The sequence below is a fragment of the Eubalaena glacialis genome, chromosome 2 (assembly GCF_028564815.1).
Source record: "Eubalaena glacialis isolate mEubGla1 chromosome 2, mEubGla1.1.hap2.+ XY, whole genome shotgun sequence".
Taxonomy (NCBI): domain Eukaryota; kingdom Metazoa; phylum Chordata; class Mammalia; order Artiodactyla; family Balaenidae; genus Eubalaena; species Eubalaena glacialis.
This window is the reverse complement of record NC_083717.1, coordinates 23,607,065-23,679,153: the sequence shown is the minus strand read 5'-3', so window position 1 is coordinate 23,679,153 and position 72,089 is coordinate 23,607,065.

Genomic DNA, 72,089 nt, shown 5'->3' with positions numbered 1-72,089 from the left:
TTGTGTAGAATAGTTTAAACAAATGAATTGAATATGTATTTTAATCCAAATAGGACAATGTCGTATATTTTCTTCAAAAGTTTTCATGATTGCTTGAATATTTGTTTTCTGTTTGATTTGTTTTCTATTTGATTCTAGGTCCTTCCTCTTTCTTGGAAGACTGTGCTAGTTTGGTGAGTGCCATTCAAACTTCTTCTATGTAGGAAGCATTGGAATGACATTACCTAAGAAAATTCATGCTAAGGGCCACAGGCTGTATGAATGTAAAACAGAAATATCTGATGCTCCAGCTCTATCCTTTTTATCCTCTTTCTTTCAAAACTTGTTTCAAACATATTAAAGAGATTTTTGTCTATTCTGGTGCAATCCATTTTGACGCTCATGACTGACTGTCCGACTAGTCATCTGTTTTGTTGATAATTACTTTTGTAATATAGCCTTGTATGGAGCTAGTAGGAATCTTTCAAGTCCTTCTCCTAAGAGATGAAAAAACTAAAGTGTTGAAAATGACTCGCCCCACTTAAAAGAAGGAGCCCCAGATTAGGGAGCCAGAACATCTTTGGTCATAAAGTCCTGATTGGTTCTTGGTAGGGCATATTCCACTCTGCTTCCTGTCAGTAAACACTTCAGCTCCTTGCTAGATGGAAATATAATGACAGTCTGCCCCTGTTACGTGAGAGTGAAGGGAGAAAGATGCATAATGAACCATAATTCACAGGAGGTTAGGATGTGAACACTGGAGAGATGATGATACATCCTATGTAGACTTTTTGAGCATCATTTGGCTGCTAGTGAATGCACAAGGGTCAGGGGTAATTGAAGATTTAAGAAGAGCAGTGCTTACCCAAGGAGTTCAAAGCTGAAGTTGGGAGACAGTATATACACATGCCTCAACTTCACAATATTTATCTACAACATTCCAAAAAGTGAAACTATTGCACATCCATTTAACAACTACATTGAGAAGGGATGCAGAGTAAGGACTGCCCAGAGTAGATTCACTTAGGAAGATTTCCTGAAATAAACATGATTCATAATATCCAACATAGCAGAAGAGGCAAATACTTCAGGGTGAAGAAAAGTATGCACAGAGGAAGGGAAAGTTAGTTGTTTTTTTAAAAAAATTTATTGAGTGCATATTATATACCAGGCACCATAGATGGTACTTGGAAGCAGGGGTAACTGAGACACCATGATGAAAAATTGGTCCTTTCCTGAAGGAGATTTCAAGCTACAGGAGTGTATAGGCAAGCAGAAGGCAATTACAAGAGAGTGGGAGAAGGTTCAATCGGGCTAAGTGTAGGGTGCTAACCACTTTTCAGAAGAGAGTAAATAGGGAATTCTCTCAGGAGACCTTATTCTAAGTTGAGGCTTGAAGGCAGCAGAGGGGGTGACCTGGGTGAGGGAAGCCCTGGCTGCTGTGGGAAGGAGTTTGGATGTGTGGTTCATCTTACGTCTTCCTAGCAGATGGAAATGGAGAGTCGATGAAAGATTGTAAACCAGGGAGGGATAGCATTAAGTTTGCATCTTAAAGAAATTACTCTGGTTACAGAATGGACCATGAATTGGCGCGATGCAGAACTGAATTTGGGCAGCGTAGTTAAAAGACTGTGGCAGTTATCTAAGCAATGGGTGGGCTAACTCAAGGTCTTGGGTATGGAGATTCATGGAGGTGCATGATTCAATGAGATGGAAAGGAGACAGAATTAGCAGGAATTAGTTCATCTTGTGGAAGAGGGAGGCCAAGGATGACTTCCAGGTTTTGGGTTTTGGCCACCATGTGGATGGTCACACACATCCTGAGATAGACAACATGGGAAGAGTTGTAGGTTTCAGGATGGGAGGCGTGAGAGAGGAAGAGATGACAAGTTTAGTTTTGTTTTTCTGAAATCTGAGATTCTTAGGGGCCATCCGAATGGAACTGTCTCAAAAAAAAAAAGTTAGCAATGAAGACAGGGTAAAGATCTCAAGTTATGAAAAAAAGGCACATGGCTTTGAGGACTATGAGAAGGATATGGGAAAACTTGGAAGAGATATGGAACCAAATTATGGATTCAGAGATGTTATTTATGCTCATGTAGGAGCGATGGAGGAGAGAGCTTGATATTTTCAGCGTGTTGTTTTATGTGAATCCCTAAGAATCAGAATGTTAGTGGTGCTTAAGGAAAAATTTAAAAAGAAGTAGTAGCGAACATCAGGCCCAAACCTACTAACTAGAACAGTGAAGGCATTTCATTTTGGTGCTGTCATTAATTTCACTTCAATCGTTAGCTTCTAGATAACTTCCAGCTTTCATCTGTAAAGTGAGAATAACCATCTGATCTACAGCACCGTTTAACATGGATCAAAATCTACCTTAAAAGAACAGCAGTCTTGATCATTTTAGGACTTCTTCACTAGATTTGATATGGGATTTCCAAAGGTCGTGTTTCTTTTGCCTAACAATGGACATTCATATTCATAAGGTAATTACCTTTGTACAAACACCTTGAAAGACGTTACATCATTTGACTCTCACAGTCAATCTAGTGAAATAGGTAAGAGAGTTGTTATTATTCTTTCAGTTTTACACATGAGACAACTGAAGCTAAGATAGGTGAAGTGACTTGTCTTAGACAAGTATGTGGCAGATTTAGAGATCAATTTCAGGTGTCTGGGCCACAAATATGATTATAATCTTTTAAAATAATTAATTAACTAATTAATTTGTGGCTGCGTTGGGTCTTCATTGTTGCACGTGGGCTTTCTGTAGTTGCGGTGAGCTGGGGCTACTCTTCGTTGCGGTGCGTGGGCTTCTCATTGCGGTGGCTTCTCTTGTTGCGGAGCACGGGCTCTAGGCACGTGGGCTTCAGTAGTTGTGGCACACGGGCTTAGTTGCTCCGTGGCATGTGGGATTTTCCCAGACCAGGGCTCGAACCCGTGTCCCCTGCATTGGCAGGCGGATTCTTAACCACTGCACCACCAGGGAAGTCCCTGATTATAATCTTTACAACTACTCCCTAACAGTCCCTGCCTCTATCTGTATATTCAGATTAAATGATTTCAGTAGATCAGTGAAACTATCCAGATTACCTAGTGCAATCAACATCGATCACATGCAAGGCAACACGTAAGGCACTGGACAGACATAAAGACACAGAGGACATCTCTGGGAACTGGAAATCTACTTGAGACATATAAAATAGAAATGCCAGGTCAATTAAGTAGTAATAGAGATACACAATAATTGCAATAATCCAAGAGATTTTACAACGTGTGGAATGAATGATAAGGACTCTAGGGGGCTTCGGAGAAGAAGCCACTTGTAAAAACGCCATGGAGGAAGCATGAATTAAATTTAGCTTAGGAGGTGAGCAGAGAGAAAAGGGATAGCACCTCGGGCCAGGACACAGTGGAGACAAAGGCAAAGGGAGGGGAAGGGGAAGACATCCTTGGCAGTCAGTGGACCAGGTTGGCGGGGATAGATGGTTTATACAACAATGCCATGTTGAAAATCTTGTAGAGGTCAAGTGGGCCAGATGGTAGTGGCTTTTGAAATATCCATCTAAGAGAGTCAGTAAAGTTTATTTTTTCCTGAATTATTTTATCAGCCTAGTTTAAAAATTAGCCGTTGAATTCAGTGAAAGACTTCTGAAATGCCACTGCACTAATTGATTAATTTGGTCAAATTGGTCACTTTGGCTCACTTTCCTAATCACAGTTTGGGAAAACCTTCAGGTTCTGGGTGAGATCAACTTCCTTTAAGTACCAATGAGAGTTTAATATTGAATGGATGTGCTAGTTTCTATTATCACTAAGGTTTTCTAAAAGCAATTTACTGAAGATGTTTGGAAACTATTTTATCTGCTAATGGAGGCACAGACTTCAGACTTTTCTTGGGACTTCCCTGAGAATTTCCTTGAGGTTAGCTCTCATTACACTCACTGGGATCAAGGAGCAATACATTGAAATTGGCAACTTTTCCATCAAGAGAAAGCAAATGTCGAAAGCTGACCATAAAGTCACAAAGCTCGGGAAGCCTTTGGCACCTAGTTACAGAATCTTAGCCCACCCAGCAGTTTAAGTCACTTGTTTAAAACAAACTAAGAAACAAACCCATAAACAAACACCAGTATTTAAGGAATCTAAACCTGAAGTTATTTAAAATCTTATCGAAACCACTATCAGGAAAAGATGACAAAAAAATGCTGTATGTTTACTGATCACTCCCGTGTCTATTAACACCTGACAAATTATATAGCCAGTAGACACCTTTGCATTATCTCTTGGTGATATCAATGATATTACAACATTGAGGATGGCTTAGTGTGAATGGTGACGAGAAGCTAAAAGCTTCTGTACTGACACATGATTATGTAATGTTCAAGATGTGCCAAAAACATCTAATCCTGATGAATGCGTTCTGAGCAGTGAAAAGGAAAATGCATTATCTGTCCTGGGTCCTGAGATGTGCATCAGGAAACACAGTTCGTGGGTCCACGGGAGCTGTCCTGACTGGTGCACTTCTTTGAATGGAGAACACTTCCCAGCGAGACAAAGGTTTCCCTATCACTCGATGAAACTGAGTCAGCTGCTCTTTTGCAAGTAAACGGAGTCAAAGAGGCAGCCATGTGTATAAATATCCGATCCTTTTGATTCCATGGAAGAGGTAATATCCACTTCCAGAACACATGCGGACTCTAAAGAGGGAAGGATTTCTTTCAACTCCAGCATGAAGTGAAATTAAAATCTGAGAATAGCCAATTTGAGGAATTGTTCCTTTAAAACACTACTCTATTTTTTTTTTTCTTCTAACAGATCTGGGTCATATAATACAGGGTAATAAAAGATTTTTGACTTGAGTTATATAAACAATCTTTCGACTGTAGCTGGCAACTAGTAATTCTGAAGAAAGACATTTATTTCTTGATATGTTGATAATATGATGAATCTTTATTGGCTGTGGGGATAAGTTCTAAGCATATTTTCATGTGCAGTGGCCCCCCCTTCTCCACGGTAGGGGTAAGTTCCAAGACTCAGTGGATGCCTGAGACTGTGGGTGGTACCGAATCCTTTATATACTATGTTTCTTTCCTACATATATACCTATGATAAAGTTAAATTTATAAATTAGGCACAGTAAGACATGAACAACAGAAACATAATAAAATAGAGCAAGTATAACAATACACTGTAATAAAATTATGAAATGTGGTCTCTCTCTCTCTCAAAATATCTTAGTGTACAAATTTAATGCCTTCTTCCTATTTACTAAGCGCTTACCATGCCCTGTGGTCATAACTTTTGCAGTTTGGGATGGGATGGCAAAACTAACAGAAATTTCTCTTTCCCTTTTCACAATTTCACAGATAGAAGATTCGTTCTTATGGTTGACCTCAGTGTATATTTTTCTTTCCTTATTGAGAGCTTTCATCTTTTCACTTAAAGGAAACACTTTCCAGCTTCTCTTTGGCATATCCAAATTGCCAGCATTGCTACTCTTGGGCTTTGGGGCCATTATGAAGTAAGATAATATAATTAAATATGTTATCTAAATCTCATCAGAAAATCTTGTGGGTAAGTGGTGGTATCCCCAATATACAGGTCAGGGGAGCCGAGCCTTGGAAAGCCTTCATAATCCACCCACGGTCACACAGATGGCAGATGATGGAAGGGGATTCCAATCCAGGTCTCTCTGGCTCCAAACCTATACTTCACCTACTATGCTCCAATGTGATGTGATAAATTATGGTTGAGTAAGAGCCATTAAAGTCCTAGATGCAGTTGAAATGGGCATCAGGAATGGCTGATGCATCTCAAGCTGTACCAGGTCCTATGCTCTGCCTCTAGGACCTCACTTATTCTCTTCAAGATCCCTGGGGTTCTTATTATTATTCACATTTTATAGATTTGATGAAGATGTGCAGAGAAGTGAAAATGTTTTGCCCAAAGTTGCATAGCTGGCAGGTGGCAGAGGCAGGATCGAAACCTCATTGAGGTCTGCTTGAGTCCTAATTTCTGAACCCATTACTTTCTTGGTTGGAAAAAGAGCCAGAGGATGTGAGAGCCAAGGGAAGAAATCACTACTGTAGATGAAAATGTAGGAAAGCACGTGTGACAGGAGTTTGAAGTCAGGCTTCACAGGAAAGCTTGTGCTGATCACCTGGCCCCAAACGCTCTCACCCTTTGTCCAACTCTCCCTTGGGAGACAAAAACAGTTCTGGACAGCCATACCACCTTCACCGTGGTTCTGGAGCTGCCAAACCAGGAGAGATGCAAGAGGGCCAGCAAAGCTGGGGCAAGGCTTCAGCGATAACCAGTGACCTTCTGCCCAGGAAGACAATGATCAGAAAACTGCTCACCCCCAAGCCTGTAAAATGTTAATCATTTGGATAGAAATAGTTCTAAAATTGGTGGCTGCCTTGACCAGTTCACTAAATGTGATTCAAACATTTTAAATGACTTGAAATCTTGGTGGCGTTAGTGTACTTCATTCTGTGATCATAATGGTTTACTCTTGATGTCAGATTGTTTGCAATCACCCTTGCATACAAGGTGTTTTTCTGCCAATATTCTTTCTCCTTCCTAATTTGGGCTTCCAACTTGCTGTACTCTGAGAAATCAGATAAACATGGTTGTTAGAACTGCATGTAAAATAGGAATCAATAAGTCCCAAGTGACCGACCAGCAGCAGGGTGGATGAAAATAAGTTCTGACTGGGGCTCTTTGTGGCTACAGAGATTTGGGGAGGCTGGGTTATTAGCTGCACCCCAAATGATGGTTTTCCTGAAGATGTACTGAAAGAATTCATTAGGTCACCTCCTCTGACCCTCTCCTGTTCTACACAAGGAAACAGTGAATCAGAGCTAATAACATTGGTTAATATTTATGGAGGACTTCCTATGGTCCAAACAGTATTTTACATTCTTATCTTTCACCACAGTCCTATGAACCTGAAACTATGATTATCCTCCTTTTACAGGTAAAAATACAAAGGTAAGAAGGTTAAGTAACTTGCCCAAAGTTACACAGCTATTAAGTGATTGAGAAAGGATTCAAGTCAACGCAACTTGGCTAAGAAGAGCCCTTGAGATGATGGGGACACTTGAAGTGACTGGTCTGAGCTCAGTCAGGAAATCAGCGAAGGGAAAAGATTAGGATTAGGGTCTTCTGATATCAGGGCAGGGTGTGTAAACTGTGCCCGGATATCTAAGTCCAGTGTAACTACGTGTAACTACACACACACCCCCCCCACACACACACACATGGTCATGCTGGCTTACAGATCTTTCCAAGGTGCTGTTTCATATCATTGCTTTCTTTTCCCTCATCCCCTCTTCATATCATCCTATGATAATTCTCAGTACGGGTGTAGGGCTGGGATGGGGATTTGGGCTGTTTAGGACTCTGCTCTTTTGCAGAATTACCCTGAGGATAATGGTCAGGGAACACTTTGGAAGAAAAAAAAAAAACTGGAGAAACCATCCTGAGTATCAGTTTCACGAGGGACCAAAATCAGCCTGTAAAAGTTTTCATCAAGCTAGTAAATTCAAATATTTTTTAAGAGGTTCTTTCCAACCCAAAGTCAATCAGCAGCTAATTAAGCCCTTCCAGTCTTTCCCAAAGCTTGACCAGAGGTCTCTCAAGGTGTCACCTTATTTCTTTGATTAAATTCCCAAAACTAAAGGCAGTATTCAGGGTCATCTTCCTCCTCTGAGATGGTCAGCAGTGTCCTATGTGTCATCAGGCTAATTGTGCCAGGTTAAAGCTTATTTGTAAAAGTAACTGGCAGTTAACCACCGTTCACATTTCTTTAGGAGCTTTTATTCATAGCTTGGAAGATCCTTATTGCACAGGATGGTTGCTACTCTTGAAGAAAATTACACTTAAGTTAGCAACTCTGCAAGGTGTCATTCTGTCAAATCAATATTTTGCATTTGCATCGTGCATATTCATTTACTTTTCATTTAATAGTGTTAAAATTTTGCCAAGGTTTCCAGTAGAATATTTCTTTGGTCAGTTTTAGGATGTATGAAGGACTCGTGTTTGGTATTTCTGGTCTCAAATATCATTGTTTATATTAGAAAATGTTAGCCTGATTAAGGAAACAATACCAGCTTCGGGGATAAAAAGGTCAGTGAAACATCTACTGAAATCACCTAGTGAATTAATGCATATAGTTCTTTTCTTGGGCTTACGGGCTGTCATATATTATATGTTATAGGAGGGAGATGGAAAGATTTTCTTCTGTCCTGCTGGAGTATATTGCCTTTCTTAAATAGGAACTCCCGTGGCCCCAGTGATATGCTCTCTTTTGCCCATCACTTCAAAAGTTTACAAAAAAGTGGTCAATTCAGTGTGGTTGGTAGTAGCATAGATCACGCATAGTCACAGGAGCATTAGAGAACCAGTCCTTGGTTGTTTCATTTGTGGCTCATTTACTCTTCTTTCCCCTCTTTTTCTACCTTGTTCAGGTGACATTTGCACCCAACACACAGTTCAAATGTGCATCAGGGGCTGGTTCCTTAAAAAGAAACATTGCCTTCTAGAATGCATTTGTGTTCATTTCCTTATAACTCCTATGCATGCCCCACAGACACGCATGCATGTACAGACACACAGATCCATTCAAGCATGCCAGCACACAAACATACAGACATGGACAGAGTCACATTGTGCCACATACATGGACACATACAGACACAACTTATGAAGAGCTACACAGACCTATAGGTATAGACAGACACATCCTCAGATAGATACATCCTCTGACAGACATTGACATACCTACAGATGGACACACATATATTTGGACACATGCATATACAGACACATACAAATTTAGACAAACAAATACACAAATAAAGACAAATACACACACGTGTATGCCCTACCTATTAATTCTATGTTGGTCACAACTACTCAGTGAAACTCTTAACTCTCTCAGTGTTGGAAATGGTAGTAGTGGCCAGAAATCAGGATGTATGAATTAGGTCAGGAGTAACCCTTTACCATGTGCATTCTCCATACCATGGTATGAGAAACAGCCTCTCGGATTGCTCCTGGAAGCCAGTGGCCTCTGTGATCATGGAGAGCAGGACTCCAGCTTTGTTTCAGAAGCAGCACAGAGAAACTAGGGCCAGAGCAATGGGACAAACACCTGGAGGGTGAGCGGTTGCCCCACCCCCAGCTTCTGTCTATGCAAATCTTGGAACCACATTCCTTCTCTGACGGGGGGCGGGAGGGGAGAGAGGATGAGAGGAAGAATACACAGTAAAATGTGCTCTCATCGTTCTCAAAACACACGGACTTAGGTTACTGAATTGTAAATGTATTTGGATGGGCCTTATCTAATTATAGCTACATGGCTGTAACTTTCTTCTTTCAGTGAGCATGCCTATCCGAGTTTCCATCTTTGTATCTGCTCTAACAGATCTTTCTAAAACAACTTTCACCATCATCCATAAATGCTTCCTTTGAAAACTGATGACTACGTCCAGGGAGTATTAGTTTATGTATTTGCTATTTCCCATCTGGAGTTCTGTTCAAGGTATCACGTCATAGCATCGTGGTTTGTTTTGATGGGTGAGTGGGAACTTGGATTTGCTTTCTGAAGTGAGAGTAGACATCTAAGTGCAAGATAGATCTGATAGTAAGGAAGACAGGGAAAATACCCAATAACAGTTATAAATAGTAGCTTCCCCTTATCCATCATCTATCCTGTATCAGCCTCTGTGCCAGGAGTTTTACACCATTATCTTAATCCTCACAACAACCCTACAAGGCAGGGTAGCTATTTCCATGACGTGGATGAGGAAACTGGGGATCTCCTTACTTCTTGGATATATAGCATATTTATTCATAGGTGGCTTCAGATGTACAAAATTCGGTCCATGAATTTAGATTCGCAGACTTTAATTACGGATTTTGGGAAATCACTCCTCAACTCCATCTGCCACCTTTGCCATGACTCTTTGTATTTAGAGTTTTTACCTGGATCAGATTTTACAAGTGTGCTGACTGAATGGGACTTTATTAAGCAGTGCTCCTGTATTGTTTTCAGTGGAACAATAGGAATTAAGAATGTAGAGCTGGAACCAAGCTGCCTGGATCTCAATTCTGACTTTGCCACTTACCTGCTGTGTGACCTTGGGCAAAACAATAAACTTTTCTGTGCCTTAATGTACTTTTCTATAAAATGGGAGTAATTATAGCGCCCAGGTTATGGATTTATGACAAGTCCATCTGGGCACGATTCTCCGAACTGTGCTTGACATATAGTAAGCAAAATATTAATGTCAGTTATTATTATTATTTTTATTTTCAGTCACAGTTTTGGTTCCTCATTTCTTTACAAGTTACTGGAATGTCCTGCTTCCAAATGTAAATGTGAAGAAGGAAAAAAATAACATATATTTTAATACATGTCTTAAGAGATGGAATGCTAAATTAAGAACATATCTCAAGCAGCACTTTCATTATCAAAGGAAGGACTAAAGAAAAAGTGTTTATGGTCCTAGAGGGCCCCTCAGTCTCAGACAGCCAATCAGCTGGCTTGTCTGGCGGAGCCTGGGAGAGCAGTGAAAGCCACCGGAGTGGTCAGGGCCACTTAATTGCTTTTGTTCACTGGGATGGAGGTTGACCAACTAGTAGCCTACGGCAATAGGTTAGTCAAACTGAGACTTAACTCAGAGACCGATCATCATAATGTAACAAGAAAAATGAGCAAGGCATTTGAGTGGCAAGGTTGTGTGGGTGGGAAGCTTGTTGAAGTAACTGGTGTTTTAACTTTATTGCACTATTATTTCAGTGAAGGGAAAGAGCTCTGCGACAAGCCAAGACAGAGCTCTGAAACAATACGTGCTTATTGTTCTTTTCTCTCTCTCTCTTTCTCTCTTTTTCTTTCCTTCCTCCTTCCCGCCCTCTCCCTCACCCTCTCTTTCTCTCTCCATCCTTCACTGCTTTGTCCCTCCTTTCTCTTGTTATTTTTTTAATCATGGGAAGTCTGCTCTCCTGCGTTGGTGAAGGCCACAGAAACGACCTTGGTAACCCATGCATTGTAGGCAGCTCCAAAAGCGTAGGTTTCTATCTGCTGCAGGATTAAAGAGACATTCCTGTCAGCACTGAATTGTGAAAAACGTATGGTGGATAAATTGTCGGAACACATTAAATCAGTGTTAGTAACAAGCGTCGAATTGTGCAGAAAGTTTGGGCTAAAATGGCTAGACATAACAAAGGAAGTTTAAAAAAGAAATGACAGGTCGAATGTAGTCTTCACTTCTTCATTAACTTTGTTTTTGCGAATCTGCACTGACTTGTTAGAACTACCGTTACTGTAATATGGGAATGGTATACAAAGAAAAACAGAGCATAATTGTTCAGTGTGCTCAGAGATTTCTTAAACACCCCCGCCTCATGCTTCAGATAGAAGTCAGCGAATTCATCCCCAAACATTTTTACAGGGAAGGAATAAATCAAACTAAACAAATTAAAAACCCAACAAAAGGAAAAATAAACACCTCTTAATGTCTGTTTCTGTTGCCACTTCCTCTATGGTGATGACCTCATCTCGAAAGCTTTTCATTGGTTAGAGAGTCTTTCAAATGAATTAAGGAGAGTCAGGAACAATGAGATGTTGGGTAAATTCTTAACATCAGAAATAATTATTGACCCACCTCCAAAATCCTTCAGATCTTCCAATGCTCACAAGCTATGATTTATTTCTTTCCCAGCCATCTCAGGAGCCTGTGATCTCACTTTTCTCAGAATCCTGCAGGATGTACTTATCATTTTAGTTACACTTAAATTGTAGACCTTTCATGTGTCACTTTTTTGGCAAGTCTTTCTCAAAGTCTCATTTGAAATCTCATCTGCTCATGGAGATTTTAAACACCTTGAAGGATGGATGGTACCTTATACTGATTTTTATCCTCCTGGCAGTCTCCTATATACAATGATCAGTCCTCAATGGATGTTTGATGCTTGAGTGATGTCACATTTAGACCTTCTCTTTTGTGTGGGTTTGAACTCAGGATGGGGTTCTTTTTTCTGGGGGCTTAATGGTTGCCACTTACTGGACTTTTCTGTTCTCCACAAAAGGAGGACGAGATGCTGAGTCTGATTCAACCCTTCTCTATCCTAGTGGTGTGAGATGCTGGGTCCCCCGTTTGGGTCAAACTTCTCTCGTCCTAGTGATGTGATGTCTCCGTAGACAGCACTATTTACAGTCAGAGGAATTCCCAGTTTGTTTTACTTGGGAGTCCAGGAGAAATTATGCTCTTGCCTATAAATTCTCGCTGGCTTTTACAACGTTGCCTGGCTCACACCAGTGGCCTGGTCAGGGTGGGGATGGGGAAGTGGGAGCAGATGAAGACTAAGTTCCTTGGGCTCCTGTCTGACCTGCTTCCCACTCTCCTGAATCCGGGGAAATGAGACAGAGGCAGACATAGCTGGAGGGTTAAACCTTATTTTCACACTGAGGCTCTCTGGACGTCTTCAAGTATTCTTTCTGTCTAGAGGGAAAGAAAAAAGCTAGAGAGGCAACTACAGCTTCTTTTTATCTCCTTTTGGAAACAGAATTAAGATACTACCGTTGACTTCAACCTATGAACATCATCCGGACAATTTTCCAGACTCTAGCTTTTAATTTTAAAGCCAATCTTTGAGCGGGAATGTTCAATCAAACACAGAGCTAACGAATAAGCAAACAGACAAGGCTGAATTTATCACTGAGTGTTCAGGTCATCTGCTAACCGTTCCAGGTATCTGATTCCAAAGCAAACATATCATCTAGCTATGAGGATCCCCTAGAGGCATTTAAGCTAAGTGAAAGGGCAAGCAAAGATCTGTGGTACCGATTGCCACTGCAGTCAAAGTCACTAAAATTTCTGGAGGTGGAAATTTCATTTTGTTACTTTCGCATTAAATTATTCATTATGGTTTTTCACTTGTGCAGTTTTATGGAAATGACAATTATTTAATTGGATATACAGATAAAACTAATAATTATAGTCATTACTCTTCTCTCCCTGATGGCTACTGGGTCTTTCCAGGCTATCCACCAGCCTCACTGATCCTATACAACCTTTTCCAGCACCCGTGGGCATGTGCAAGTTGGCCAACTGTGCCTCAGTTTCTTTCTTCGTAATAAGGTGATATGAAGTCACTAATTTACTTAATATTATTATCTTTTTGGTGCAGAAAACAGAGTTTTATGATGATTAGTGGTAGTAGCAACTTATTCAGAAGAATACACTGGGAAAAATATTTAGAATAGTAATTGCATGATGCAATAAAAGCTTGTTTATCTCCACCCCACTACTTCAACTTTAGGTGTATTTGGTGGAGACAGGGGATGGGAATAAAGCTCCTCTATTACATTAGAGGAGCTTGTATTACACAGAGTTTGAATCAACTGGCCCAACTGAACTAATGCTTTTTTTTTCCCCACTTGTTTGTTTTTTAAACTAGTACATAGGCGGCCTGGATGACTTCATATTCTCTATAAGAAATCAGAGTTATTAATCATTGAGGTGTGTGGGAAGTTGGGTGCAGTTTTCTCAATCAAAAGGTAAAACTAAAATAACTTTCATGTTACTATATTTATTGACATTTCTTGACTTCAAAATGAATAGTATTTTCAGCACAGAAGAAGAGAAAGCACTATGTTTTTGTGACTGCATGAACCCATCTTACTCAAAGTAAGTTACCAGCTTTTATCTTTAGAAGTTGTATTCTTGCATGTCTCCACGGATATCTGCACAAAGACGTATTCTGCTTAGGTTCACATCTTTATGACATATTATGACATATTAAATTCACTGCATTGGGATGGATTCTAAGAAAATGCCAAGGAGCTCCTGGATAATTAGATACCGTTAGGTGTTGAATAATTTTTCTCTTTCATTTCACATTATTGAACAATTTTTTGACTGCTACGTTTGAAAATTTTGATCCTATCTACCTCCCTAAAGCTTTTGAGATAGTTTTGAAAAATATTTCTGTATGTATGTTTGAGTATGTATGTTCAAATTGGATGCCAACTGCTGGTTGTCTAAACCTATACACCAGACCTCAGAAAGTTTCCAAGGAAAGGGATCACCGTGTTTTGGTATTCTTCTTGGACATTTTGTTTTTCAATATGAAATCTATTCAAATTAAGCTGGGTTTCCCAAACTTGCCCGACATAAGCATCACCTGGGAAACCTTAAAAAATGCCTATACTTAGGAGTTTTCTTTAGAGATTTTGATTCCATAGGTCTAAGGGCAGTGCTCAGGAATATATATATATATATATATATATTTTTTTAGGAATATATATTTTTAACAAGCGTCCTAGGAGGTTCTTAGGCTTAAGCAGGTTTGAAAACAGTGCTACTGAGCAAAGACCAGAGTCCTTACCTCCTCAGAAATGAGATAGTCACACAGAATTTAGCTGATTAATTGAGTTAGTTTAAAATAATTTTTAAATAAAAAAATTAAACATTCTACAGGTGTCATAAAATTGGAAAAAAAATTCTTTCCTTTTGATCTTTGCAAAACCATAAGTTCTTGGAAGGATATCCACTGACAGCATTAGGAACTATACAACCACACAACTTTGATTCCCCCTACAGTTACTATAGACGAAACAGTCCCAGACTGGATGTTAAAATGACCAAATTCCCTCAGTCATTTGCCTCACGGTCCAGACATCTTGGCAGAAACAGACTCAATGATCATTTTAAATTTTATTTGATAGTATTATGCTTAGTTTATCATCAAAAGCATGGACACTGGGAGATTTGTTTGCATAATTTTTAATCCCTTGTGAAAATCTAGAATGACTACGGTGAAGAATAGAAATGGCTCTGCCTTCCCGGGTGACCTGAGCTGCTGTCTCTCCTTAGCCCTCTATTGTGAAATCGTGGCCAAGCTTGTTTTTCCTGCCTAAATTCACCACAGCCAAGCCCACATGGAGAGGAGATTAAACCAACTTCCTTAAAGCGCACAGAAAAAGTTTACTGGCTGTTTTCTCCTCAATTTTCACAATTTTATGAGTCTTTAATGAGCATTTTCTCAGAGCTTGGCAGTTTCTGCGTGTTTTAAAATCATTTTTACTAGCGACTTCCAAAACACACCCATGTGCAAAGTCTGTGCTCTCAGCCATGTTTTTGCAGGAGATGTGTAACCAAAGACGCAAAGAGGAGAGACAGCATTTCACTTTTTTCCTGGCTCTAAACCACAGGGAGAAAACAGGAGGCCTTGCCTGTTTCTTCCTGTTTGGGGTTATATAAGTTGTCGAAGTCATGTGCTTCCAACATGCAGGTGCTTTAATTTCATTTTGTTTCCATACAGAAAGCCTCCTCAGAAATACGGTTTATGGTAAATCCGGGAAAGTAAATTCTCCAAGTCATAAGAAGGATTGCATGACTTCAAAAAACAAAATGAAACCACAACAAACTTTTAAAAACTTTTTAGAAATGACTATGGAATTCTAGCTGCTGAGAATAAGTTGGGCACTGGGATTTTTCTGTGCAGGCACATGACAAATTAGTATAATGATATAATGATTTGTGTACATCTTTTCTTTGCGTGGAGGGTGTTTAATTTACTGACATGTAAGCTCGTGATTAAGATCTAAGACTTTTCATTAATAATTCTCTGATTCTTCAACCCACTTCTAGAAGCAACCCCTTACCTTTGGCCTGCTGGAGCTCTCGCAAGAACTAATTATCACAATTCCAAATGAGTTCCGAATATGTCATTATTTAACCCTTCTCTAACCCAATAACATCCGCTAATCGCTTAATTGCGTCATTTACTGGGCATTTGATAATTTGAGTTTAAAGACCTAATAACCCCCTTTGTACCTTTTTCTCTTTTACAACACTTCAGATACATAACCGTAAGGAAATAAAGCTATTAACGCCGAATTAATAAAGAATAGACTCATATAAAGTAGCTTCTCATATAAAGTAGCTTCTCTTTTATAAGCTTTATAAGCTTATAAAAAGCATAGACTTTCTCCCCCCTCCAATGAATATTTAAATTAATTGGTACCCATTCCTTGCTCATTAAACAATGTTTTCAATAAGAAGCCATTTTTTTTTTTTTTAAGAAATTCACGTTCTTATTGATTGATTGATTGATTGATTGATTGCTGTGTTGGGTCTTCGTTTCTGTGCGAGGGCTTTCTCTAGTTGTGGCAAGCGGGGGCCACTCTCCATCGCAGTGCGCGGGCCTCTCACTATCGCGGCCTCTCTCGTTGCGGAGCACAGGCTCCAGACGCGCAGGCTCAGTAATTGTGGCTCACGGGCCCAGCTGCTCCGTGGCATGTGGGATCTTCCCAGACCAGGGCTCGAACCCGTGTCCCCTGCATTGGCAGGCAGATTCTCAACCACTGCGCCACCAGGGAAGCCCAGAAGCCATATTTTGACAAAGGGAGGCGAAGACTCAAGTTACATAAAGATTTGCTAAATTATTTTTATCATGCATATATATTTTTACTTTATTTTTATGTGTATGAGTTTTTAAAACAAAACTGTAGTGCTACTTTGTGACATTTAGAGTTGAATTTCTTTCTGCCCTCGTGGAACTGAATTTAAAGTTGCTCCTTCTGCTTTACCTTTTCTGTATAAGGTTATAAAACACATAGTCCAGCAAATGGGAGACCAAGTCACTGAAAAATATCCGGTACATAGAATGAATGAAAATGGAAAATGTTTATTTATGCTTAATAACTTGTTAACTGAGGGAACTGATTTCCTTTATCAAGGCAAAAATAAAAATTCATATTTAGAAAAATGTACTTTCTCTGACTGCACAGATCAAAAGCAAGCAAAACATATATTTTTGAGAAATATAAAATTATGTGCCTGCATCTATATTCTTACATAAAGGTACAATATATGACAAAATAGGTTAAACAAATTTTTGAATTTTTCAGTGCTACTATCCGTGCTATCATGTAAATTAGTATATATTTATTTACTTCGTGCTGATAATATTTTTACTTTACACATTGTAAAAACTGTTTTATATTTGTCTCAAATTACGGATTTCAAAGGATGCAATAAAAAGTCAGTCTATATTTTAGTAACTACTCTCTTTTGAACAACTTTTGGGGGAATAGTGTGAGATAAGATCATTTCATCCAAAGAAACATGAATAAACTAAAATTTCTTACGTGAGGTTTGGTGAGACTTTTTAAAATTAAATAGGGACAGAATCCTTCTATGATGACTTTTAGATCCAGGATACTGCACTGAGATGAATTTTTCTTTTTTGTCTGTCCCTCTTTTAATTAATACTGATCATCACCATTATTATTGAAAAATTGACATTCCTAATACATGACCTTTTACAGAACTTTCCTTGTACATCAGGGGATGGGCCTGAGTGCTGGTGACCTGTTCTATTGCGAAGACCTCTTCATGTCAGTGTGGCCTTGACTCTGACAGTTTTTGCCTCATGACTCATGATTCAGGTCTGACTATTTTTCAATTTCTTCTGTGGCAGAACTTTGGAACTTACCTTTTAACAGTTAACATTCAAATAAGGACACTATTTCTTTCCATTCAATCGAATGGGGAAAAGAATGACAAAAAGGAAAATTGAACCAAACTACCTTGTAGAAATTGGGTGATTTCACTGCAGCTGGGATTGACTTTCATAGGATCCTTCTAAGCTCTTCATTGCACGGTGAGGGGAAGGATTTTAGCTGCAAAGTAGTGATTTCTCCCAACATCGTGGGATCTAATAGTTTAATGCATCCTGCGAGAAAGACAACGATAAAGATATAATTTGGCATCATTGTAGCCAACTTTACTACCCTTCCTAGTAGTAAACCTATTTATATTTTTCAGTATCTTTGAAACTCAGGTCCAGTCTGTGAGAGTCAATTCCTCAGGCAGAGCTTTAGAATAAGCGATCATTTCCCAAGGCAAAAGGGTCGGACTTGGAGAACTAATTAACCTGTAGTCATAAGCCTGACGGAATGAATCCGAAATGCGAACCACGTCGTAGACAAGGACACAAAATGGAAAGCGTCACCGAGACCAATCTGGTAGCAGTGATTCAACGCATACATATCCACTCATCGCCCCGGACCGAAACACACCGAACCCTCCCAAAAATTCACTCTCAAGGCACGCACATGAAAACAAAGAGAAACCCAAGACTCTCAGTTCATTTGAATTCACAAGGGAACATTTTCGGGATGAATGTTGCTTTGACGTTGCCTTATTGATGCAGAGGGAAGCCAAACCTGTTTTTAATTGCAAAGCCAAATGGTTTATGCATGGGCTCTGCCATGCTTGTGAGAACATGTCGCTTTTATAGCCCCCTCCCCCCTCCACGAGCACGAGACGAGGCTTGCCGGCCCTGTGTTTGAGCAGGGTCACATTGAAAAGGAGAAGCCTTCAGGTGTTTTTCAAGGGGTTGGGGGGGGGGGGATGTCAATCTGTCAGAGATGTCACTGTAAGTGGATGTATCTGCTTATCTGTTACCACTTGCTAATTACGGATTTGGGTGATAATTGTCATAAATCTTGCCACAAAATGTGCCATAAAATGCATCTTCCGGGAGTAGAGGGTGATATGGGGAGAGGGATGGAGGTAGACTCTAAGTTCTTGGGATCAAGAGATCACAAAGCCTGGGCTGTAGAACTGTTTCATATTCCAGTGAATACACATATTGTTGCATGTGTCAGGTCGCTCCAGGCAACATAGCTGGCATTCCATTATAGGAATGGTGAGTGTACACAGAACAGAGTCTGTCAAGAAGTTTCTCTTCATATGGCCAAAAAAGGCCTTCAGGAATACTCTGTCCTTCTTAGAGCTGTCCTGGAGAGGGCTAAGAAAGAAAACCAAATAAATAACTGATAAAATAAGGCACTTCCTTGTGTTTGTCAGGAGCAGACCAATCACAGCGAAGTGAGATCTTGGAAAACATTTTTGAGATGAGTCTTAAATATTTGTTGTTCCAGAGATGACTTACAGATTAGGAAGACAAAAGCCTGAAAAGAAGGCCCACGGTTCGTGAAGAAAAATTGATGCTCTTCTGCAAAGAGTTGGCAATAAAAGAAAGTGTAACCTAAAAATAGCATCTGCTTCTGTACCCAGTTCTTGAAGTAATTGCCACCACCACCAGCTGCTGACTCATTAACGATCACTGTCATCTTATCTCTTCCCAATCTCTGCTCCTCCTTCTCTCATCAGCTCTCATGAACACACACACACACACACACACACACACACACACACACAGCTTAAAATATTAATTTCACACAGTTTGCAACATGAATCCAAATGCTGAGTGTAAGAAGCCCATCCTCCCCTTAGAGGAGGAAAGAACTGTAAATTGGTACCTTGGGCTGATATTCTATGAAAGACTGAGTTATCTTAAGGGCAGGACATGGACTTATTATCCTTCTGCCTCAAAGTAGATGCTGACTAAATATTGAGGAATAAAGGATTCTTCCCCAACATGCCTTCCTCTGAGAAGTAGAATTTTAAGAGACGATGAATACCTGGCCATCAGGGGCTCAGGAGTGTTGCTGGACACTGCTGCTTACCACTCCTTGATGTAATCAGGCAAGCAGCTCTTGGCCTGTTAGAAGGGAAACATAGAATTTTTTAAAAATGCAATAAATAAATAAATAAGAAAATGCAGTCCCTACCGATAAATATCCTATGTTCAGATCTAGACCACAGATTCTAAGTAAATATATGCCAAATTCTCTATTGACTCATATGCACATTGAGCAGGAGCCATTGGCCAAGGCTTAGGAGTGACTGATTCGTACAGCTTCAAAGCAATAGGAGCCTGGAGCATTCTAGGCCAGCATCCAACACAAAATGCTCTTGGGTTACCCACCCTTTTGCCCACTGCCCACTCTACGTACACAGATTGGTTTAACCGTGAATAAGAACACTGTCATGTGCATACTTTGCCTACATTTTCCTCCCAGCCTTGAATGCCCACCCTTTACTTCTCATCATAGGCTAGAACTACTTATTTCAGGCTCCAGCTCATCCATGAAATCTTCTCAATAAGAGAAATGATGCATAGTCATAGCGCTTAGCCGCTTCAAGGAACAGCCTTCTCTGGTCTTTATGTGCTCTTAACTAGACAGTCAAAGGATGCAACACTGATTTGGAAACTAATAAACTCCTTGAAGACAGGAATAACAATACAAATCAGTTACTCATTATGAATCTATAAAATATTGGCTAATATTATAGAAACTACATGCACTCTCTGGGGGGTAGTATTATCATATGTATTTAACACAAGGAGGAAACCGAGGCTCAGAAAACTTGAGTGCTTTGGCTAGAGACATTTGCTAGAAGCCAATCTAGGAATCTGGTCTGTAAAAGTCTATACTGTCATTTATGTCTTCCATTTCCCTCTGACATAAGTGGCATGATAGACTGAAAAGTGCCATGAGAAGGAAGAAGGGATTTGTTGTTTGTTGCTAGGACATGTTTCTTAGGTAGAATCAGATTATTTGCCATTGTATTTAGTTCAACAGAATAAGGAAAAGACAAGAATATAGTTCTCTCCCCTACAATTAGGGACTAGGGGAGAATAGATTTTATTATGTATGTGGGGGGAAGTGCATGCAGGTAGGTGAGCAGGTGGGCATTGGGAGGACGAGATGTAAATTAGTTTACTGATGTCGGTGATCGACTGCCATCTGCAAGGCCCCATGTTCAGGGTCTGGACGTGACAAGATGAATGACACCGGTTACTTGACTTCATCATCCAAGAGCTACTAATGGTCCAGTGAGGAAGGGAAAATGCAGGAACCAAGCCAATGTCGAATAAGTAGTGATGTAGTGAAGCTCATTGAGGACTCCGGGAATACAGAGGAAGGTGATTTAGTCCAGCCAAGGTGAGGGAGATGTAGGGAATGAAGTAACAGGTATGATGGATCCAGTTGCTTCAAATCAGTGGGAGGATAATTGGTCTTGATTTCCCAAACACACCGGGAGTTCCCTGGGCTGAGTGTGACTCAGGACACATGGGAGTGAACTCAAACAAGAAAGGGGGATGCCTCAGAAACCCTCTTGCTCTCGGGCACATGCAAGTTGTCAACTAGGGCTGCTACTGGGCAGATCCAGTGCAAAATAAACATGAAGAGCCTCGTTCAAAAAGCAGGAAAAAAGTGTCGTTAAAGGCATAAAATATAAAGCTTTTTCCCTTTCTTCTACAGACTCTCTCTCTCCACTGGTCATGTTGTTATTTGCTATTTAATGTCATTCTAGGTAAAGAGAACATAAAACATTTAAACTATTAGCATGAATTTTACCATTCATCTTTATATTGTGCAATGCCAGTTTTCAGTGCAAATATAAGAGCATTTGACTAGTATGCACCAAATTACATAATGAATATTTCATCACTCACATACGCGTATGTAGTTTACTGTTTTTATTTTACTTTTTGACACGTACACATTCTAGCAACATAACTTGCTTACCTTGCACTCTCCTTCAGTCTCTCTGAATTCCATACATCATGGGCCACAAATTTGATACCTTTTGAGGTGACAAGGGATGGAGGAAACCTCTGCTCACATATATTCTCCATTGTCTCATTGGATGTCACTTACAGAACACCCCTTCCAAGATAAAATTATTGAGATTTCAAGATAGCGACAGCAGAGCCTGTAATCAAGCACAGGGTCCTTCTGAGCATGAGGCTGGGGTGATGGTACAGGTTTGCAAGCCCATGATCGTAGCTTTCCTGTCAACACAATTTCATCTTGGACAACAAAGCAAGGTCAAAAGATCAAATAGGAATTCTCTGCTCTTTGACTCTTAGGCTGAGAGATCAACCATCCTTTATCTTGCAAAAATCCAAACCAGGAATACACACTGATTATTCAAAAGGAAAGACAAATCATGGCCAACATTTATTAAGATGGACTTGAGCAGGAGACCAGCTGGGTGTGCACACACAGATTTGACACTCCTGTCCATCCTCTAGGTTTTTTGCCCTGGATGGCTTGAATTTTCCTCATTGGTAACAATAGGGTAAGGAAAGAGTGAGGGTCTCCTGTCTCTTTTTCCTGAGAACTCAGAGGACAAGATGAGGAGGACCCTGTGGCATGGTGAAGAAGGGAGATCTAGCAATATGCTACACTGCTTTCCTTTCCTCAAAACCCAACATCCTTGCATAAGTTGATCTTCCTGGGCTAGATTTCCAACCACAGGCTCTGTCCCAAGCAAATTTTGGTTCAGTTTCCTCCTGGCCAATCAGTCTCTTTAATTTCATGTTCCAGCATACTGTATACATTTTCCTGAGCATTCAAACCCTCTGGTGCTCAAATCTCAATTGCGTTATCCTTGAATACTCCACTTTTTTATAGATGTTGCCCATTCTCTTCTAATGAATTTTCTTCTAGAACATTGATTGTCCTGGTTTTATTCATCACCGGCTTTGTATTCTGCATTTTGAAGAGGCAGCAGAGTATGATCTTACTCATAATAATACAATTAGTTAATATTTATTCAATGCTTATTATGTGCTAGGCACATTTCTAAACATTTTACGTATGTCAAATCATTGAGATACTCACAGGTCTGTGAGGTTGGTATTATAGGTAAAACTATTTTAAGGGCCTTCCGTCAGGGTAAACCCTGGTTCAGCTGTACATCAGCTGGGAGACCATGGGCAACTCACCCTCTCTGTGCCTCAGTCTCTTCATTGATAAAATAGTGGCTGCCTCATAATGTTGTTGTACTAAATGAGATAAGACCAGTCAAATGCTTAGAACGATGCTTGGCATGTAGTAGCATTCAATAAATTTTAGCTATGCTTATTATCTATTTCTACTCCTTTTCCTCCAGAAGGGGTTTTCTGTTGAGTGGCTGTGTGCTTCTGGGATAGCTGTGTGATTCTTCTGGGCTTCTTTTTCCTCAGCACCAAAGCTTAAAAACATGGGATTCTGGTGAAGATTGAATGGAGGTAACGCATGGAAAAGGCTCAGTACAGAGCTGGACATTGAGTAAATTCTTGTTAGTGATTATGAGTGTTTTGTTAAGGCATTCCTGCCTCATTCTCATAACCTCATTGATTCTTGACCAAATGATGTTCCTTCTTTTTTTAAATTGAGACATAATTGACAGACAACATTGTGTAAGTTAAGGTGTATGGTATGTTGATTTGGTACATTTATGTATTGCAACATCATCACCACCTTAGCATTAGCTAACAACTCCATCACCTATCATTTCTTTTTTTTTGTGGTGAGAACAATTAAGATTTCTTCTCTTAGCAACTTTGAAGTTTATAGTTACAGTATTGTCTTGTTGCGCATTAGAGCTCCAGAACTTGTTTATCTACTAGTTGCAAGTTCGTATCCTTAATTTTATTTTTCTTTAATCTTTAAAATACAGACAGCATCCTCCATGCAGTCTCCTGCTTAACATTTTTTCTCCCTTCTATCAAGAGCCTGAGCTCTGTTCAGTTTTTCCTTTCACCAGTTTCTTGTTTCCTCCCTTCTCATCAGTAAAATACACTTGCATTTTTATAACACCTTTTTCTGGTACCTCTCACCACTCCAATACTCTGTTTTCTGTTTGGATCCAAGCAATAAGCTGAGTTTGCAGTCAGTAGATGCCTCCAAGCTTTACCAGTGTGGCCAGCATTCCAAGGAAGCACCAGGGAGGATGTCAAGGATGGAGAAGAAATTTAAAATATCAAAGTGCATTCAAAGGTGATGGTAGGTTTTTAACTTCCTGTCTTTAACTGAGATTTTTCTGCTCACTTTTGAATGTGTGAAATACAATGGTGACCACTAACATTGCTTTACCATCGCTTTCCTTCATCTATTCTTCATCATCAATATCTGCTATTTCCTCTTTCTTCTCCAAGTTAGGTCCCCCCCTCTTTTATAAAGTGAAGAAAAAGAAACCTCATTAGATAGTTTCCTTAGTTATATTTTGAGGTTAGAATTTCTTTGTGTCTTTAACCAAAGTTTAAGCCAAGAGTTAAAGTTTGCTTCTGTCTTTTGAATACTGTTACCAATTAATAACTATAATTCATACATTTTAAAATCCAATTCCTTACATTATATTTTAATCTACTTACCTATTTTGAAACTCAGTTTTCCTTGGAGCAAAATGGTACAATAACACTTTATTGTGGAATGTGTTTAAAATGAATTAATTCAGGTCTATAAAGTGAATTGAATTCAACTGGACTACTTAAAGGCCACTTTGAGTAAAACTGTCACCATATTTTACAACTTGAAACATAATTCTTTCTCCAAAGCAGGTTAATTCGTAGGTAGTGATTCCAGATCACTGGCTTTATCTACATAACTCCTCAGACCCCATCTCACCTTTTCACCATCTCAAGGCCTCACTTGCTCAGACTTTACCAGCCATGGGTTTGTTGAGTCATCTAATTGAAGGGCAGAGAGCCACTTTTTCCCCACACCCTCAAATTTATATTGTTAAGAGCGTATAAATATCAAATTCATTACCAATGCACATTTAGGATTTACAAGCAGCCTCATGAGAGTGATATTTACAACCTTTACAGAGAACTTATATTCAACATATATCAACAGTTATAAAAAATGTTATGATATAGGAGAGTTCTCTCTTAGGAAGCACAGGTCTGGGTTTAGGTACAGTTCACCCAATATTCAATTAGGTGACCTTGTGTTAATGATGGATCCCAGTCTCCTCACCTGTGAAATGGGAAGAATAATATCACTTCTAGTATCTTTATAGGAATAGTGTGACAATTCATTAACGTAAATTATGTGGGTGAAATGTTGTAACTCACAAATGACTAAGCCTATCACAAGTACAATTAGGACCACCTACTGTAATCTATATGTACAAAGCAAATTGAAGATCTGAGTGAATTACCCACCCACCCCCTTTTTTTCCTGTCATGCTACCAACTGAGATATTGATCAGATATCTAGGACAGAGTGCTTTAAAAATATTTTTGGCTTGTACTTTCTCAATAAAACCTCAATTCTCTATTTCGGGTCTTATGTTCTATCAGTACCTGAAATATTTACTTCTGGAGTCTTACTCAACTTTCCAGGAAGAAAGAGGCCTATAAATGAATTCCAAAGTTATCTTCAACAAAATCTAACTTGTTCTTCTTTACATAATATAAATTCCATTTAGTTGTTAGTTTGTTCTTTCCAGAAGGGACGTTCAATCTAATTGGCCATTTTAGAGTGAAGATTCTTTCCCCAGAGAGGAGAGCAGACCTCTCCTTATCTCTAGTCCATGAGTTTGCATAAAAATAGTGGCAGTACAGCTGCTGGGAGGCCTTTCACGCTCCCCTAAAGGACCGTCCTCTCTGAATGTTGGTGTAGTCTCATCCAGACAGAAAGGCCACCAGAGGACAGGATGTGGAAACTCCCTACTCAGGAAATCTGTTTGTATCCAAGATTTTGGAAACTTCAATATCAGAGAACCTTGTACCAAGACAAGAAAGATCTTAATCATGTTCCTTCTTAAGTTTTTAAAAGCTTATTCTTGTTAAGGATATTGGAAACAAAGTGGATACTTCTGTCAGTTCTGAAAATGTGTAAAATCCTTTTAATTTTATTTTTTTAAGCAAGGTAATTTTTAAAAAAGGGGGAGTGGTAGGGAAGAAGAAAGAACAAGACTCACCAAATTCAATAAATAGCACAGAGAACTCTACTCAATAGAATCAATTTTGACAAGATAATTTCAATTTATGTGCAATGAACAGGAATTTGGGGACTAGGTGTGAAGGTCATCTGTCCCCCCAATTTATGACTGAATAAAATTCCATTGTATGTGTATATATCACAACTTCTTTATCCATTCATCCATAGATGGACACTTAGACTGTTTCCATATCTTGGCTATTGTAAATAGTGCTGCTATGAACACAGGGGTGCAGATATTTTTTCAAGTTAATGTTTTTGTATCCTTTGGATATATTCCCAGAAGTGGAATTGCTGGATCATAGGGTAGCTCTGTTTTTAATTTTTTTGAGGAACCTCCATACTGTTTCCCATAGTGGCTGCACCAATTTACATTCCCACCAAAAATACACAAGCGTTCCCTTTTCTCCACTTCCATGCCAATGTTTGTTATTGCTTGTCTTTTTGATGATGGTGGCTGGCCAGTTCTTGTCTTAATTCAAAATCTGGATTCTTAACATTATTCTATTTTCTGCTCATCCTTTTCAGTTGCCCACTCCATCTAGCCCACTCTCTCAACCATCACTTTTCAGGACCCACCCCCAAACCTACTGAAACTGTTTTTTAAAAAAATCCTATATGACTCTGATGATCACCTCATCTCTCAGTGTTGTTCCCGATCTTCTTTATTACCATGAGTTTCCACTCTCTGTATTTCATTTACCTGCACCTTCCAGATATTGGGCAAGGGAGGAAAACATGGAAAGACCAAGTGGTCAGATATTATGAGACAGAACAAGAAGACAGATTGGGCTGAAATGATCATTTCAACAGCTGTGGAATCTGAGAAAAGGAATAAAAGATGGAACCAGAAGCCCACAGAGACACAGAACAAACAGATGATAGAAGCAGACGTCAGGGTACTGATTAGCAGAGATTTCACTTGGGAAAGCAATATAGGCAGGGGTGGTGGTGGGGTTATAACACCTGCGGTTACTGTTACAGATTTGGGACTATAATTCATATCTAAAGCAATCTCTTTAGTTTGAAGATAGGTCACTCACAAAGTATTTATTGGTTTGCTGATCCATGTGTTCTATGCCAAGTAATTCTATGCAGAAACGTTCTTTTCACTCCAAATACATTTGCAGAAGTTCCTGTGTAAACATATTCTTTGTTACATACATGTCTATATTTATAATTTTACCTGTCTACATTTATAATTTTACCTTTCATTTTAACTGTAAAAATTTCTAATGATCCCGGGCCCCACAGCAAGGCTTATTGCTAATACTGTTCTCCTGGGTTAATATTAAGCCACTGATGAATGCTTTCTGGATGCCTCTGTCCAGTCAGCTGTGCACCCACTGCATAGTTGTGTGGTTGAGATTAGATCTCCCCAGTTTGTTGATGAGAATGTCAGGTAGGACAGAATCAAAGGCTTACAGAAGTCTAGAGAGATTACATCTATTGCATCCTTTTTATCTACAAGGCCTGTCACTCTATCATAGAAGGAAATTAAATTGGTTTGCCATGATTTGTTCCTCTAAAAGCCATGGTGGTTGCTACCCAGTCCGTTATGTTCTCCTAGGTGATTGCAAATTGATCATTTTGATGATTTATCTCAGTAACTTCCCTGGCACTGTGTTTTAAGCTGACCAATATTTCTTTTTCCTTCTTTTAAAGATGGACTTGCATTTACCTTTTTCTCTTCTTCAAGTATTTTCCTTGACATGTATACATTTTTTAAAAAATCATGGCCAGTTGAGGTCTGACAACATATTCTAAAACATTGGTTCATATACTGTTACAATCTGTCATTTGTGTAATTTTCAACAATTGACTATTAATTCAGCCTATATTAATTCATTCCATCTATTACTCTATTGAGTCACTTACTCAATGTTTATTGAGAATCTAGGACCTGAGAAAGCAATAAATATATCAACAATGAATTTATAAGCCCCTTGAGAAATTTATAGTCAAGAGCAAGAGACATACGGATAAAGAGATTATTATAATACAGTGCTGGAAGCACTGTAATAGGGGTGAGTAAGACAGAACACCTACAATAGGCATTTACTCCAATAAATCAGGGAAGCTTCCCAGAGGAGGTAGTGTCTAAACTGAGTTCTCATGGCTGAGCTGGAATTCGTAGGTGTTAGGGAAAGTGATAGGAAGAGAAAGAGTAGGACAGACAGAAAGGGATTCTAGGCAGAGGGAGTCAAATTTACAAAGATAAGCTGTGAGAATGTAGTGAGTTTGGGGACTCATGGCGTGGCAGATCAGTAGGGTTGGAACAGAGACTCTCTGCTTCTAGGTACTGGGGAAGCAGGTCTGTGATGGAGGTGAAGAGGGTGGGGCTGGCAGACATGAAGATCTTGAAAGGCAACAAAGTCAGCTTGGGATTCTTCCTGAGGGCCAGGGAGGGTATTCAAGCCTCATTCAGTGAATTTTTAAAAGAGTGCCTATCATTTTAATAACATGGATGGTCTTAAGTACCAGAAGGAGATAGAAAAAAATTTTAGGATATAGTCTCACTCCTAAAGTACCTTGCAAATTACTCAAGGTGTAAGTACTTATAGACACAATACAATTAAAATACAAATTAAAATACAATGTAAGTCGTTTAAGGAAGAGCTCAATAGGTCTCTCAGAGGAGTTACTGGGACTTCAGAAAGAGCAATCTTGAGCTTGTGTTGACCTATTTTATTTAAATTAAGATAAAGTAAGAAGTATCTCTGACTTCAATTATTTGGGAAGGTTCCAAACAGCACACATTCAAATTATAAATGATACTTGTATTCCTACAATTGTTCACTCCCAGCCGAAAACTTAGTTTGCCAATGTTCTTAGTCCCCACTGCCATAGTAACAACTGAAAAAGAGAAGACAAAGGCAAGTACGAAAAGGGTTATTTTTTTCTTCTGCTAATGGTAAATAGTTCAAACCAACCCCCCTGTTAGTTGGAAAAAACAGTTTTAAAAGTCTGCTTGAATGCACTGGAGAGAGAAATAGGAGATGGATTACTAAGCCAGGGTTTGGGGGAGGGTGAAAATTTAGGGTAATAACCTCAATATTGGGAGTTGTTTTTAACCCTACTGTTTTCCCTTCTTTCTCTCCCAAATATCAAGGGAGCAAGTAGCACTTTTGACAGCCTTACGAGGCTCAGAAACAGGAATTGATGAACAGATATGGACACCTGTGAACAACTCTTACTCTAGTGAAGATCCTGAGGGCTGCATCATGGGAATATGGATGAATCAGGAGTAGGTTCTATAACCAGAGAAGCTCAGCTTTGTACCATCTCAGTCCACAATATCAGATTAAGAGTTTCCTGGAGTATTAGTACTTCTGGGCACCTCTCAGACTCGAACAAATAGATCCTTTCTGGAGGAAGATGACATCAATCTTGGTCTTAAGTTTTTTCTAGAACAATTCGAACACGAGGAGATAAGACAACATGAAGGAAAACCAGCAGAGGTATCAGATAACAGAAATAAACCGTGGGTGCTCCAGATATTGGAGTGTTGAAAGATAGACCTTAGTGGAGCTTTACCTTCTTTGTTCAAAGAGATAAAAGATAATTGAGAACTTTGACAGAGAACTGGGAAATGTAGCAAGAATTCAAATAAAAATTCTAGAATCGAACTAAAGTATCTGAAAATGATCATATATGTTTTCTTGTTTTTTTTTTTTATTTTTTTTTATTTTTGGCTGTGTTGGGTCTTCGTTTCTGTGCGAGGGCTTTCTCTAGTTGCGGCAAGCGGGGGCCACTCTTCATCACGGTGCGTGGGCCTCTCACTATCGCGGCCTCTCTTGTTGCGGAGCACAGGCTCCAGATGCGCAGGCTCAGTAGTTGTGGCTCACGGGCATAGTTGCTCCGTGGCATGTGGGATCTTCCCAGACCAGGGCTTGAACCCGTGTCCCCTGCATTGGCAGGCAGATTCTTAACCACTGCGCCACCAGGGAAGCCCCATATATGGTTTTAATAGCAACTTATTTTTAGGTTAGATAGTGGTAAGATACAGCTGAGCAAAGATAAAGAGGATCATGATGCAGATTCAAGAAGCCCTATGAACTTCAAGCAAGATAACTAAAAAGAAAACCTCACTTAGGTATATCATAAAAATCTTACAGCCAGTCACAGCCAGAGGGGACAAAAAGGAGACAGGTTGCCTTTAAAAGAATAACAATTAGATTGACAACTGAGTTCTCAATAGAAAAAAAACCCAAAAGACAATAGAATGATATATTTAAAGTGCTGAAAAAAAAAATAACTGGCAACCCAGGCATCTATACCCTCTGAAAATATCTTTCAGGAGTAAAACATATTTTCAGACAAAAATGGAGATAATTCATCATCAATAAAACAGCAAGATAGATCTACTTATAAGATTGTTCTCCAAGTCGATGGAGTAATCAAAAATAAAATAGATGTTTTGAATTGAATTCAAATGAAAACACAAGATAAGTTTGTGGGATGGAGCCAACTGGAATTTAGAGGAAAACTTATAGCATTTAGCAACAAATTAAAAAGAGTTTACACGGTTTTTCAATTTATGGTAATTCATTGAGTTGTATATTTGTATTTTGTGTGTTTTCTATATATGTGTTATATTTTGCAATTAATTTTTTTTTTAAGTGGTGGGAGAAAAGAAGCTACAAAAATCAAGAGTATCTTAAGTGGAAGTGACCTTGGTGGTAGATTTCTAAGTAAGCCCTAAACTATCTTCTCCCCACACCAGCTGTTTGCTTTCCACCTCCTTCTGAACTATTACATGTAATTTCACCAATTACAGCTTTATTCTGGCATACTAAGTATCTTTTGTAAAAATGCAAATACCTCTGGTAGTTTGAAGGGCTGTCGTCACAAGTCTCTTATTTCCAGATCCCAGAATTCTGCCTAACAAGCCTACAATGATTCATTTTCATTTTACAGGATAAATTGTATAAATTTACAGGATAAATTTACCGAACTAAACAGGGACTTAGCTGTCATTTATAATATTGTTTCTGTAGAGATTAAATTCAGATTTAAATTCCAAAACAAAGTATTGGAATATGATCTATTTGTCATTTGGGGAATGCATATAAGGGAGAACTGATAGGATTTGAATTTGGATTAACTGGACTAAAGTTTTATTTCTACAAATTATTAGCTACTTTTACTCTGAGAAAATTGTTATGCATTTATGAGACTCAGTTCCCTCATTTGTAAAATGTGGGTATACATAGCTATCCCCAAAGATGTTATGGGGCTCAAATGAGAGAAGACACTATATAAAGGTGAGAAATAAAGATTTAAATTCATAACAGTAGGAATACAATTGGATGTAAGAGATAAAACAGACTAATAAGAATGTCACGTAGGACTAAACCATTACTTCATTTAGCTGGTATTCCATCTCTCACGCTGTCAGTATTTTTAGCAATAGTCTCTTTATTAAATCCCTCTATTATTCTCAAAGTCTCAGAAAATATCCATGGAGTATTTCTCACATAACTTGTGTAAACCTTTATGAATTGATCATCCATATTTTCAGCTGAACTCCTAATCTGTAATTTCCACGAGTGAAAAGATAGTGCCTGGCATATAATCAATCCCAAATATTTGTGGAATTTGTTAAAAAAAAACCTCTTCTTGCACCTCTTTATATCTACAAGCTGAACAACATCTTGAGATGGAATGATCTAAGTCCTATCTGCTAACTAAAGTGTGTACTTTTATTTGTCCTATGACCACCTTGTATGGATTTAGGATACTCTCCCTAGAATTAGGATATAAGAAAAGTGACTCACAACATTTGAAGCCATACTGACCATTGAGGAAGGTTTTGAGAATTTGTCTTTGAAGTCCTCAAGCAAGAGGCTACATATATCTCCTGACTTATTTACATACAATGCTTGGCATTTTAAAAAATAGAGATGATACTTATTGAATGATCATAGACTTTATAAAGTCCTAAGCCCCTATGGTATGATAAAAATTGTCATGTCTAATTTGGTTCTATTTGCCCATTTTGATTGCCACCCCCGTGACACTGGGTGACTCCTAGCCAGGATGAGGAGGTGCACTGTGTGTTGATAATCACTTCACACAAGTCAAAGCTTTCTGGCCCCTGAGGCAAATAATTCCATGACCTTGTCCCCCTGATCTCAGTGCCAAGAAAGCCACTGGCAGTGCCACAGACATTCAGAAGCTGGAGAGGACTGGGGGTCACACGGATACTTTGTCAAAATAAAACTTACCCTTTCTAGCAAGAGCAGTAGCTGTATAATTATGGGAAATTAAAATACAAATATTTAGCTTTTCCATTTCTCTAAAATTTCTGTTTCACAGTTTCTGGTGCAAAGCATCTAAACCCATGCATAGATCTTTGAGACGGTTTAAGACGCTCTTCTCCTTGCTGTGAGTGGGCAAAGGAAAGGTGACCATACACTGTGGCTTAGAATCTCTGAAGCAGAGATAGTATCAAAGATTGAATTAGCTACGTAGGCTTTGGGGCTCTGGTCCTGAGAACCATTTGGACAAATAGAAGAATCAATAGGAGATTTCCCAAGTGGTTCATCCCCCCAGGAATTTTCCAGCTGTCTTTACAGAGCTCTTTCTAGAGATCTTTCAATAGGTTATTTAATTTACTATTTAAATTTAAATCAGAGGGATACTTAACTCTTGGGTCAGGTCCTGACTTTGAGGACTAAATTAATCGAAAGCCAAGACATGTTACATTATCTAGATCCCTTAAATCCACAAAGGTATATCTTTTCTATCATACAATAATTCTTTTATATGAGAAAAAAATCTCAATGTATTGATTACTCTCTCCACGGTGGATAGTTTATTTTTTAGCTAAGGAATGAGAGGGAGCTGGGAGAGTGTATAGAGAGCTGCCTCTTGGGTGGTTATAGTTTTTGTATCTTTCCTGGAGATTTTTATTTTCTGGTTTCGCTCACACTGACAAAGAAATAACCCGGTTGTGGTTCTATTGTCGTGGGTCCCAAAGGTCAGGATGGCTTGTAGATAGAAGCACAGTTGGTTTCGTGGTGACCCAAAATTATCCTGGACTTCAAAGGACTTCCTCTTCTCTCTGCATGAAGAACTCTTTAAAGAGGTCCTTTTTCCTTTTACAAGGTGAATGCTTCAAAGCACGTGGGAGGAGTATTTCCTTCTCGGTGTTTACCTTTCAAAGGTGAGGAGTTCATAGACGTTCCCTGTTTGTACAGTAGAATCGAATCACTGGCTTGGAGGCGAAGGCTCTCCTCTCCCCTGTTCTACTGTCAGGAGTTTCCCTGCTCATTTTTCACTTACTGATGCACTAAAGAAGCTGTGCCAGGAACCAAAAAAAGCTGCATTCAATTTCTCTGGAATATATTTCTGTCAATGTGGTATATCACCCAAAAAATAACTCTGTTCTGTTTTCAAAGCCTTGCTTTCTTTCGCAGGATGTTCACTTGAATGACCAGAAATGACAGGCGAAGTGGATGAGTGGGGAAGTGCACACATTTTCTCCTGGGCGAAGAAAGACTCTAGAGCAAGGTAACACTGGTCACATATTCACGCGGATTTATCCATCCAGTTGAGTAGGAACCCTCACTTAAGAAAACCCAGAGATGCTTCCTACAAGACATCCAAAAGTGCGCAACATGGGGCAAAAATTGCTTTGGAGACCCACTGAAATTGCATTCAGATCCTGTGGTGCATCATTTTATACCATTTATAACCTATATTTTCTGCCCTAGGAAGCTCTGTGAGGGTGAGGGCAGGAATTGTACCTTGTTAGTCTAGAAATTTCCTTTCAGGAATAGAACAATGAATTGGACTTTAATAGAATTTTTTTTAAAGTGTTTTTTGCATTAATATGGAAAAATCTCTAATTTGTGAGTGAAACTTTACTTTTGGAAAACAGATAAAAAGTATTGGAATAGAGTCTGGTAAAATAAATCATCAATCTTTGTAATATTATTGAGCAAAAGTAACACATAAATAAAAAATAATGGAGATATATCTATATCTATATCTTTCTCTCTCTCTATATATATAGATATATATCATGATCATGGTAAATAAAAGAATATCACACTTGGGGAAAACCAATCAAAGAAAACCCACCAAAATGTTAATATTAGAGCAATGGGATTATGAACAAATTTTTATACATTTATTAGAAAAAAATCGATTCATGTTTAGAAAAAAATAATGAAGCATTTTCTTTGGCAATTAATACAGATCTCTGCCTGAGGGAAATTATAAGCAAGATCAAAACTATTTTAGGCAATGGAAACATCATTGCACAAATTTCTTAAAACTAGGATAAAGATAGCTGTTGTTTATTGGAAAGCTACCACATTCCAAGTACATTGTTCTATGTTGCATGCAAATGATCTCTAATCCAGAAAATACCTTACAAGGTGAATACTTTAATTTTAATTTCCATTTTACAGAAACTGAAGGGTAGAAAGATGAAGTGACTTGCCTGAGGTCACACCGTGGTATCTGGGGTTGATGACCTTTGACTCTGAAGCCTGTGGTCTTTCAGTGACACCAGAAAGCCGCTTTTGGTGTCCGCTCAGGCTCCCCATTGGCTAAAGGCAAACGCCCTGACATTGGACGCCTGTTATAGCCTGACCCCAGCTAACCTCATTCTTACCTTATTTCCCCTTCTCTGCCCGTATTCATTCTCCTGCTCAGTCCCCTTTCCTGCATCGTCTGCAGTGTCCTCCGCGCTTTTCATCCTCGTCCAGCCAACTCAAGGTCTCCGAAGCCATAAACATTCCCAGACCTCTCCAGTTTGCTGGAATCGTGCCTCCCTTTGAATTTTTGATGACTCCAGTATTCACTGGGCATCTGCTTTTTGGTGGCTTTTGTATTTTTTCATATCGTTATTCAATATTTTATGTATAAATGTTTCTCTTTACAGCTAGAATTTTCTCTTTTTGAGTCAGGTTTACACATTTCATTTATTTTTGCATTTATCGTGGCACAGCGTAAAGGTTAAGAGAACAGAACCTGGAGTCTGGAAGTCAGCGGCTCCAACACTTTTTAACTGTGTGGGCTTGAACAAGTGATTTCATTTCTCAACATCGTAGTTTCCTCATCTGTAAACTGCAGCTAATAATACCGACCACTTCATTGATTAGTTGGGAGGATGAAACAACATAGTAAATGTGAAGCATTCATGAGACATTGAAAGCGCCCCTTAAGTATTATTAGTATCATCATCATCACTGATGGTAATATTCTTATTAGCCAAAAAAAAAAAAAAAAAAAAGAACATAGGAAACTATATAATAATAAGAGAGCAAACAAAACAATCCACAAATCTTTTCTTATCTCTTTAGATCTTTTCAATGTGCATAGGTCTCTTTGTTTTATTCAAAAAATAATTTACAATGGCCTGTTACATCCATGTTTTTTAACACAGTGCTAAATGTTTAAAAAGCATTTGCTACATATTTGCAAAATGCATATGAATAATGTGGCTACTCTCAAAGAGTAACCAAAGTAAGAGAAAAAAAAAAAAAACAGAAAAAAAGGAAACAGAAAATGGGAATTTTTTCTCTCTCTCTTTTTTTAATCTTTTAGCTGCACCACACAGCATGTGGGATCTTAGTTCCCGGACCAGGGATTGAACCCACATCCCCTGCATTGGAAGTGTGGTGTCTTAACCACTGGGCCGCCAAAATGTCCATCAACAGAGGACTGGATAAAGAAGATGTGGTACATATATGCAATGAAATATTACTCAGCCATAGAAAGGAATGAAACTGGGTCATTTGTAGAGACGTGGATGGACCTAGAGTCTGTCATACAGAGTAAAGTATGTCAGAAAGAGAAAATCAAATATCATATATTAACGCATATATGTGGAATCTAAAAAAATGGTTTAGATGATCTTATTTGCAAAGCAGAAATAGAGACACAGAAGTAGAGAACAAACGTATGGATACCAAGGGGGAAGGGTGGGTGGGATGAACTGGGAGATGGGGATTGACATATATACACTATTGATACTATGTCTAAAATAGATAACTAATGAGAACTTACTGTATAGAACAGGGAACACTACTCAATGCTCTGTGGTGACCTAAATGGGAAGGAAATCCAAAAAGGAGGAGATATATGTATACATATAGCTGATTCACTTTGCTGTGCAGTGGAAACTAACACAACATTGTAAAGCAACTATACTCAAATAAAAACTAAAAAAAAAAAAAAGAAAATGGGAATTTTCAGTATAATTTTATGGTTGGTATTGGAACACTGATGGGTTGAAAAATTGAGGCAGACCTGTGCAAATTAATAACAATAGGTGCGGGGAGGGGGAAGGGGTGATTCTTGAGAGTTGTGGTCTTTTCAAACGAGCAGTTACTTCATTGCGGAGTGATTCACCAGGAAACAGGTAGGACTCCATTGATATGCTGACTTATGTATTGGAGTTAGTCAGTGACTCACATATGTCTCTCTTGGGGTGATTCTAGTTTGTGACTAATGTTTCCAAGCTAATAGATGATTCTCAAACATTTCCCCAAGAATCAAGATGCTCAATGATGCAAACCCATCCCTTAAGAACTTTACTGGACAAAATAAATGACCTAAGCACACTTCTCCCCTGTGTGTACTATGAGCGGTACCCTGTGGATGGATTTCAATTTCAAACTCAACATTTTAAAAAAGGTTACAGCCCAAAGTGATTCTGTTTTGACTCAAAAGCAAAACTGCCCAGCATCGCAAGAAGACAAGAAAACAGCTTTGGAATTTCTCAGCCTTCAGTTTCCACCTGCACTTGGGTGCCTGTGGGTTTGTTCTGCTTAAGCCTTACGCCTGAGGTTTTACTCCATCTGTGAATGGCAGAAGGAAGGGACAAGTTTAGGTCACAATAATGAGTAATGAGGGTGATCAGTCAATTCTCCTGGCTGTTACTGAAAACAGTCAAGTATTTAAAATACCAATCTGAATTGCAGGGGGTTCTTACAATGGTAGACTTACAAGAACCAGAAACCACTGTGCATTCAATCCTGGGTGTGTTTGAAGAACATCAATAGTTGGAGAGCTGTCTTTCCCACGTTAAATTGTTATATTATGCAGAATTGCTTCCACCATTCCTGTCGATGGGTAGGACGCCAATAACATAATTTATGACAAGTTAAACAACACACATAATACGTCAGTGAGAAAGAACTCACATGACAAATGCCTCCTAAACAGAACACATGGGTTTTTCTAATCAATAAGAGGCCGAATGATTTCAGAAATAATACCAGCCATCACTTAATGGAAGCTGCTATGTGCCAGATACTTTACGGGACAGCTGATCGTCACTATAGAGCCACCCTCCTAAATGGAGAGTCTGGTGGTGTCACCATTCCATGGCTTCTCATTGTCTTCAGGACATGAACCTAACTCAGCCTGGTGGGAAATGCCCCCCCTGGATCTGAATGCTTCCCACCTGTCCGCCATCTGGAACTCAGTCTCCTCCCGCCCACTCACTCCAGCCTCACCCCTGACCTCTCTCCTCCTGTCTGCTGGTCCCTTGCCAGCCACCACTGTGCCCTGTTCTGACTTGTCTCCCTGCCGTGTTCTGATGTCCTTTCTGCTCTTCCCTGGACCCATCCCTCCTTCCTAACGCAGACTTCTTTTTTAGACGCCCTCACCTCTGCAAAGTCTTCCCTGTACGTTCCTTCTTTTGGAGAACAATTGAGGTTTTTCTTCCACATGTCCCTGTAGCTCTTTTTTCCCTTTAATTGAGATATAATTGACATCTCACACTGTACTAGTTTTAGGTGTAGAGCATAATGATTTGATGTTTGGACATATTGCAAAATGATCCCCAGAATAAGTTTAGTGAACATCCATGGTCAGACATCAGTCCATTTTTTTCTTGGGATGAGAACGTTAAGATCTCCTCTCTGCAACTGTCAAATATACAATACGGTACTGTTAACTATAGTCACCACGCTGTACATACATCCCCGGGACGTATTCATCTTATAACAGGAAGTTTGTACCTTTGGACCCTGCTCACCCATTTCTCCCACCCACCCTCCACCTTCCTCACTACGTCCTGTAGCTCTGTATTCACCCCCAGCCCCCATCAGAGCACTGGGCACATGGTAGCATAACTGCTTGTTTGCCTGTGGGTCTGCCCCGCCGTGGCACAGTCTACACAGAAGAGTTCAATAAATATTTGTCAATTAAATGCTCAAAAGAACCCATGCCAGATAGATATTATCATCCTCATTTTATGGATGTGAAAACTTAAGCTTGGTGAGACTAAATAACTTGTTCTAAATCATGCAGTTAGTACATGGCAAGACTCTGATTGAAACTCAGATTTCTTTGCATCCAAAGCCCACTGGTCTGCATGACATCTCCACTAACCTCTGAGTTTAGAGGCAGCTGGACACGTAAAATTTGGTCACGATAAAACAGTTCGATTCTTCAGAAAACTGATACTCATTTCACAGAGGTAATTTAAATGAGTGAATGAATCAACGATGGCTCTATTTCGGGCTAACCAAAGACTTGAAAACGCAGATTCCATCTGATTTGTGACAATACTAATTCTAGAATTCTAGGAATTCTAGAATCCTGATGGTGGGAGGGGCTTTACAGGAAAAAGCACAGAATTCCTCTTGTGACAGCAGAATATTTCCACGCTGGTCGAAGGCTTCTGCCCACTCTGAAATTGCCACTCCCCACTGAGCAATGTGCTGGACGGTCTCCAGATTCTTCCAAGTCACCTTGCCAGCTGAAGCGTGCAGCATGGTGATGGTGCAACGTGATTAGCAGGAACTGAGGGCTTGCACTGTGAAGCAAGAAATTGGGGGTGGGGCAGGGTGGGACCTCTTCCCAATGGAACCTCTGATGGCCGTTCCTGGTCAAGCTTGTCTTCTAAGGCCACCTCTTTATTCGGAGTGGACAGACTTGGATTTGTTGTTTTTCTTTTCTTTTATATCCTGTTGCCTCCCAACAGTCTTTTTTTCCTTCCCTTGGGAATTTGACTATAGTCTTAATAATGGTGAAACAGAAAGGGATTTTCAAAAGATCTATTTCTACGACGCTGCCCCTTCCCTTTTCCTTTTTCCACTTCGATGTGGTAAACATTTGCCTGCCTTTGTGGAGGAGAGATGGGTGGGTCTCTGGACATAAAACATCCTTTTTGTTTTGGTGTCTTTATCTGGGCGTTTCCACGTTGGGGGTGAGATGCAGCCCTGCTGTGAGAGTGTGGGAGCTGGGCTGGGGTGTCAGGATGGAGCATCTCATTAAGTGGAAGTAGCTGTAGTGAGATTCGGGGAGGAAGAGCTCTCCCCGCCCCCTCCCTGTTCTGGCCACCCTCACCTGTGCTCTTGGCTACACTCTGGGCTGTCAGTAGGGTGAAGAGTGGGGTGAACGTAGGGATTCTGAATAGTGCAGGAGTAAGCGTTCCAAGTAAGGGTGTGAATGAATAGTTCTCATATTTTAGTAGGTTTATTACTAGGAGGTTGTTAAAATGCAGATTCCCAAGCTTTCTCCTTATGTTTCTGATTCAACAGGTTCAGTGGGGCCTAAGAATCTGAATTTTAAAAAATACCCCAGGTAATTCAAATATGGACTTATGTTCCAAACTTGGAAACACATTGGTTGTCCCAGCTTTTGAGATTCAAAAGTGACTCCGAGGCCTAAAATGCTCATATGACCTTACACGATTTTCTGTAACGCAGGAAGTTACAGTCTATTAATTAAACAATAGCATTTAAATTAAAATATATACAGAGAACAAAAGACCTATTTTTGTACATCTAAAGCAGATATAATTTATCTTATTGTTGAAAGTTCTACGGTAGTGTTGTGCTTTTGCTCCAAATAATTGGCATTGTGACATTCTACTATCTTCGTTTTTTAATGGTTTAATATGATTTTTCTCCCCTGTTTCAGCTTCCTATTTAATCTGCTACTGCCTGTTAAATCTGCTTCCCTTCATGGCAAAGACTGAGGCTGCTTTTGTTAGATTAAACATTCTTTTTTTATCTGACCCAGCTTTCAGCTTCATCTACTTAGTTATATCATTGGTTGGGTAACAGAAATTGCCAAGATGTCACCCAGTGGGAAAATCAATTCACGAAAGAAGGCCTAGTGCGGTGCATTTACTATACGGCATCTCTTTTTCTTTTTCCAGGCATATCTATCTCAGCACACCTGGGTATTCCTCCCCAGGGCTAAGGAGAAGTTTGAATTGCCCTGCTCTTAATTAGCAACATCCCTTTCCCCTTCTATTACAGGTGAACATGATTCATTCTCTTGTCTATATTCCTAAGAGAGAGAGTCACTGAAAAAGGACGTTTCATCACAAAATGAAGAGCTGGCCGGTGGTGAGGTGCTTGAAGGAGAATTCCTCTCCATTGTTCTAGGAGATTTTAAAAATCAATGTTTCTCATGATATGATCCAACATCCAACTAGGAGTGAGGAACTCTCCTGTTCCATGAATTTAGATGTTCCAAAGATACCTCCCCCTCCCTTACATTTAGTACCTCCTAGCCTAGCCTTTGGTTTAACTCAATGGGTCTTGATCTGTGTATATGATATTTTACAGAGGACATAGCACAGATAGCCTTCATCTAAAAAAGTCCTGAAATTTGCATATGTGTATATATGTGCCTTTTTGAGGAGGTGATTTTTCTTAACTTCCATGAGCTTTCTCTCTGTCTTCTCTATGACACCAAGAAGATTAAGAGCCATTGATGATACATCCTAACATGCTGGTCTATAAAAAATTAATCCTGAGTTGCAATAGTAGTATTTTTCAAGGAGACTCGGAGTTAATTTCCATAGGAAGCTAAACTTAAAAGGGAAGTTTCTTCCTCCTCAAAACTCTTATTTGAGCAGGAACTGCAAGGTGATCCCCACCCCCTGAGCCTGAGGGGGCGTCTATCTCTGCATTAGATTCTGTGAAGTGGTCTGTGATCACCCACATGAACCAATTGCAGGGTGTTCAATGGTAATTAACTCTCACACTCCATTTTAAAGTAAAACTTTTTAAGTGCTTTCCGACTCTTGGTCAGTTTTTAAGGATGGGGAAGGAGAAAGTGGATAGTAGAAAGACAAAACATATAAAAATGTATCCTACCCCTCTCCAATCCCATAAAACTTTCTGATATAAGGATTCTTTATTTTTTAATTTTTTAAGCTAAAAAAAAATTTTTTTGAATGGAATAATGGCATTTATTCATATAGTAATATTAAATATACTGTATTCAGGGGTTTTTAATTTAATTTTATTTTTGTTCTCTTTTTTTTTTAACATCTTTATTGGAATATAATTGGTTTACAATGGTGTGTTAGTTCCTGCTTTATAACAAAGTGAATCAGCTATACATATACATATGGATTCTTTATTTTTAAAATCATACTATAGTCAAAGGGCAGGTTAATGGCCCTTGCATAAAGGCAACAAATTTTGGATGGATTGAAGAGAAATGGGAGATCTGAATGATCTCAACTTAATTTCATTATTATTTACTCAATGAGTCTACTAAGTTTTACCTTAAGAAAGTCATCTTGCATGCTCTATAAAATTTAGAGTGTGATAAAATCAAGTGCTTCAGTTTTCTCATCTCTAAAATGGGAATAATGATACTCTGTTTTGCACAGGATTTATGTGAGGATTCAGTAAAATAATCCAAACACAATGTTTGGAACAGAGCTTTGTCTATATATGTTCAAAGTTTGCCATGATTATATTATAATATCTGCTGAATAAAAAATTGAGAAATGCAAAAGTGAGATGCTTAGATTAAGTTATCTTTTACTTTTTGTTTAATGTTCATTAGGTTTGAGTTTTTAATGCCTTGCTGCGTTTGGCTAAATATGTAGATGACAGATCTTATCTTAACTCTGCTTACATGCTGTATTTCTTCTTCATCCTTTTCTTCTCAGATATCCTCATGTTGATTTCATATTTTTCTGGAATTCTTATCTGTCCTGTGTTCAGTTTCTTCACCATTCTATCCCTTATAGCTAAGGGATTTTTAAACAATTGTTTGTCATCAAAGCAGCCAAACATTTTGTGCTACTAAGTAAGCTATGATAGGTTTTATATTTTTCTGATAATATTTGCACTTAATTAGGGTCTCTTGAAAATTATGGGTTTTTTTGGGGGGGTTCTATATTGACAGAAATTCGGGATGCATTGGGGAAGTTACTTTAAAGTCCAATAGGATGTTAAGTGTAAGGACTTTGTGGAAACACGGTTCTGCCCACCCACGGGCATGTTGCTCACACATCACAGAGATAGCTGGGGTCAGGCTCTGGTTCCAGTCTGCCTGGATTTTATACCCCAGCTCCAACTTTCAAGCTGAGTGACCTTGAACAAATTACTTAACCTCTCTGTGCCTACATTTTCTAATCTCTAAAAGAAAAAAAGGGTACCTACATCAGATGGCTGTTGTAAGAATCAAAGCCAATATAATGCAAAGCACTTAGAATAATCAGTACCTGATGTGTGTGCTTATATAAATGTTTGCTCTTATTTCTAGAACAATCCTAATTTCAGTTCTGTTTTCACAAAATACATTTCTAATCAGAGACTAATCCTTTGCCAAACCAAGTATCTCAACTCTGAGTTCAGACTTATCGAGACATCTTTCTCTGTGAAAGTTGGTTTTGTTTTCATCTCTTGTACTAAGATGAAAAGGATCAAAGGCTTAGATATAATTAAAATCACCTAAAGTTTCACCTAAACGTTATGCATTGCACTATTGCATTATTCAAGAAAGTATGGGCACACTATGGTCATTTTTTAATATTACAAAAATATCTGAGACTATACTTCTACTTTTCATCAGAATGGACAACAAACAGATGTATTGCCACTCAAGGAAGAGTAGCTAATGGGCTTTTTCCTAAAGCAGTACAAGTACAAAAACAACAGGAACAAACCAAATTCCACCATGTCATTTTATTAGATCTCCAATTGGGTATGACCGATTTTTTAACTCAGAAGTTTCTCTTCCAATTTATTTCTCCAATTCCTCTTTCTCTTGTCTTTCTTATATGTTTAGAGAGATGAGATGAGTGAAGATAAATTACTTGTCTAAGACTTTAACTCAAATCAGATAAAGCTACCTACTTGTGTGAAAACTGTACCACACCCCAAATCTGTGTCTATTCACAACCTCCCAAATACTTCTGTTCCAAAGGTTTTCATTTCCTCCTTGCTCAGGAGTATAGAAAACAGGTTTTCTTGGTGATGTCTTATATCCACAACCTAATGAGCTGGGCTATACTGCAATCCTGCCAATTTACAATTAATCTGTGAAAACCACGACGCTAAGATATTACTCTGGCATGTAGCATAGCATGTTTCTAACAGGGATTAAATATTTATGTGTGAAAAAGAAGAACATTTGTGGTTGCTGCACTTTGGGTAAAATTACAGACCTATCAATCTTAATGCTGTGGAGCGTGAAATCAGGAAGTATTTTTCCCTGCACAGAATCTTGTATTGCATGTTAGGTGTATTTGGGGAGCAATGCTTCCATGCAGGAGGAGAGGATGGAAAGTAGAACACATGGACTGCAGTAAATTCCATCCACCTTCCAATTATGATTTCTGCGTTTGTGCATGGCATGGGTTCGCAATCTCTGCCCTTGGATGCTGAGACAGAGGGGCCACACCCAACTCTTTCCCATTTCTCCTGTGTGGCCATCATTTAAGTTGTTGACATGTGTCTCTATAGCAATATGGAAACACCCAGGCCGTGGTTACGAGACAACTTAGGTTTTGTTGTTGTTGTTTACTGGCTTGAGAGGGAAGGAATGATGGAATGTGATTTGATGATTAGGGTTTGATGGCTATCCTTTTAACCAAGTATTTTTGCTAACATGGAAGATTAGGCCTTACTACTGAAACCAAACTGAGAGATTAGATTTTTCTTTTTCTTTTGTTTCTTTTCATTTTTTGTTTTTTACCTTTTGGTTTGGTATTGAGATTGATTCATGGCTGGGCATCTTTTTGCAATGCGAACTGTTGGTAAATTAAATACAAAGCCAATCTTAATCCGAGAGTGCTTTTGGCGGCTGCTATTTAGAAGGATGATAAGAGAAGCTCTAGATCTGAGATATCCAATACCATAAGGTAGCTACTGAACACTTGAAATGTGGCTGGTCCGAATTGACATGTGTTTTAAGTTTCTATTACATGCAAGATTTCATAGACCGAGTATGGAAGATATTTCAATTATTTTTATATTTATTGCATGTTGAGATGATAATATTTTGGCTATATTGTATTAAATAAAATGTCTTATTGAAACTAGTGTCATATTTCTTTCTTTTTCTTTTTAAATGTAGATACTAGAAAATTTTAAATCGCACACGTTCCTCACATTTGAGGCTATCATTCTGCTTCTATGGGGTGGCACTGTTCTAGACCAAGCCACCTGATTCAGCAGCTCAATGTTGCAAATTAAAATCCCAGCTGGAACAAGTACCAAAGGACGCTTCTCAACATGCGGACAAGTCAGAACAACATTTGTGTTTTTGCAGCTGGAAAAAACCAAGGGACTTACTGCAAAGGACTTCCTTGGTGAAAGTGTTTCACATTTTCCAATGTCACCTGTTGAATATGCACATAATTACAAAGACTACTTTTTTTAAATTAAAATTCTGGAGGCAACGTAGCTGTTTTGTGAAGATATGAGTTCCTCCTGACACACAATGCTATTAGCTCTTGGGTGAGAGAATTGCTTGGAGGCAATCATTAGACAATGATGAATTGAGGGTGTGTGTGTGTGTGTGTGTGTGTGAACACAGGTGTTTCTGAGCATTTCTTGTAAATCTTCCACAGATCAAAACATCATGAGATTTCTCCATTAAGTCTTGGTAGTGAAAGGAATTTTTAAAAGTGACACAAAATGGGAAACCAAGGACCCATTTGAAAGTTAAGATTCAGTGATCAGGTAACTTAAATTAGATAGCTGTCTACAAAGGTTGCATTATCTTAAAATAGTTTTTAAGTTAACGTATGATTGTCACTATTCAACTGAACTTGAGCAACTAACTAGAAACATCCTTTTAACATTCACGCAGTTATCTATATTTGTAGTACCTATATTTGGTATGCCAATCAATCAGATGATATTCGGCCCATACTATGAGCAAGAATGTGTCAGGTATGATGGCAGTTTCGGGTGATATTTTCATATTCCAAAGCAGAGAATAAACTAGCTCAGTTTCAAGATTTTTTGCATATTCCAAAGCATCACTGTTCAAGATTGTTTGCATATTCCAAAGCATCACTGTTCACGATTGTTTGCATATTCCAAAGCATCACTGTTCACGATTGTTTGCATATTCCAAAGCATCACTGTTCACGATTTTTTGCATATTCCAAAGCATCACTGTTCAAGATTTTTTGCATATTCCAAAGCATCACTGTTCAAGATTTTTTGCATACTCCAAAGCATCACTGTTCAAGATTTTTTGCATATTACAAAGCAGAGAATAAACTAGCTCAGACCTTATGTTCTACATCATTTGAAATGCCTATGAGTAAATTCTGATACAGCTCAATTATATTACATAGAATTTCAGGACATCAACTTCCTGAAATAATCAACATTCCAATATTACTTTTAACTTATACCTGTTTTAGAGATTTAGTAGTGATTTTTATTTAATAAACTCCACTGCATTTCTTGAATGTATGTTTTAGTTACTGTTTGGGAGGAGATTACAACCTTAAATAACATACTGATAACAAAAAGGCAATCAAAAAGGAGAAAACACATATAGCATAAAGTATAACAAATCGAACAATGGACAGGCTTTGGGAGCTGTGAGTTCTAATTGCAGTTTGATGGTAGATGAATAGTTTACTATTTTTATTATCTATAATATCTATTGATAAACTTTGTTATCTAGTTCATGGGGCTTTTGTGAAAGAGAGCTAATAAAGCCCCAAAGGATTAAAGCACTTGGCACAAATAAAAGTCTTTTATAAACTAATAGAATAGCAGTGACTAATGAAATGAGAAGTTTCACCTATGATTTACACTCCAGTGAGATGTAAGTTACTGTCAGTGGACACCAGGACAAGAAGTTTATTAAAGAAAGTCAAGAATTGTCTGTTCCAGGAGTTGGTAAAATTGAGAGTGAACTCAGAGTAGATACCTTAATTGCAGCTATGATTAGTTGTCAGAAAACCTAAGTTACAAGCATCGAGGAAAAATACATAGTTCTTGATTTCCAAATATAAATATATACATAATAATGATAAGTGGTATGTTTCAAGGTCCCAGATCCTGACATATCCAATAATACAAGGTACTAGTATATTGTAATATGGCAAGAATAGAAATGTAAAACTATTCTGACATAAGACAATACATGGTGTTTGTGTTTTATAGGGAACTCTTATGGATAAATGTTAAAAGGCAGCTAGGGGAAGAATCTATCCATCAACCAAGTAGTAATCATTGAATTCCTCCCTGGCATTGTGCAAAAGTTGTGGGCAGTCCTCATCCAGATGAGGAGTCCTGGCAGAAGACTGTTAAAAAGCACAAGGCTGCATACAATTAAACAAAAACTTGTGTGGAAAGTCAACTAATAATCAAGAAAATGGAGAGAGTGTTACAAGCAGAGGGAGTGGGAATAGGGTTGGAAGGACCTGAAGTAAGAGGGACTCTAATGAGATTCAGGCGTTGAAGCAACTCAGGTACAGTGATGCTTAGTACTGGGAAAGAGGCTGGGGAGCCCTAAGTGTCCTAGAATCAGGATACCTGGTCGTGAGGTCAGGCTGCTTCCCTTAGCATTGGTATAACTTTGGGTAGATCTCTTCACTAAGAAATCATTGTTAGACTAAGTTGCATCATTGGTCAAATAAGAATCATAAAATTTGCCCTGCAAATGTTGTGACTGAATTAGATGATAAGTAATTATACTCTGAAAACGGTGGTTTGAGGGGTCAGAGCTAGTTTGAAGCCTCTGTAGCTCAGGCAGAAAGAACAGGTGATTCAGGGGAGGGGGGTTTCTTTTCGCAACATGACGGTCTGTGTTAATAGACCAATATTCCAGGTACAATATTGAGAAATGCTAAATGAAATGTAACACATTATTTTAAAGATGTCAACTGAGCTTACAGGAAAGAGGGCTTCCCTAGGGGCCAGATGTGAGTACTGTAAGAGCTCTTTGAGCAACTTGAGAGGTGAGGAGTTTGGTTCTGGTCACAGCCTCGGGGCTGGGTTTTACTGCCCATGCCTAAGTGGCAGATAAGACCTTGTAAAGAGGGAGCTATAACAGAAACCCCAGTTTTAAAACCAGATTTATGAAGGGCTACACACATAGCAAAAGGGGACTAGAAAAAAAATCTCCTCACCAATGTAGGAGACAAAAAAAAAATCTTATTTCTTGTTGGTTCCTAGACAGAGCCAAGTTCTCTGACAAGAAATCAGAATGCTGGTCTTATTCCTGAAATAGGGTTGGAGTTTGCATTTCCAGTGGAGAAATTAACATAAAATTGGTCCAAAGCCAGTGGAGGAGTTTGTGGGACATGTGGAAGAATCAAACCCAACGTAGCTCCAGAGGAACCTTCCCTAATCCAGGCAGTAGGGATTTAGCACAGAACGAAATCCTGAAGATGAGCTCACAATCGAACTTTGAAAGAGACACAAAGAACAAACCCATCACAGTCAAGGGTCTACACATTCAACAACCAAGACTATTACCGCTTTACCCCCAGAACTTGACATAGTAAAGTCAAATCCGAAAGAGATTCTAAAACAAAGATTTTTAAAGAGATGGGTCATTAGGCAGGTTAAAGACATGAAGTAGAGGCATATATACTAACACTGATAGACCTTAAAAAGAGTGTTGAACTAAAAACTATTATAAGATGAATGTGATCTCTCTAACACAATACCATTTACGTATAGAGAGAGGAACAGGAGTGAGAATTAAGACAGAAAAAATAATAAAATAAAATAGGAACAGGCTGATTTGTGAAGGGAATATGACAGCAGGTCATGAACGAAGGCACTGAAGCATAGTAGAATGTGCCCAGGCTTTGGAGCCCGAGGGTCTCATTTACATCCTAATCGACTAGGTCACTTTGGTCAGGCAAGTTTCTTCATCACTCTGTGCCTCATTTCTCAGTGACCGTTCACCACGGTCCCCGCCTCACAGGAGTGTGGGGTAAGCGCACAGCGCTCGCCCTGTGACTGTCACTGTCTGCTTCCCAGGAGCCCAGCATGCAGCAGCTGCTATTAGGATTATCTGAGACATATGGTTAATTCAATTCTCTGAACCTAAGAGTCCAAACTAAAAAGAGAAATACATAAAGTGAAAAGGGGGAGAGAGCAAAGAAGACAAGAAAGCACAAGGAAAGGAAAGTTACTGAAGAAGAGAAGCAGATTTGAAGAAAAACCAAATTGAATTTTGCAATGAAAAACAAAATATACCATCAGAGAAATGAATGCCCAATAGGCACAATGAACAGTGACTTAGATGCAGCTGAAGAAAGGAAATAACTGGAAGAGAATAAATTATAAATAAATCACCTAGAATGTAGCATAAAGAGTTAGAAAATCTTAAGAAGTTGAGACCTGAGAAGAGAAAAAACTCGGACATACGTCTATAGGAAAACAGTTCAAACAGGAAGAATAGAGAATGGAGAAGAGGAAACATTAAAGCAGGTAATGGCTGATGATATTTCAAAAGTGATGGGAGGTACAAATTGTTAGAGTAAAGGAACACATCAATTTCCAGAAGGACACATAAAATGCCCCTATAGCCATCTACAGGTTAAGCTGTAGAACACCAAAAAACCAGATTTTAAAAGCAATTTGAGGGAAAAGACTTCTCTAAAAAAGGGACAATTGTACTGACAGCAAACATCTTAAAGCACCGGTCCAGAAACAACAGAATGAACTCTTGGTCAAGTTGAGGGAACATTACTGTCAGTTGAAAATTCTATATCCAGCTGTTGGATTATTCAAGAGTGGGGGGGGGGGGGAAAGGACTTTCTCTGGCTAAGAGACTGTATGCAGCCTCACCTGGAAGACTTATTAAGAATGATTTGGGGAGGAGATTTAACTGAAAAAGTAGCTGTGGGTTGGCATGCAATAAGTAGTTTTGATCAAAGAAATTGGTGGTCGGATGGGTAAATTTAAATAGCATTGACTATATAAAGCCAATAATGATAATAACAATACCATAAGATAACAACAACATAGCAGCAGCAATAACAAGAATAATGACTAATTTCAGATGGTTAAAGGTTAAAAATAAGAAAAAGACTAATAATCAATGTAAAAAAGAAGAGATGCTAGAACCAGTGTGTGCATATATATACACACACATGCATATATGTACATGTATATGTATATATATAAAGCCAACATATAAAAGTTATAGCTTATATATAACATATATGTATATAACCTATATATAACATATATACAAATATATATATATTTTTTGTATATGACCCAAAAGCCATTAAAAACTATTGACGAATGGATAGACTATTTATCAATAATAACTGGTTCTGGGATAATCAACTCTCCAAATAGATGAAAAATCTCCACTTCATATATAAAGACCTAAATATGAAAAACAAAGCTTTTTTAAAACTTAGGTTAGGAAATGTTTATGATATTTTGTAAAGGAACAATTTCTCAAGCAAGACTCAACAAGCAAAAAAATTTTTAAAATATGGAAACATTTGGAACATTCTACATGCGACCAACTTAAAAAATATAAGCAATGATTTAAAGATGAGGGAAGCTGAGTAAACATAGAGGGAAGGGCAATAAACACGTGAAATGATGCTCAACCTCTATATTAACCAGGAAAATGTAAACTAAAACAACACGATGCTCTTTCACACACACACTACCTTGGCAACCCTGTAGACATCTGAGGACTCCAAGTATTACTGAGTATGTGGTGAAAAAAGATTTGCATGTAACGTACATTAGTGAAACCACTTTGGAGAACAATTCTGTTACCTAGTTAAATGGAAGATGTGTATTTTTTTTTTTACCTCAAATTCTACTGCTAGTTTTCTCCCAAAGAAAAATTCTAAGAATGTGCAGAGGAGATATGTAAAATCTTGTATGTAACAGAATTATAAGTAATAGCAGAAGAAAAAAAAAGTGGAAACACCAATTGTCCATCAGTGGTGGAAACTTTGCTTTGCACTACTACACAGGGTTAAAATAACTACACTAGATCTATGTGAATTAATAGGGATAGTTGTAAAATACACTATGTCAAGTGAAAAAAAGCAAGTTTTGTAAAAGGATATATATGATGGGATGCTTTCAGATAAGTTTTTCAACCTAGTAAACCATGTAGTGTACTGTTTGTGAATTTACACCTGGGTAAAAATCAAAAGAATGGAACAGATAGCCCTCTGTTGTGATTATTTCTACTTAGAGAGAGGAAAATGCATGGTATGTGGGGCTTTTGCTATTGTTTGCAATTTTTTTATCTAAAAAAACTAAAGAAAATTAAAAAGAAAATAATTAAAGAATGAAAGCTAATGCAAACATGCAAAATGTTAAAATCTTTTTCATTTGGGTGATAGGTTAAAAGGATTTCTTTATTTTATACAATTACATATGTTTCAAGGATCTCATAATTAAAAATAAAATAAAGAAAACATGATACAGGGCCTTCAGTGATCCGAGTTGCCTCTATTATTCTCCCTCAATGATAGTATTTCTATAATTTTTAATCCTAATCTCAATGGCCTTCATGATGCTTTCACTTTCTGGATGGTAAATTTCCACACAACTATACACCTTCATCATGTATAAACTCACCATGCTTTTCTTTCTGGTAGATAGTTTTCTTTTAAACAAGTAATATCATTTAGTTTCCATTTGAAAAAACAAAAAAACCCATATTGACTTTGTTTTCCGATTCTACATATCATATTCATAAACTGTTCCTGACAATCTTCCTATGATAATTATCTCTTTAGAAGCATCTTTTCCACTTTGTTGTTGTTTTTTTAATCCAAATCAGTCATATTGTCCATAAAATCTGTTTTGTTTTTTTTTCTGGATTTCTTACTGTCCCCTCCTCAAATTCAATTTAAATTTGTTTGGGGATGGCATCTCTGAGTCACTGGCAAGGCATTTCCCACCCGTTCTTTGTAAAATAAACTCCTCTTGACAGTCAGAATGCTATCATCAAACCGTAACATGAACATGGGAAAGGACCCTCTTACTATATTGGAATTTTTTATTTTAGTAAGTTAGAAGGGCTTAATTTAGAAAACAAAATGTTGATTATTGCTCTACCATCGATTTAACTGATGGTTAAAAACTAGCTTCGTTTCTGAGGTCAGGCTCTGTGATGAAAGACAAATAAAGATACTACCTGTGCCCTCAGGTCTCTGTTTCCTGACCTGAACTTCAAAGTCCCACGAGGTGTACTGTAGATCTTTAATGACTATATCATTTGTTCCTACCTGAGTCAGCAGAATTGGGGAGTGATCACTGTCTGATGATCCCTGGCAGGTTTTCAGTCCCAGCTTGCATACGTGCCCCAGGAAGATGGCAGTCCTCCCAATTTCCTTCTCAGAACTATTTATATTTATCTCCCTATCCACTCAGAAGGGTGTTACCACCTACAGTCCTACTTCTTCCACCTGGGACACTAACATCCTTTTTCATAATTGCTAGCAACTGTGGAGTCAAGAGTTCAGTGGAACAAAGGATGGGATTTCTTCAGAGTGTTACAGCTAGCCATAAAGAAGAGGCAGTGTGATAAATTAGAAAGATCGTGGGCCCAAGAATCAGACAACCAGGGTCTGGTCCCATTCTTTTATCCTAGAGCAATGAGAAATCAATATCGTTTTAAGACAAAATCCCAGGTCTTGAAAGAAACTTCAAGCTTTCTGGGGTCTAGTACAGGCTATGCCTGTTCCTCCTTCTCTTGCCATGTGCCTCCCGATGCACACAAGGGTCACACGTGGTCACTTTTCTTTGCCCGTAGTCACACGTTAGTGGGAAACTTTGATAAGCCTTGATAAGCGTAACATTTTTAATAAACTGCAGTGTTGTATGTGTATAAATTCATATGACTATCTTCCTTATTCATAAGTATCACAGGAAATTGTTTCTTCTTCCATTTTACTGTGTTATATATTCCCTCCACACTCCTTCCCTCATCTCCTTGAAAATGTTTTCTTTCTGACTATCTTCCTAATTTTCTTTTTTCCTTCTTGTCTAAGAAGCCTCCATTGTAGTTAATAATCTGGAGCGAGGAAAGGCATTATTTGAGGCCTTTTTCCTGCCTCTTTAGCGGGAAGAGGAGCTTGCCCTTGCAACAAATAGGGTCAGTTGTCTCTGCAGTCACCACATCCTTCCCAGAGTCTCTTTGTGTCCCTGCTGAACTCACAATTTTAAAAGTGTCCCCCTGTGGACTATCCCAGAAACTTGTTTGTCTTCGTCTGTGTCACAAGGTCTTACCCTATAGTGATCAAGCTCTGGGGAGAAATTTCAGGTTGCCGGGAGAAAACAGTTTGAAACCTGGAGTCTTCAGAATATTTCCACGGATGTCTGACAGGCTGATTCATAAAGGCAAACTCGCTCCCCATTATAACAATTTGAATGAGGATGAAGCAAACTTACTCTGAACAAAGAAATGATTCATATCCATAAGATAGCAGTTTATGCATTCGTGGTTAGTCTAAGATCTGGTTGATAGTATATAGTTTTTTCTGGAAAATAATGATAGCCAATATTTATTGTTTATTATATGCCGGGAACTGTGCTAAATACTTTACATTCATTATCTCTCTCTTTTTTTTTTAATTTAAGTATAGTTGATTTACTACATTATTTTAGTTTCAGGTGTACAACATAGTGATTCAATATTTTTACAGATTATACTACATTTAAAGTTATTACAAAATGATGGCTGCAGTTTATACATAGTGGTTTGTATCTCTTAATCCCCTACCCTTATCTTGATATTATATTTAAAACACACAAGAAAAGGGCTTTTTTTTTTTTCTGTTTTAAAAGTAATTTCTACTCATCGTAGAAAATTTGGAATGCACAGAAAAGTATAAAGGTGAAAAGAAAATTACCCAAGCCCCAGACTTCACCCCCAAGGGCAACAGAACCTTTAGAGATAAGAGACCAGTATAGTAATGGGAATTGTGAATTTAATGCCAGGCATTGTGTGGTAATCTCAGTGACCAAGATGAGACCCACCCTCGAAGTCTGGCCACACGCTGTGCTCTTAATCCCTTGCAACTAACAATACTCTCTGATAATGTGCTTCTGGGATCCTGGAATAAACGTAGTGCTGAGGACAGCAGCAGGAGGATGCCTGAGAGTTACTACTTAGCCCTTACTTTGTGCCAAGCACCCTATGAGCAGCATCTTCTTCATTAATCCCCTCAGTAAACATTCAGGTAGATAACGATCATTATCCCCATTTTTAAGATGAGGAAACTGGGGCTTAGAGAGATGACACACTTGCTCAAGACCACGTTTACACAGCTAGTCAGCAGGGACCCTGGGGTTAAAACACACCTTTGGACCAGAATCTTTCCTGTTGGGCACCTTGATGAACATGGACTACTTTTCTGAACTGTCGGACCAGTCATTTCCCCAAAATTGCTTATTATATAGAAGGGACAACTGAGAATCAGAGACAAGTAGGAGGAGATAGAATTGATGAAGGACCACAATCAGCACCCTGGCATCCTGTTCAACAGCACGGAATTCATTCCATTGAGGGGGCTCCCGTTGGACATGGTGTTTCTGAACACTGGGCAGTTTCTTTGAAGGAAACTATATTCTTCTAGTCCCTAAACATCATTGCCTACCTCATTTTCTCTGGTCATCTTCAGTGACACACACACAAATTCTCAGATTTTATTTACTTTTTTCATACGGTAGGAAATACCAGGAAAAGTGCAGTTCAGCCTCTAGCATGTGAAACTCCAATTCCAAGAAACTTAAGGCAGCGTCTGAAAGCCAAGATTCCAAGCCCACGTAAGTCATGAAATGGACTTTTGACTCTCCACTTCCAAATGTACTATACTGCTCATACTCCAAATGTTTTGCAGATCAAAACCAAGAGAAACTACCCCCAAAAATCACGTCCCTAACTATGAAGAGGCAACCTTTCTCCGTGCTGAATAGATGAAAGGTGATAGACGCTCTAACCTTAGTTCTGGTGAGAGAGATCTGGGTGAAGTGTCTTCATTCTCTGCGTGGCTGCAGAATCCATCTATTTTCTAACCATTTTTCAATCAACAGAAGCTCCCTGTACAGAAGAGAGGAGTGAGACACAAAGGCGAAAGAACCAGGCAGCAAGGAAAATATTTAAGGTCACAAGGTGAACAAGTCTCAGAAGCCAAGAAAAGAATTCCAAAGAAATCATCTGCAAGAAACAATGGGTTACATCTTCTGCAGTGTTCCCAAAGGACAAACTCGCGTTGATCAATCTCATTGCTTTCTTCTTGAACTCCTTTTTTTCTGTCTCTGCTGCTCACCCTTTTACCTCTTACACAATGTATTTCTTTAACCTCATATTTGCACAGAAGTGTAGGGGAAAGGCTCACAAAGTCTATGGCTTCCCCAAATTCTTGCCGTTAGTGTATGAGAAGGACGGCCAAATACCATCAGTGGCTGGGCGGCCAGCAGAGCATTACCCGATGCAGCTATTAGATTCCCTAGCGCCCCATCGAGGCACAGCCTTCTCTTTGTACCTAAGCACGCCTAGAAATAAAGCCTCTCCAGGTTGTCCTGTGTCCTGGAATTTCTTGTCTCATTCTCCCCTATAAATGACACAGCATCTGCTCTTTTGCTGGCTGTAAGTGTGCTTTTCATTAGACATATGTTTTTGGAGGCATTTCCGGAGTAAATATTTTTTTTTCAGACGTAGGGGAAAAATAGTCCCCAATTACTTCACTTCTTGTGTTAGGCTTTATCCGTCGAGGTTAGAAACATTTTGTAGATGGAAGAGACTATATCAGCCAAACGTGTATCATGTTTCCAGTGATGTCAGTTCCATGATTTTTAGCAAAGAAAAACTATCTGGGGGTTGATGAATACACTTGCCAATAATTAAAATATTACTGACTTTATAGACCAATTTATGTGACTTATTAGAAAATGTGGTGGGTGGAGAGAAAACCATATTACGAACTTTGGCGTCACCTAAGGAAAGTGCCAGAAGATTCACTGGTTTATAAAGCTTGCCTCTTCCAGTGCTACGCTGGATCACTCCTACAAGTTTGGCACAAAGTAATATGTTCAACCTTCAATGTCCATAAGCTACTAAAGGCTACATCCTCGTTTTGAATATTTGATGGTGGGTTAGTTTTGAAAAACCTACTACACGTGTGTTTCCCCCTTTGATAGTTTATCAATTTCCATTATCATTCAGCTAAGTGGAGTGGCCTAGAATTGCCTAGACTTCCTGAGGAATTAGAGATAACCATCGCCAATAAATATTTATCGAGCACCCTCTTTATGGTTAAGAGACTGTGCCAGGCACTGTACAAAATCGGATTACAACTGCTCAGCTACTGCCCAAAGGGGCCTGCAATCTAATTAGAGACAACCAGATGAGATAAACACAGATGACGAGCTCAAGCCAGGCAACCCCATTTTGTTCATCTAACAGAGAGAGAAAAAGATAGTGTGCTTTATTGGGTTAAAAAAAAAAAGACTTTTCCCCTCTCTCCATATCCTTTGTGTTTATTTCAGTCTGGGTTTAAGAAAATAGCTTTGATTGGGGTAGATGTTGCTATCACTGAGGTCTTATCCAAGAATGATGAAATTGGAGGCACACTTCGTAATTTTTCTTGTCCTCTCCCTCCTTTCCATATACACCCCCAGGGCTCAGGCTTCACCTAATGCCATTTAAAGCAGCAACAATTAGTCTCCAAGGAGTAGCCTTTTTAGAAGCAACAAGGTTCAAGGCCTTCCTTATGTTCACCAAGGAAATGATCCTTATGAATCACCAAGGTAGTGGGGAAAGTCAGCTGAGAAACACTGTGACGAAGAGGGGTTCACAAATGCCCCTTATGCTTTGTATCAGTCGTTCTCAAAGACGGGTTCCTGGACCAGCATCACTTGGGAACTTCTTAGCAATGCAAATCCTCTGGCCCCAACCCAGACCTATGGAATCAGCACCTCCAAGGGGACCAACAGCCTGGGCTTTCACAAACGCTGCAGATGACTGAGGCACATTCCACTGGAGAATCTCTGCTTTCTGTGCTCAACTATCAAAAGGGTTTTGAGGCAACTCTGTTGTTAGCCCTATTTGCTGCCAACTGATGTAAAAACCCCAAAGCAGAGACTCTCCTAAATTGTTGTTTGATTGGAGTTGGAAAGATGTCTCTATAATTTCAAGGTAAGACAACTTAGGACTTTAACAACAAAAAAAAGACCCTGGAAATTTTTGCTGGGGAAAGAGACCAAAGAGGATTTCTGAAGGAACTGATTCCTTGGGTGGGTACCAGTTTACTTTTGAAGAATCTGAGGGAAAGCACAGGGGCAGAACCTCAGTTACTTTCTTCAGTGTCTTTGGGGTTCCATCAGGGACCTCGTACAGTAGCCACTGCAAGTGCATCAACCCCAGCGACTGATAATATGATCCTTCAATGAAGACATTCTGAGTGGAAATGATCTCAGAGGCAGGAGAGGATTGCCTGTCAGTCCCTGATGCCAGGAATTGCAAAATTGGAGGTCTCAGCCATGGAAAAAGAGGAGATGACCAAGGCATCACATGAGCAAGACCAATCAGGAGAAATAGGAAGAATTTAATACTCCTCCAGAGAAATCGAAATGCAATGATGTGACCATGTGTGGTCCTTATTCAATGTATAGATTTATGACTTGGTTATCCCTGGAAAGAATGAAAGGGAAGAGAAAAGAAAAGAAAGAAAAGTTCAAGGACCAATGAGATCTTGGGGGTCAAGTCAAAAGAGTGCTAACACCTTGGTGTACATTATCTTGTGGAGCACTCACACTTGGAGAACGTCAGTGACTGGCTCAAGGTTTCTACAGTTTGTAAACATGGGAGCTGACAGCACACCCTTGGAAGATGAACGTGGCTAAATTCCCACTACCTGTGAAGCAACCAGCTGAGAATTGTAAATCTCACAATATCCTCTTTTTGGTGGTGATTATCACCCCTGTGTAAGAAATAGGCTGAGAGAGAGGAGGCAATTTCATTAGCAGTACTGGGGTTATTGGAACAGAGCCCTGCAGCTTACATCTTTGACTATGGCTTGTTGGGGGAAAGCAGACCTCCAGTAGATGTAAAAGCAATGCCGGATTCAGTGAAGGGGGAATGACGAATTGAATGAAGACATTTTATGGTATGAGCTGGGGAGACCGTAAATTATCCTGGTTAGGCTTCTGGAGTCCAGAGAAGGACACCACCTTTAATGGCTCATGGGGATGATGGAGAAGAGAATAAATGCAAAATAAACTCTTCCATTCCAGGCAACAGGCTGTCTATAGAGCCCAGTCCTGCTCTCTCCTAAGTGGCTACTTCCAATAAAAAAAGACTGAAGGGGGAACCTACAATGACACTGGGATTGAAGACAGGAGCTTTTCGATTTAGGGTCTCAAGGATATCTATGGTTGGAGGAACTTGCTTCAAACAAGGTGCATCCTCAAAGACTTCTATAAGAACTCACAAATTACCAAACCAATTGGGAACTCTGATATTTTTCCTTCTTAAATTATTTTTCATGAAAAATTTCTTATGAGTAGGTAAGCACTTCTGGAAATATAAGACTTGAAAGTAAATAGGGCATTCTTTAATAATTAACTAGAATAAAAAGAATCTGTGTAGTTAATTTCAATTTAGATTTATAAGGGCATATTATTATACATTGGTCTTCTAGAATGCTCAACAAGAACAACATTTAATTTTCAAATGAATGTAAAAGCTTCCTCCTCCTAATGTTTTATATAATGCAGTTAAAAAACTAATTCATGTAGCCGTAATGTGCACATATATATATTCTAATATAATTATGTATGTATGCCACACGGGTATCCATTTATAGAATTAACTATGTATAGTTTTATAGATTTAAGTCCATACAAATAAAATATTTATAAAGGCTAATTAATATTCAACACGCACATACATCTATGTATAGCATTAATATTAAAATAACCGTGAAGGGTCGGCTGTGTGGTTTTCAGTTTATGCTTGCTTATATATCAAAGAGTCACATTTTAAAGATTTGTTTGCTTAAAAATACCCCAGTCAAGTTATCTATTAATGGAGTGCATCGGCTTCCCTGATAAAGAATGATGCCATTTAAAGAAATACTGGGTCATTATGTCCTACTGACAAGCATAATTAAGAATGTCTGTCTCCAAATTTCACAAGAATAGAGAAAAAGTTGTTGTTCAGTAAAGGCAAACCATGCTCTCGCGGAGTAATTTAAGCCCAGGCTGAACTGGGACAGGGACAGGTGTAATTGGCCTGATGTCTGCTCCTTCCAGCCTGGCAATTACCATAATAAGATCGACTACAGAGAGGTCAGAAGCTAACGGCCAGTTTGGCTGTCACCTTCTAAGACTGTCATCGGTGGAGAACAAGGAGTCCATTGGATTAGGAGGAAAAGCTCAATAGATGCTGGTAATTGGCCTAGTGACAGGAGTGTCTGCGGACGACGACAGAAACAGGCAGCAGCACTGAAAGACAGGGCAGCAAAAATGAAGTCATGTGGGATGAAGGACCGCAGCGAACTTAGTCACATTGTAAGTAAGGCTGGGGGCGTAGGAGGGCACTAACTATAGGACACATATTGTATATGAACTGCACATTCATTGAGAAATACAAATGCATAGCCACGACCAGTTCTCTTGATTTGTCCAAAGTGTCCTGGTCATCATGCAAATCTCCATGGAAGAGGAAGCTCTACCTACCAGTGTCTAGGAATAATGAAATTTCATAACAGACCACTCCGGGGAAGAGTACTTCAGAATGGGGCTCAAAAGGGGGGGCCCTTTGTAAGCACAGACTGCTTTACTTCTCTAAAAATGAATGCTGGTGACACTGGGGTCGGGGAGATTGATACTCCCAGTGAATACATTCTGCCCAAGGACGGGGATCATGTGATTTTAACTCTCATTCTATCAGCTTTGGACCTGCAGGAATCTTCCTAGAGTCTAAACCAAGAGCTCTCCAGTAACTCGTGCTGTCCCGCACTCTTTTCAGTGTAGGTCAGTGCACATCTGTTATCTTGGGCTCAGTCCCTTGTGTGCATTAAAGCTTGAGGAATCCTTTACTGATGCTTCTCTACCAGCTGTTCCCACTGAGAGTCCCAATTCAACAAGAACTTTCTTTATGATGCTCCTTTTTGATGACTCTCAAATGATAAATAGTAGTCACTATAATACAACTTAACTCAGTGACAATCTCCTACCAGCATGCTGCTGTGGCATTTCTAAGGGCAATTCCTCCAAAGTACCTCATGTGTTGGAAAAAAGGGGAATTGGGTAGAGAAGGAAGTAGGCTCTGGGTACTTTGACTATTGGCCCAGCTGAACACAGAAATGGCTTCATCTCTGCTATACATTCATACTCTGTCTCACCCACATGTTATAAAATGTCTTATAGTCACTGAATAACTGATTCTTGAATGAACGACTGAATTACACAAAGAGATTTCTAAATGCAGAAGGACTTTTGTGCATGAATACAGGGCAACTGTTTGCTGAACGTTGCTAAAACATTTTCCGGAAAATTTCTATCATCATTAGATACATATGTATGTATGTATTTGTGTTTTTGGTAAGTAACTCTGGTAGATGGTTGCCAGATTTAGGGGAAAAAAACAAAAACAAAAACAAAAGAAGAGGAAGCCCAGAGGGAGGTGGTAGAAAATGATGTGGGAGAGATCGAAAGTAGTTATATCATGAAAAGACTTGTGAAAACATTTAAAAATGGATTAACATTGTAACCAAACACTTTACTTTAGGGTGCCATTTGACCATTTAAAGATGGGGATACCATGGCAGGATTTATGGTTTTGGCAGTGACTCTGGTGTTCAGTTGCCAGACTTAGAAAAAAAACAAAAGAGTAGGAAGCCCAGTTAATCCTGAATTTTAGGTAACAGAGAATAATGTTTTGGCATGGAACATAACTATATTAAAACATTATTTGTTGTTTATCTGAAATTCAAATTGAACTGTTTTTTCTTTTTTTTTTCATTTTAGCTGGCAACCCCAGCCTGGTGACCACGTGGATGGTGGGTTTGGGGGAACTTAGGCAGGAGGCATGGAAACCAGTTGGGTGGGCAATGAATGGTTTGAATGAGGGCAGGGGATGTGGGAATGAAAGAGGAAACTGAGTCTCAGTTGAATGAAGCAATTTCCCCAAAGATCCCAGTTGGGCAGAACCAGATTTGATTGCGGGTCTCTTTGACTTGAAAACCCATGATTTTATCTCCAATAGTCCACTCCTCCATTGTCTTATTCACCCCCATTTCCTCATTAAAATTGCAGAGTCCAGTTGGTCTAAAGAGTATGTCATTATGATCCTGCAAAACTACATCGTTGGACACCAACCCACCTCAAGGTTTGGCTGTCCCTAAATAGAGTTACCACTTCTGGATCAACTAATGGGCACCTCAAAGTCAACCTTGGGTAACTTCTCTTAGCAGGTGCTGCAAGCAAAGCACATTTTGTAAGGGGCTTACTTAGCCCAGGAATAAATTGGAGGAAGTTGGAAAAATTTAAAGTTGACTATTTACTCCATTGCTAATGGAGAAAATCCTTACTGACTTACTATGTTCTTAATATATGTTATCCGGTTTAATTTTTGCATCTATCATAGAAAGTAGGTTTTATTATTATCTTCAGTTTATAGAGGAGGAAGCTGAAACACAGATAAAGTAGGTAATTTCCCCAAGTAAGCAAGCTGGGGAGCTGGCCGTGGGCAGGGGTTGGGGATGGGGGTGAGCCCCTCTGATAGGTGTCTATCACCGAAGTGTTTGTATGTCTAAAGATGGAAATGAAAACCATTTAGGATCATTAAAAGTTATCCCCAAACTTAAGAATAATCATGAGAACAGATCTCAAAAGTACAGAGACACAGCTACAACTTGGGAAAGACTCTCTTGCTAGCTGTGTGAGCTTGAGAAGTTTACTTAAATACAGGGTTTGTAAAATGGGAAAAATCCTCCCCTCCTAGGCTTCTTAATAGGAGATCACATTTTTTACAAACTAAAAGATTCTTCATAAATTTTGTTGTAACATAGTTTTAGGATGATTTTATTCAACTTGAGGGTAATTTCCTACATATGAGCCAAATAGCATAATCACAGTTCAAAATATTTATTTCTATGAAGTATTCAATTATTACAAGATAATTAAGATAATGTGTGATTATTAAGTGATTCAGTTAAAAGATTTTATTATATAGCATCTACTAATAACATTTTTAGCCCTAGTTTTTTTCTAATATATTTTTTATTATCCTTTTCATAAAATGGAACTTGTCTTAAGGTTCATCTCCGTTGGACCTCTTCCAAGGAGATTTAGTTCTCAAGTACAAAAATGATGTCATTAAATGTACTCTTTACTATCTAAGGTGTAAAGGTGTACTCTCTACCATTTAAGGTCACCAAGCACCCTGGACAGCATAATACAAGGCCTCCAGTGTTATGTAGCTTTGATCTCACTCTCCTTGTAATAAGAGATATTAACTAGATCAATGTAATGGATTCAACAAAAATAATCAGAATAAAGATATATTTATATGGAATGAACAGATTTGTCGAGCTATGTATATTTTATATGTTGTTTAACTGAATGACCCAATTCAGTTAGACTATTGATATACCCAGGTCTTGAGTGATGCAGTAATACAAACAGACTAAAGCTACTTATGGTAAAAATGGAGAAACCTCACCTCTCCACACCTCTTTTGTATTTTATAATTCGAAAGACTTAAAATTTCCTCAAAATTCATTCCTGAAAATAAATACATGCTTAGTGTTTTTTGTTTTTTTTTAATAACTAAAAATTCTTCTGTGAGTTAGTAAAACCTATTCAAATACTGCTTCTAAAAAGAAAATCTTTACCCGTTGTTATCTGGGAAGTACCCATTTGCTTTAAAACAAGATTTTATAACAAATTAAGAGAGGAACTAAAACCTTTTATCCATTTGTCTGGAAGTTCATAAAGAGTCAGAGAAATAAAATAAATGGGGGCAAAAACGATAGTGTTCTTTTGTTATATTTGAAAGAAAGCTGCAGACCTTAGGTCTGAAGGCTGGCAGATCTGTGTTATTTTAAGCTTGGTTGCAAATATGGGTAATTTAATAAGACAGTTTGTTTCTAGTTTCCAGGACTATACAGCCCCTGTCCTTTCCTTTCGCTGTACAAATTCAGAGGCCAACCCCAGGTCAAATTTGGAGGACAAGTCCCAGTAATATAAATATGAGTTGCTGGGTAATGTTAAGAATGGAGTGTGAGATCCATGGTTCTGCCCTCTGGCTTTTTATTTCTTCATTTTTGGAGAGAATGTTGATTGAAGTCTTTAAAAGCATTTTAGGTTGGCATGCTTTCAATTTCTCAGCCCAAATGGCAATTATTTGGAGAAAAGTAGTTGACTGCATCAATATAAGACTTTTTCATCTGGGTTTGCCAAGACATTATTATTAAAATGAGTTAATTAACTTTACTAAAGTTAAAGGTAGAATAGCATTTTTGTTATGCCTAATGGATTATGCTATGCCACTTGTAGGCTAGTTGGCATAATTCAAGATGTGGTTGTAGGGATCAACAACAGCAGTGTTCTTGGTGTCCAGATTGGATGGTTCAGTCACCAGCTCAAAGGTTTGAAGACAGTTGAAGACAAAGACATACAGAAAGCAGTCACATAAATGATTTAATTACCATCATCTTCTCTTTCCCCATTTCTATGCCTCAAACTAATCTGTGGAAACTTGCCCTGTCGTTAGATATAGATGTGGAACCCCACGGTAAATCTATATTGGCAAAATCTGACTGCCATTCTCCATGTTTTGCCAAACTGCTGTAATTTGTGATGCATTCAATGAGTTTGTTCTGAGTATTCTGATGCTTCAATAAATTCTTCAATAGCCACGCCTATCAATGGAATATCTTTGTGGATAATTAAAGAGAAAGACGTTCTGCTTAGACTTTAAATGTATTAGGATGATTTTAGTAACTCATTTACCTTTCATAATTGGACACACATTAACATGAGCTTGCATTTCTGAATAGATATAACTGATAGAAGGAAAATAGGCATGTTAGAAGATATGGTTTGGGTTAAAAATAGATTTTAGGTAATTGATAAATTATTTAAGCCATTGAGAGAAGTGGATGTTGACTCTATTTTTCTTGCCGTGCACACCAGGATACTAAAGGGGGGCAATTTGTTTCAGCGTACTGCTCTGTGGGTTGCTACAGATTGCAGAACCTCTGCCACTGATGAACTTTTCTTAATTTTAACTGTTGAAAATGAGAAAAAATGAGATGGTAATGCTGAGGTTTGAAAAAAAAATAAGAGAAACATGATATGTTATTTGGGAAAGTAATTTATAAATAGAAATATAAGAAATGCTTAAGATGTTTAATAAAATTCAGTACCCCTCCCGGAAAGTTAAATGCAATTATTGACACATTCATTCTGCAGAAATGCATTTGGTGTATTACCGGTGATATCGTGACTCTTCATCAGAAGCTGGGGGTCTTTACGAATCTAAAGAAGGGTATGAAAAGGGCATTCTATTTCCCTTAAAGAGCCTTTGAAAATTCTCATCACTTGAGGGCCTACTTATCAATTGCCTTAAGACCACAAACGTATCAGAATTTCTCTTCCATCTTTTTCCCCATAGTGGCTTGCAGACTTGTCACTTGATTTGATGATTTTTTTTTTTTTGATTAACAGTTCAATGGGTCATGTTTCCTTGTTTTTATTTAAAAAACATTTTTATTGCTTGTGGTTCATAATTTTCTTTTTAAGATTTCGTTTAGTCCCTAGTCCAGGTTAGCAATTAGGCAATTTGTTCATTTATTTACAAACTTTCCCGAAATGAATATCAAATTGTGTATTGAGTGGAGACAACGTGTGGTCTCGTTGGCACATCGTCTGTGGGTGCAATATGGCTCAGCAAGTGTGGGGAATAACCAGCATGGCCCAGAGGGAAAGAACTGCTTTGGATTCAAGAGTCCTAGATACCTGTAAGCCGGGTTCTGATACTAATTGACTGAGTGACCTCAGTTCAGACAGTCATTAAATCTACACGTTGACGTCATGTGTATGTAAGATGGGGTTACTCTAGTGCCTCACCCAGAATAAGTGCCGAATAAACAAATGCTGGATTCAGTTACCTTCTATCTCCAAACTCCTCTGTGATTATCATTATTACAGAGATACAGAATCTGAAGTACAGAATGAATTTTGGGGTATACTAATGAAAGGCTGACAATCAAAGCAGGGGAAAGAAATAAGGAAAGGAAAATCAGATGTGTAAGTCAAAAGGCAATTCATTTTTTAAGTGACATAATCAACGAGATAGTTTTCTATGCTTCACTCATGTTTCTTCCTCAGATCACATTTAAATGTGGCTGACCATTACAGAAAGGACTTGACTCTCTTTGGTTGACGTTTATACCAGTCATATCTGAAAATCTGAGTTCCATAACCTTATGCAACTTGTATCCGCTTTTAAAAATTTTGCATAGAATCTGGCAAGAACAGCAGCTTTGGTGAGTTGCTGTTCCTCTCTGGTTTTATTGATCTGGAATTGGCCCAAGACCCTCCTGGCGTGTCACACATTTGGTTTCTGAATTAAAACAGGAAATGCTGAAGCAGATTAAAATGGAAACAGCAACAAAGTGGTATTTCCCAAACATGAATAAAATATTGGTTTAAAGTGGAGGGGATTTCCATTACCAGAAACTTTTTTCATTTCCCTAACCCCGTCAGAATTGTTTTCCCAACCTGGAATTGTGATATTCCACTGACAGGCGCTGATGAAAGATGAGCTGGAGATGAAGAGATAGTTCAGAGAGGCACGAAGCCAGGGGTGCATACCCAGGGCAGGGGCTCAGAGCACCTGAAGACTGTTCAGGTGTCACGGGGCTTGGTGTTCAGAGTTTTTTTGTTTTGTTTTTAAAGAATACCTCAACTGTGCCACATATGTGTGGTTTCACGACTATGTTCAGTACAGGGATTTGACTCATAATATTCCCCCTCCATCAGACCTGAAGCCTGAGCCCAGCATCTGGGGGCCGATTTTGCAATCCCGCCTTTACATCACCAGTGAAGAACTCTCTGTAAATATGCAGTACGCCAAATAGTGTTCCTTCATAGCATAAATAATGGGCCTGAACATTCTTGGTGGCATTTCTCTCGATGGTACTTTCCATTCAACATGGAGTGCAATTAAGTACTTTTTGAAAAAGATCTTGTCATCCAGGAAACTTCTCCTCCCAAAGTCTTGGAATTTAACAGGTTAAACATACATAAATAATTACACATCTTTTTAAAATATATGATTAGATGTGAAGAAATACAGAGATTTATTCTGAGAACCATGGCAGCTAAGCTCCTTGAAGACTGGAATAGTCTTTGTGAAGTACTGTGTCTACAATTACATAAACACAACCTAATAAAAATTTTTTAAAATATAAATGTTGAGCCCTTTGGTGGAGTTGAGTGTCCAAGCGGAATCATTCCATAGAGTCTCTAATTCAAACACCTTGTAGTCAAGAGAAAAGATATGTTTATTAATCAATAATTGATCTCTTTATTCCAAGGGAATAATTGGGTTGCCTGGCCTATTTGGGGTATTTTACGTAATGACTTGAGGGAAATGATGTCTTTAAGGAGAAACTGGCCTGAAGTCAATTTTGTGTTTCTCACCTGCCAGCTCTCTTCCCTTTTTCGGTAGGCGGGGCTCAGGAAAGCTGTTTTGTGCATATGCAGAACATAAAGGACGTGAGATGCACATAGCCAGAGGACTATTTGGATTCCATTTGGCCTTTCCACAAATTAATGGAATGAAATCCTCTATGTGAAAACCGTTTGGTAAGTATGCAGTTCTAAATAAATGCGTGACCTCACTGATGATTGCAACCTTCCCACTAGAGAACACAGCACGTTCCTAACGTCAAACCCCTGAGCTGATCTTTCTCGTGATAAATCTTTCTAGAAAAGCATTGGCTTCTTTCCTTCTCTAGTCTTCAGTTGTACACTGAGTAGATTGTCTTTGTAGCAAATTTAATGTAATCATTGGCCCAAATCTAGAAAAAGAAAGGTACTTTACAAGAACTAAAGAGGTGATTAATGCGGATAGCTTGTTATTAAATTAGTGTTGAAATAAGACATGCCACTTTAGAAGGCAGAGTTCTAAGAGAACTTACCAGCCTTCCCCTATGAATGAGAAGTACCTTAAATTACACCTATTCCTGGCAATCAAATAACAATTTCTCTAGGTACAAGGCAGTATGATACTGCATATGCTATATCAGGAAGTAGATGACACTGCCTGCTAACACTGTATAAAACCAAGAAGCTCAGCCTGGCCTCATAGGAGTCCCCGTAGTTCTGTTTCCACAGCTTCAGCAAAATATATATTATTCAAGAGAAAAATGTGTCTGATGAAAAGCCTACAGCTGTTATTTACCTCCTGACTTCATTAACATCTAAGGATGTTTACCACAAAAAAAATACTATTTATATTTTGAAATAAACAGTTGAAATAAATATAGTAGTACCTGCAAGTAACATCAAAAGATCTATAAATTCCTTATAGTGAAAAGCTGACATATTGGGTTTTTTTTTGTCTCAGTTTTGAAAGTCAAGTAACAAACATTTACTTAGAACCCATAGCGGCATAGATCCTATGAAGAAGAAAATAGCCTTGTCCTCAAGTAACTTATAATTTGGTTTGGAGAGAGGGAGAAATAAGACAGAAAACAAAATATGGTAAGGGTTATAATTAGTTTCATGCTGGGGTGCTAATTTGCATACCACTCAGGAACTCCAGGAAATTAGGTGAGGCCATGGGAGACTCTATATATCTGAGGACCCTATAGGTCTCCTGGGAGACACAATAAAGATACTATGTGTCACTTTTTCCAAGTGACAAGAGGAAAAGAGTCTCAAGATAAAAGGGATAAAAAAGCTGCTTTGGGAAGTACACCAAGAAAAAAAGGAATTTACCGTGAAAAGAGAAACTTTTGGCCCAGTGCTGGACCATGGGTTTTCAGTAAGCAGGGAGTGGCACTTCCAAGGGGGATACAGGATAGAGGCATTCACGTGTCTTCTCATTCCCTGGGGAATTTGATCTTAAATTCTAGGAGAAGAACAGAGAGATACTTCATAAATTGAATAAGCAGCTCCTTTCTTGGGGTCAGTAAAAAACTCAAAAGCTACATTCTCTAACTGGGAAATGTCTTAGTGAGCTCGGGCTGCTATGACAAAATACCACAGACTGGGTGGCTTAAACAACAAACTTTTATCTCTCACAGTTCTGGAGACTGAACTACAAGATCAGGGTGCCAGTGTGGTTGGGTCATAGTGAGACCCTCTTCCAGTTGCAGTCTGCCAACTTCTCCTTTGATCTTCACATGCAGGAAAGAGAGCAAGCTAGCTTTCTAGACTTTTCAATAAGGGCACTAATCCTATTAATGAGGGCTCCACCCTCATGACCTAATTTCCTTCCCCCACCTCCAAATACCATCACATTGAGATTAAATTTCAACATATGACTTTTGCAGGGACACATTCAGTCCACAACAAGATGTATTATAAGTTATTATTCTGTCATCCTATAAGTGTATGTTTAGGTCGTACAGATAATTTCTGACATTAATTTGATCTACCTTCCCTCTTTCTCCATCCAAGAGTTTGTGTTATCTTGAGTCTCTGGGATTCTGTTTGTAGGTTCCAAAGGTAGGAGTTGCTAGACTCATTCTGAGATTTTGTTTTCTTTATAAGCCAGGGCTCTTCAAGAGCATAGGACTGGATTGTCCCCAAGGGCAGAGAATGGTTTTAGAGGTGGGCAGGTGGAAGAAAGTTGACCCCTACTTCTAACTGACCCCTACTTCTCCCCTGCCCACTGCCTGCCCACAACAATCACACGCAGCTGCAGTGACACTCCGACAATTGAAAATGACCTTACAATCCTCAACGGCCCCCACTACTCCCAGAAAATAGCCCAAACTCTTTTCCATGGCTGATAGGTCCTTCAGGGTCTGCACTCAGCTAATCGGTTTGTGTTTATCTCCCGCATACCCCATTAAGTGCATGCTTTCTCCCCTGTCCCCTGCATTTCATGCCTAAGTCACACCTTCCTTGTCTCTACTATAGCACTGTCTCCTCTGTTTGTTTCATGTCCTATTCTTCTCATCCAGACTACTTTTTCGACTTTCTCCTCTTACTAGTTCCTACTTAATGTTAGCTTAAGTGTCACTCTTCCAGGAAGCCTCCCTCGACTCCAAGTTTGGATTAGCAGATCTTGTTGTTGAGCCCCACAAGCACCCTGCTTTCTTCCTATCAGAGTGCTTATCACACTGCATGTACTTATCTTTGACTTGTATTGCGCACCAGACCGGAAGCTTCATGACATCAGGGTATACACCTCTTCCTTCATTTCTTACCAGTCTGAGTCATAGTTGCCTTCTTCACTTCAGTGATACTGAACTATGTGCAGTTCTGTGAAGAGTCTGAGCCATCTTACTTCTTGCTCTTTGCACAAACAATTCTTTGGACCAGTCAGACCATCCTTACACATCTCCCCCCAAGAGGCTCCATCCAGAAAACTCCTATTCAGTCTTTAGAACCCATCTTCAACACCTACTGCATCTCAAGGGTGGATGAGCTGTTCCTCTGGGTCTCCTAATACTTCCTTATGTTTATCTCTGCTCACCTGTATTATAATACATATAGAAGTAGATTATAATGAAGAATATTAAGAACTTGTCTAAATACATTCTTTGGAACTTGTTATTGAGATGTTAATCTAATGTTTCTTTAAAAAAAATAATTACTACTTCTTTTATAAATAAAAATATAGATTTGCTTTTTTAAAAAAAAATCAAGCAGTGGAAAAAAAAAAAAAGATGACAAATCACCACAAATCCTGCCACCTTGAATTAAGCAGCACTGACTTTTAATGAATATTATTTCAGATATCACTCTGCAACCAGGGGGAATGAGGGTTGCAGAACAGAATATAAATATCATAAACTTTGACAAAACGAGGATAAGTAGATCAATGGATAGCTAGCAATAGTTTTATGCCAATGGGATCATTATACACATACTATTTTTGAAATACTAAGTTTTAAATTTTGCTTTAATAGAATTGGATAGAGAAATTCATAAAAGTCAGATTTGCTTCATAAGATATATTAGTGCCTGGAAAGTCACCTAAGATTTAAAGATAAATATAACCAAAAGTGAAGAGCCATTATATTTTAAAATTATGTTTCCATTTTAAAGGATATCGATTGACCATCTTCTATAAAAGACTTTATAATTTTGTTGGTTTCTATTTTTACTACATTAAGATTTATTACATATATATGCACATGGCCATGCAATATTTATACTATGTTCTGCAATAGCAAGTTCCCAAGATGTTCAGTTATCAAGCATTTCGTTTTTGTTTTTCTTTCTTTCTTCCTTTCTTTCCTTTATTTTTTTTTTCACTTTATAATCTCATTTTGCATTTCTTGGGTTTCTTGTTTTGATTGTTCTTGATAAGCAGTGTTTAATCAAATTGTTTTTGTTTCTGTCTGAAAAGGCTCAAAGACACTCATGAGCTCATTCATATTCGGGCATATCTGCCTTATCATTTTATTTTAAAGACAATTGGCTCCATAGTCTCCCTTGCCCTCACACTTTCTTTTTCCCGGGGGCACCCTAAGTGCCAAAACATTGTCTTATGCACTGAAGTTGCAGGAAAGGAATGGGAGATTTCCCCCATTCCCTTGCTCCTTCTAATACATCCCTCTTGCAGTGATTTGCTTTTTCTTTCCAATCATTTTTTACAGGATACATGGGATGATGGTATGCAATGGTTGAGATTGTGTGTTTATGTGTGGGAAGGGGTTGGGGGAGATGTGTACATTGAAAAAAATGTTTTTATAGATTTATTGTAGACAGAGGTATTATACAATTATTGATACATTGTTTACTTGCTACTTTATACTTGCCCACTAATTCTTAATAGAGTCCAGCTTTTCTCTGTGATTTGAGAAAAATTACACCACGTGTTATCTGGTATCACATCATATTGGGAAATGGATAAGGCCGTACAGGGCCTTGCTGCTTCAGAGAACCGTGGCATCAAAAACTCTCCCCAAAAGCTTTTCTCACATGCTAATAATTTCTCTTCGTATCAATCAACAGCAATCTCTTTCCAGGCTTGACGTCTGAGGTTTTTAAAAATGATGACATTGACCTTCATTCTAACTCCTTACATTTAATTGTTTTCATGTTTTTTCTTCTGTGAGAAGAAGCAGAAAGAGAAATGTTACATTCTTAGATTATACGTAAGCAATGTAAATCTCCATTATTTGACGTTTTCTACTAAGGTGTGAATATTTCTATTTTTCTACATGATCACCTCTTCTTTTACCTCCATGCTTATTTCCTATAAAAATTTTCTTCTATCATGCTGATGGCTCCTCGATATTGTTTGTGGTTCGTATATAAACTCTTCAAATACTCTCTGCTTTCCCTGTAAGCTTCACAACCTGGTTTCTTTCAAAGGGACCATATTCTTTTTTCAATTGCTGTTGTACTTTTCTAGTGCCCCTTTGAGTAGGTTCAAAATGCAAATTCATTATGCCACAGGGCCTCGTATTATTAGAGAGAAAGTATTGACTACATTTTTGTGTCAAAAGTTATAAAATATTATGTTTTAATCCAACAGTTCCATATTAATGAAATATGAGATATTTCAGAGATCTATCATCTATCTATTTATAATCAGAGATATCGATAAAGAGGCATGCTCAAGGATATTCACTTTAGAATTATTTTAAAAACTGGAAATCATTTGAATTTCAACAATAAAAAGTGCTCACCCAATCATATATCCATTAAAGTCATATTACAGAATTGTTAAATACATGGTAAAATGTTTACAATATTTTGGTAAGGAAACAAAGCTATTTGATTCCATTTTTATAAAGATATAGCTGTGTCTAGCATGGATGACTCAAAATTTTAGCAGTCATTATTTCTTGTTGATTGGAGATTTAAGCTCTGACTTTTTTTAAAATTGAAGTATAGTTGCTTTACAATGTTGTGTTAGTTTCAGGCATACAGCATAGTGATTCAATATCTTTACAGATTATATCCCATTATAGGTTATTACAAGGTATTAGATATAATTCCCTGTGCTATACAGTAAATCCTTGTTGCTTATCTATTTTATATATAGTAGTTCATATCTGTTAATCCCTTACCCCTAATTTGTCCCTCTCCCCTTTAGTAACCACAAGTTTGTTTTCTATAACTAGTAGTCATTATTTCTGAATGGAGATATTACTGTTGATTTTTCTTTTTATTCAATATTTTTCTAGGGTCTCTAAGTTTTGTGCACTGAAAATATATTGCTACTATATTGCTATTAAAAGTTAATAAAAAATGAAACCAATTGACTTCGTTCACCAACTTTGGTTACAAATTCTTCACATTAAATTTTTTTTTTCCAATTAAGCTTCTGAAATGCCACTTGAGCTTACCAACAGGAAGTTCATTATCTCAGCCTCTTCTAAAACCCCAGCTGGGTTCAAAAAGGCTGATGCACTTTCAGATGTCTGGTGGAGGAGAGAACTGAAAGTTCTGGTTGGTCCTCTGGGACCATTTTTTGCATACAACTCTGAGACTCATCCAGCTCCCTCAGGGAGATGCTTTACAACGGCCGAGGTGATGCTTCCACAGTCTCCATTTCTCCCAGTAGTACAGAAAGCACTCTTGCAGTTCACCCTCTCCTGGTGGTTACTGTTCTCGAGAGCACAGCAAGGAGTCAGGAGGAAGAGGTCCAGAGAGGCTTCCTCTCCACCACTGTCAAGACAGTCTGAGGGAGCCAGCTCCCCACAGACTTACGCATGTTGAGCCCAGATCAGCCGCCCAGACTCCCCCTCCCTCCAGGGACTTTGGTGTCCATTTCCATCGGGGGAACTTAGGAGAGGGTATCCTTAAACTCTACTCAACCAGCTTGGGCTGATTTCAAAATCTGTGGGATTGAAGCCTGTGCGTTGTTATTCTTCCCTTTCCAGAAATCTCTGTGCAAATTGACGCAATCCCAACTTTTCTCTCCTCCTACTCTGGTTGGGCAACATTGCCTAGTGTAAAAAAATGTTCTATTACACCCTTTCTCCTGAATAATGGGCATCCACTTCCTTCATGTTTGTGTTCCAAGAGAGGCAACTCGGATTATTCTTCCAGTAAGTTCTCTGCCAAGCTTTCTGCCTCTAGAAGCA